The sequence below is a fragment of the Pinus tabuliformis genome, chromosome 6 (genome assembly GCF_031772625.1).
Source record: "Pinus tabuliformis cultivar Carrire ecotype Pingquan chromosome 6, CPIR1, whole genome shotgun sequence".
NCBI lineage: Eukaryota > Viridiplantae > Streptophyta > Pinopsida > Pinales > Pinaceae > Pinus > Pinus tabuliformis.
The window spans coordinates 1,823,334,675-1,823,406,763 of NC_142292.1; positions in this window are offsets into that span (position 1 = coordinate 1,823,334,675).

The following is a 72,089-nucleotide window of genomic DNA, read 5'->3' on the forward strand; positions in this document are numbered from 1 at the left end:
ACTCCAGCAGTTGGTAGGACATTTATGGAGCATTTTCTCTTCATTCAGATATTTTCTAAATGTAAATTTGTATATATACCCCCCCTTAGTAACGCATAAGGGGTTGGTAAATTTTACTCTGAGGCATGTATACTCTGTACTTTCAGAAAAGTTTAATACAAAGAACAATTCCAGCTCAGTGATTTCCTGGAACTCTGGTGTCTTGTTGATAATCTAAGTGCTGTTGCAGAACCCCTGTGTTGTCTGGTGGAATGATATGTTTCCTTTAAACTCTGTTCTGTTTCCCTGTATTATATCATTTTCACGTGTTCATCATATCTAGCGATAAAGAAAAAGAATAGTTCAGGACATGTTTCTTCACACCCTGTGCTCAATCTTATATTGCTGCAAATGTTTTCTTCAGGATTAAAACAGACATGAATTCTTAAATGCTCATGTTATATTTAATTCCATGTTGTGAAAGTTATCTAGAAATTCTTCAATGCTTCCAGGTAACAATTGCTTTCTTTCATATCAGATTACAGAAAGATTCTTAATTGCCTTTCTTATCCTGACCATATCACACCCAAACTCAATTCCAAAGCATTGTTTCCCAGACAATTATCCTGCTTTGCAGTTTTCATTACTGTATCAACACAGCACACCAAACCAAAGGACCACTGACTCCATTGCCCAATGTTATATAAGATTTGGTAAGAGCATACAATTTTAGACTGAACCTTTTCCAACCAAACAATTAAACCAAAGTTGAATTTCACAGCTAGCCTAAAAACCAATAGAACAGAAACAATCATTAAGAGAGAGCCCTCTCTGATCACAGCTTGGCTAGAAGCTGTAATCCAAAGATTGGTTAGTGGTTACCCCGGCCGTATTCCCTTGGGAGTCATAGGGAACAACCTGGGTGTTAACAGTAACAACTGATAGACAAATTGCAGATGAAGTTCTCCCTGGTTGAGAGGGAGTGTTAAAATTGGTAACCAGGGAAAAACTTCATGTGGGTCATCTTATTCATGGATGATAATATTTTTATTAGATTCCTCTCTTCGAGAGGTGTAGGATTGATATAAAGATCATCCGATTTCGATAAGTATTAATGTTATATGAATTTATTTTGATTATGGAATTATTATCAAGACGAACTACAACTCATGTAGGCTCAGAAGCCCAACAGTCACATCTATTCAAACACCAACGTTGTGTATAAATATAAGAGGAATTTTCCTCATTTACACTCACTCTTCTCATCACATCTCTCTCTCTCTACTGCACAGAAATGAGTCTCTTCTCTACTGCGCAGCAATGGATCTCTCTCTCACACATGTGAAGCCAGAAGCTGTTGAACCTGACGCTGCAACTGCAGATCCAAAGATGACCTGCGTGACCTAGAATATCTCCTCTTTGGAACTGTGCTATAGGTCCATCTAGATCTCCTCCGAAAGCCGCAAATTTTGGTGGTGGAATGAAGTCAATCCGACGAACGGTTTGCAAGATATCGACTGCCCTAGTTTGAAGCCATAAACTGCTAAAACTGAAGCTGCAACTGCAGAAGTAAAGAGTGACCTACGTGGCCTAGAATATCTTCTCATCTGAACTACGTTGTAGGTTCATCTAAACCTCCTCTGAAAGCCGCAACTTTTGGTGGTGGAATGAAGTCAATCCGACTGTCGGTTTGTGAGATATCGTTTGCCCTAGTTTGATAATGAAGCCGCTAATGCTGATGCTGTTGATCTAGGGTTTACTACTGCTGATATGAATCAGATTTATTGTACTATTTCTCTCTGCTGAATTATTGAAGATAAAAGAAGATTTGATCAAAGGGTTTCCCCACACATTGTGGGGTTTGTCCCTGGCTAGCCGCCACATCGTGTGTCTCTTGTCTTGGCTTGTTTTATGTTGATCGTTTAATGTTCTATCTGCACTTTACTTTGTGTACATGTGATTGCTAATATGTGGAATATAATAAGAAAAAGAAGTAAACTGTTATAAGCATATAACATACCATAACTTAACAAAATGCCATGCATGCAAGGCAATATTTCATAGTCCTAGAGGGCACCGTTCAACCTATGAACACATGCAACCGAAATCTAGCCTTGGGATGAATTCTACACAGTTTCTAGGTTGAGTGGCTCTGGCTGCCCCTCATGCTCTACGCAATTTCTGGACTAAAGCCAACACTGCTAGCGAAAATTGTGCAAATTATGAGAGCAAGCCCAATGATGGGCTTCTCTGCGTAATTTTCAAGGGGAAGGCCGCCTGCATTCTCTACGCAATTTTGGAGAGTAGCTGGTTGCTAGGATACTCTGCATAATTCTCGAGAGCAAGGTTGGTTTCCCTCCAGTTCTTCACAATTCTCCAGGTTAGCACAAGAACTGGTTTGAGACCAAGTCATGGGAAGTCAGCTTATGGGTGAAAGGAAAACAAGTTAGCAAACACAAGTTGATAAGTCAAAGAAACTCAACTAAAAGCATAAGTACCTAGGTAGTGCAAGACATGCTCCTAAGGATGGTTGGTATGGAGGCTCCAAAATGAAGCTAAGGTAAAATTTTGGAGGATGGTTGTAGCCATTATAACATTGGAAATACACTTGTAGAAATCTAGCTCTTTGAATGGACCTTGTTTCATGAAAAGTAAGTCTAACTCCTCTAGAAGGATTGGTCAACACACATTCCAAGCCAAGTCAAATTAGTTTTTTTGATTGGGGATGAGGGGTATATTGGTGCACATGTAATATGACTGTTAGAGTTTAAGTTTCATCTCTGGTGTTTCTCCGCTGCCAGCAAGCCTGGACAATACTCGGGTGGAGTCACACAGGAACATAAGCATCGCTCCACTGCCAATGAGCCTAGTTAGTACCCTGATAGAGTTACTTGCATCACCTCTCTACACAAGAATCCTTTATATTCTTTTGCCTTATTCATTTTCATTTTATTTTTTCATTTTTCATTTTTCATAGAACTGTGCATAGACACTTATTTATTTTAGAGGCGGAACATGGATCTTGACTTATTGAGAGCAGAAGAGGTTGCTCCTTCAGATAAGTATATTATGTATACCTCTGACATACTTGTTAAGGTTTTCCCCCTCACCTTACTCTATTTGACTGAGATGACAAGGGTTAACCCAAAAACAACCGATTAGAGTAGGTGGTCTTAGCTAGAGAACAAGTGTTGTGTTTTCACCAAGACTCACTTTAAACATAACATATTTTCCATTGGTGTATCGTTAACTGAAGACAAAAAGTTCTGCATAAAGAGAGAAGATAACAAATAACCAAGTGTTGATAGTTGTGTAAGTCCTCTTGTACTTTACCCTGCTTGTCTTAAGAGTCATACATGGTTTCAAGCGAAAATAACCTACGGACGTAAGCAATCAAACAAAACATTAAAGCAAAGAGCGGAAGCAAATGCATAAGAAAATAAAGTAAGAAAAGCAGGAAAGCAAGAAAAAAACAAAGAAAGAAAGAAAGTGAACATGCATGCAAGAAAACAAGACATAAATCAAACACTACTCCTACTCCTAAGCTAACGGTTCATGGGTTTGCTCACGTGAAGTGATATTTACAATGCAGCCATCGACACATTGGTTGACCCATGTTGGTGAAGGCATGGTTCATGAAAAGGAAAGTCAAGAGAACCAACAAACATGAAAGATATACCAATGAAGGCCAACACACTCCGAGTTTAAACCCGTCCATAGAAAAGAAAAGAATGAAATCATAAGACAAGTATTCTGCGGACTTGACATGGTGCTATAACATACTATGTGTAGATGATAGGCATGCCACTCTCTTGATTGTGACAGAAAAGAAAACCTGAGAAAAAGAGACAACTTACTCCTTGCAATTGTGTTTGTTGTGTATGATTCCTCCAATGCATGAGTGATGGGATCATGTGATTTAGGTGGAGAAAAAGAAATCTCTGTATTGGATTGATATTCAATGCATATAGATGAGTGATGAGGAGCCTTGGGTGTTTCAATAATTTCCTGATCAGAAGTGAAACTAACCTTAAGACAATGAGGGCCTGACATAACCATCAGCTCAGGCTGAAGTGCCACAATATCCTGCGAGCTTTCGACTTCATCGACATATAGATCATGATAAACAAGTGGCTTAGAAATATCAACAACAATTGAATCAACTTCGTGATCGAATACAGGAGTAACGTGATCATGATAGTTATGATCAGAAAAATCAATGAGTTCATCGACATCCTCATGATCTAATGAATCATATAGAAGGGTAGATGAGAAGAAAGGATGTTCACCCTCTACGTTTCTAGGAAAGGTAGATGAAATATCAAGTGGATTCTCAATGAAAGATTTTTCCTCTCCGCTATTAAATGATGGACTGGCATTCAACGTGTTCTGCGAATGATCGGAAGTAGATGTATCTGTGGATGGATTTACACAAGGAAAATTATAGATAGCAGAATCACCAAAGATGTCAGGAAAAAGTGGAGGAAACGCAGACAAAAGGAGGTCATCATTCACCGCGGGTTCATGCTCAGATTCCTAGTCATACCACTAGTAGAAAATGAGACATTAGCGACTAGGTGACTAAAAAACTTACTCACCACAACTTTTCCAAGTGAAACACTACAAAAAATTATCAATCTCAAGTGACCGAACTAAAAATGACTAACATAAATCACTAATTCAGTCATGGGTTAAAATATGTGACTAGCTCATAAGTAATACAACTAAAAATGACTAACATGAATGACTAATTTAGTCTAAGAACAAAAATACAACTACCTAACAAGTACTGCAATAATATGAATCGGATTTTTATGTTAGTTGTCTTAATTGTGTCAAGCAATCTAAACTAACAAGTGATAGGGGATTGAAAGGTTGTTAAAGATTGGTTGAAAGGTTATCCCTTCTTAAACACATCTTCATCCTCACATGGTGTATAGGTGATCCAACTTTGCATTATTTATCTCTAATAATTTTTAATTTAAAAAATATATTTTTTAACAAAAAGAATTATTTTATATATTTTTAAAAGATTTATTCATTGAATATAATTGGATCTAGTTCCAATTTGAAATTAATTTGAAGAGAAATTTTAATTTTTAAGACTATAATATCAAATAAAAACTAATTTAATTTCATATTAACCAACCTAGATCCATCTTAACCCTGGATCTATCAAGCACCGAGAGGGATCCAATCTCTCGGGGTGCAAACTTTTCTTTCTAGTGCAAAACTTAAGGAAATGTTTGCACCTTAGAGATTGGATCCCTCTCGACACTTGATAGTTATAGGGTTAATATGGATCTAGGTTGCTTATATAATACTATATAATATCTATATTTTTATTTGTGTCTCTTTGTTATTCCCTCTCTCTATCTCACCCCCCAAACATACACACACTCTCTCTCCCTCTCTTCCTCTTCTCTATCTAAATCCCTCTTCCCCTTCTCTCCCTCTCTATCTATATCCTTCTCTCTATTCCCTCCCGCTCTCCTCTCTCCCTCACTCTCTCTCCATGACTCCCTTGTCACCCTCTCTCTCTCTCCACCTTTCTCCCTCTATGTTTTTCTTGTTCCTTCCCTCTCATGTCCCCTCCAATTCCATCTCTCTCTCCTCATCTCTATCTTCCTCCCTCTCTATCCCTTTTCTCCCACCTCCGTCTATCTCTCCCCCCAAAATCACTTTCCATCTCTCTCTCTCTTCCATCCAACTCTATCACTATTTTCCCCCCTCCCTGTCCTTCTCCATCTTTATGTCTCCATCTCTCTCTCTCTCTTCCATCCAACTCTATCACTATTTGCCCCCCTACCTATCCTTCTCCATCTTTATGTCTCCATCTCTCTCCCTTCCCCTTCTCTCCCTATCTCTATCCTCTCCACTTCTTTCTCTTTCCTCCTCTCCTCACTCCCTCACTCTCTCTCCATCTCTCCCTTCTCACTCCTCTCTCTCTCTACCTATATCTCTCTATGTGTTTGTTCTTTCCTCCCTCTCTCTCCCGCTCGAACTCCATCTCTCTCTCTCCCTCTCCTCTCTCTTCCTTCTCACTCCCTCTCTCCCCCCATCACTCTCTCTTTCTCTTTCTTTCTCAGCTCTCCAAATACCAATACCACATGCCCAAAAAACATAAATTATTTCACAATAAAAATATTTTAGAACAATATGACAAGATTGTTAACCATGGATATTCACCCTCACTTTACCATGGATATTAACCAGTAAATCGACTTTGTTACAATACCATGGGCCAATACCATGGCTTATCAATACCACATGCCAAAATACTATAACTTATTTCATAGTAAAAATATTTTATTTTAATTTAATTTTACAACATTTTTTGAATTGAATCTAAAAGGGAAAATGTTACAATTTGAGATATATCTAAATGACTACTAAAAATATTCCCATAGAAATTAAAATATTTTTTGTTCTAAAATATTTTTATTGTGAAATAATTTATGTTTTTTGGGCATTTGGTATTGATAATCCATGGTATTGACCCATGGTATTGTAACAAAGACTATCTTTTACAAGTTAATAATATCTACCGTATTGTGGGGGTGAATATCTACGGTTAAGAATCTTGTCATATTGTTATAAAATATTTTGGTTGTGAAATAAGTTATGATTTTTGGACTTGTATTATTGATAAGTCATGGTATTGGCCCATGGTATTGTAACAAAGGTTATTCACAAGTTAATAACAAAATCAAAATATAAAAAATTGAATTTTATTATTTTTATTAAATTAACTTTTTATTATTATTTGAGGCCATATTAAAATGTTTACACTCATCCCAATATCATTTTTAACTTCTCCTTCTTTTTAATTTAGAGTCTTATCCAAAAATAACACATTCTTATTAAAAATAAATCATTTAACCCAATTGAAATTTATATATTTTATATTATATTATAAATATTTATTTTATTTTTTCCATTATAAATATTTCTTTTCTTTTTCATTTCTAGTTTAGCACTGGGTTCAAATAAAATATTCACATATTACAACATCACATTGTAGCAATCCATTTTTCTCTACCTTGTTGATATCTGCATGGAATTCGAGAAGAAGGAAGACCATCAACGTGATCTATGGATTTCATGGGATTCGAATCCCAGATGGAGTTTGCATGGGAAACACCTTAGGAGAGCATCAACAATTACATGGAGGAAGGGCAAGGTCATTGGGCATGGAGATTTTGGCCAATTGTACATAGGTATGAGTTTGGACTCTCGAGAGTTCTTCCTTTCTTACTAAATATGATTTTTTGTCTTATGGGTAAACAATTTCAAGGGTTTATATGATCAAAGAATAAATTTCATCTAGAGTTAAGGGTTTAATGATTATGATAATGTAGATCTTGATTGCAGCCAACAATTCATCAAAAGACAACGGAATTTTGCATGTCCATACTATACAAAGGGTTTAATAATTATGATAATGCAGATCTTGATTGCGGCCAACAATTCATCAAAAGACAATGGACAGGTAAGCATTTTGCATGTCCTTATTGTACAGATGAGTTCGCTCCTCCCTAACTTTTCTAAGGTCGGTTTTTTTTTTCTTTTTTTCTTTTCACCTTTTTTTAGTGGTTGATTGTTTGTGTAATGGACTCTACCATGCCCAAATTCAAAGGGCTCGATTGATGTAAGAAAATTTTATGGTAGGATGCAAATACTATACCTTTCGCAAACTTTGTTACATGAAATTAAAATTTCTTGTAATCATGAACATAAAATATTTTCTATTTCATCCTTATATTCTGATATCAACGCCTACAGTTTTAAACCATGTTACTATATTTTAAGTATAGACTTAGATCCATTAAACCTTACAAATCTCCAAAGATTAAGTTAATTTCACCTAAAAAGAAGGAACCTGAATGGACTTTTCAATTTAGACTCAATGCTTACAGAAAATGATTAAAAATGGAAGAACCCAAATGGTCTGATAACTTTTACCCACACATCAATTTCCAAGACCTTTGCTAATATTTTTGAACCTAAACATAGTGAGTAGAAGAAGAAAAGGAGCCTCGATGATGTGGGCCCTGACTTGCTTGGTATTTTTCAAACATTGGGCATGCCCTTGACTAGAAGAACAGATTGACCAACGTTGTTGTAGATGTTGTTTTTGACAATGTTTTCATTGCTACCATTCATAGGTAGCCTCTATAGGAAATTAAGGTTATCTTTTGTTTATTAATATCTGCAGTGTTAAATTTAGAGACAAAGGGGTCTACGAGTCCATCTAAAATTTTAAAATTTAGAGACCCTCATCTGCAATGTTAAACACTCTAGAAATGGAAAATTGCAATTTTAATACTAAAGTGTTACATTTCACCAAATTTCAATGCTATAGATGGATTTAGAGACCCCCTTGACACCCTTAAAGGGGGTCTCTGAATCCATCTACAATGTTGAAAGTTATATATTAGATGGATTCAACAACCCCCTCAAACGGGCCTATGAATCCATCTATAATGCTAGAATTATAACAATTTTATACAATATTATTGAGTATAAGTTTACAATATATAATAGTTTTACACTCCTTTTGGAAGGAGGAATAAGAAAGAGAGTTTGAAACTGATATTGAAGGGTTTTAAGAGTTAATAGGAATTTGTTCCTCACATCTTAGAGAGACAACACACTATTTGTTGTGGGGTTTTTGTGGTGTTGTTACATATCATGGTTGATTATTACACTAGATTCATAGAGGCAATATTTATTGTACTAATTTGAATTCAAAGTATGTTGATTAATTTAAAACTTACCAATTAATATAAATGTAGATTACTCTAAAGCCATATTATTCTATACATAATTCTACAAACACGTGCAGGGGTTGCAAAGAAGAGCTCAATTTCCAATCTTGCACCTAGGTAAAAGTTGGATTATTTTCCCCTTATAACAAATAGAGGAAACTCAATTAGAAAATAGTTGAATTATTTAAATTTAAATATAAAAATTGTACGTGCTTATGTATTTTTAGCTGATAATAATTAGCATATTCTTATTTATATTCCCTCATTTAAACTATATAATGTAAAAGAAAAGGTATTTCTAAATATTATGATCCCAAATATGAAGATGAACACTCAACCTAGTTTTTATTTTCAAACCAATAAGTAGAAATTGTGGAATACCATTTAGTTTGGAAATTATCCCAATTCAAGTCTTAATTTTATCTTTCCTTCTTATTTGTTTGTCCAAATACATTATCCCACCAAAAAGATGCACGCCCTTTCAACTTTGTGAATATATGCTTCACTCTCTTGGGGTTCTCAATTTCTCAAACTCGAGGGATTTCTCCATCTTCCCAACCTAATAATCATCTATTCTTATCTCCCATGGGGCCTCTACTTTTCACTCTTCATTACTCACATCATGAATATCTACTGCAACCCCTCTTTTCATAGCTTCCTCTATGGAATCCATTCTAGTTACAATGAACCTCAACATCTAGGGGATTTTGTTCATGGTTATGTTTCCCTCTACCCTATGCTTGTATTCCTAATTCCCTTATGTGCTCCATTGCAATTCTTCTTGTTATAGCTCCATAAACAATTTCCCTTTGATAACATTGTTCTTCAATTCATATGTGGGCCTCAAACCTACTTTGATACCAAAATAATGCAGCCTAAATTATTATTTACATAGGCAACAATAATCATGGTTAGAAATCCACTTCAAACATAACACATGATAAACAATTAAAAGCACACACAAAATTTTATATCCTAAAAAAAATAAAATATTACTTTACTCTTAAAAAGACATGGAACCCATGTCAAGACCCCTTAATTCTTCCTTTTAGCTAAACTAATTTCTTACACTCAACAATTAATTATAATTTACACTCTCAATAAATTTGAAAAAATATATATTTTACAACATTTTAAATTTCAACAAACTAATTTTTAATCAACCAATAACTAAAAAACTTTAATAATTATAAACAAATAAAATAATAAAAATCTCTATAAAATTTATAATAAAAAGAAAATCCTAAAAAAATTAATATAAAACCACATATTTATCTATCCTTTACTACCAATCAACCAACTTTTATAAAAAATAAATATGATCACAAACACTCGTGCCATAAAAAATTTCGAGAACAAATTCAAATTTCCCTCAATAATCTACATCAATGAATTCATTTGATCTTAAGCATCTAAACCCTCTAAGAATTGGATAAATGCGACTGGAATAATACAATGAAATCCTCATATGCTCATGCAAAATCCACCATTATTCCACAACGGCCTCGAAAAAGATGATGGAGGCCATGAACACCAATGGAAAGGAGCTAGATAAGGATCCGACCACTAGTTTACCTCTGGTGATCGCGATGAATGAACAACGATGGAAAGCAGGTGGATTGGGATTCAACCGCTAGTTTTCCTCTGGTGATCATGATGAAATTCCTGAATGGTAGCAGAATTGACTAAGAAACCCTCTGTGGCATTGCCTTCGTCCAGCATGTGGGCGCTTAGAATTAGCCATGGCTGTGCTCCTTCATTCCCCTGCTTATCTCCCCCGAGACGCCCAGAGGAGGCTTTAGCCATGGCAGTTGATCCTCTACCTCGACTCGTCCGAAAAGGCTGTCAATATCACCCTTACCACAGATCTAGGATTGCAGCTCCTCCATGTCCACACAACGAGGGCTGAAGAGGTGGTCGATATTATCATAGTCTTGTTGCACATGTACTTGCTGTTGAAATAAGGCTTTTCCAGCTCCAATTGGCTTGGATCTCTCGAGCCCAATTTCCAAGCTACCCGTCATCATGGTCTCATGGTCTCATGCTCCGGATCACCAACTGATTGGCCTCAGCCTATGCTCTTACCACCAAGAGCTTGGATTGAACTTGGAATCCAAGATTACATTCCTCTATTAGGATTTCAAAGAGGTATGTGCTATTGATACCTCTATTGTATTTTTTAGATCACTTGCCTCTAAATAAATAATTTTGCAAGTCAACTCTCTAGTGGCATTTGAGAATTAATGAACCCAAAAAAACATTCTAGAACATCAATTTTTTTTTGGCATTCGAATGCTGGATCTATGTGCATTTCTGAAAATGTCTTAACAAACACTATCTTTAAATAAAGATTGCCCAAGGGTAATTTGCAATGACCTTCCATGATTTTTTTCAAAGGACGAGCCCTAACAAAACATTTCAAGCCGTGGAGAATTTCTTTGGCTTTAGAATGATGGATCTGGAAACATTGCACTCATAGGAATTATATTGCAACCAACTTCATCTCAATGTGTATAACATTTACATAATTATTCTTCTATGCTTGGGGACATGAGTAATGATCGAGGTGATTTTAAACTTCCCTTTATGTGAAGGGAAAATTTGTGAGAGGGTGCAGATATTTCCCCCTAGCCACCAAATAGATGGATACTTTTAATGATTTTCTTTCGACAAGTGACCTTGTATCGCTCCACTGTGTTGTGACAAAAGAAACACTACAGATTCTCAATCTTGAAACTTTGCAACACATAAAGCCAGGTAATGGATCTAGCTTATTTCAAACTATTTCTCTTTGACACTATTAGTTTATTACATTCTCCAAAACATAGTATTCAAAACCAGAACCAGTGACCTGACTAATCCACTTATCAAATTGGGTTTCAAACTAGAAACGGTCAAACCAGGACTAGTTAGATCTTGTTAATTTTAGGTTAACATGTTCTTTTCTTAGGACAGTTACTTCAGAGATCCATATTAGCCCAATTTTCCATTAGAAATCACTTAATACATCATTATAATGACAATAACTGAAGGAAGAACATAGACGAAAGATGCAAGAGATAAGCCAAGAGACGATTACACAAGGATATGGCACAAGCCAAGGAAAACCCTTGATCAATACTTCATCTTACTAATTATATCAAATTTTCAACAGAGAGAGAAAGTACAATAATTTAAAGTTAAAATGGTTTGCTAATTTGAAGATCCAATATGATTTCCCTTAGACAAGTGAATATCCCAAAACTGCAATATCATCATTCTGTCAACAATGGTCAGCTAAGATCTGGTTAGGGTTTCTTACAGTTCACTATTGTTCCATTCAATTGATCAAGAAACCCTATTTTCAGCTACGACTTTCCTTGGAAAGCAAGAGGTTGTCCATTACTGGCCCTTAGAACTAATATGAACCCAAGATAGGCTTCTCAACCCCTCTATCTAACCTGGTGCATGCCTGTAGACCTACCTAAAGTAATGGCTCTGAAGTGCGAACACAGAAAGGGAGAAATTCTTCCTTAAATTGACCACAAATCAGCTCGAAGTCAATAGCCAAACATGACCTGACTTTTTAAGGTTGAATTCAGACCTGTAATGACAAGATTACCCATACAAGTTTCCCTGAAATTTCATCAAGTCCTACGGTTGTTTATCTGAGGAATCTTGACCCTAGTTGCTGAGGAAGAAACCCAAAACAGGCAGCCCTTCATCCTCCTTAAGAGCTCAACTACCTTAGATATAAATTGGAGCCCTTTGATGTATCAAATGAGGTTGAAGGCACCTCTAGATATACAATTTTTTGAGGGTCAAAAGACACGACTGTTGGGCTTTATGATGATGAGGCCAACCTTGACAATTTGCACATGAGTGGACATAAATTCAAAAATGCACTTCTGCTTGTCCAGATTTGATGATATTTAGGTCAATTTTGGTCTTGTCGAAAAGAGGAGTTGAATGCAATAATCATCTCCAATAGATTAGTTGTCCAATGGTGGAACTTGTCCCTAGTTGTCAATTTTAACACTCCCTCTCAACTAGGGAGAATTCCACCTGGTAGTCTATCATGCCATCCGGTCATCATGAACTATCCTAACATCACGTGCCATCTTTGTATCTTATCTCTTCTCTGCTCTAATGAACACTGATAATAATAATGAAGAAGAATCGATTGAGAGTGAGTCACAAGACCTTACCACTCTCCACCGACAAAAGTCGATCCATATAACCAGATGTAAAACTGTAATCAGACTTGATCCCAAGTGATCAAGTTTGTTGAACATCATTCATCCTAGACATAGGGAGTACGATAGTACACGATGCATCCATCGGTAGTGCTATGGTTCCAAACCACTTTTCCCAACTCATTGGCTAGATGATAGGTACTTCGCATGTGTCCTAAACTACATGGGTAGGATGAGTTAGGAAAATTAGCAGGGAAAGAATATATCACATCCTACTCACAACCATGTGTAGGGAAAGGAGAATCCACATCTTACAAACACATGTCACAACCATACGTAGGGAAAGGTGAAACCACATCCTACACACATACAAACCAAGAGTAGGGAAAGGATAAACCACATCCTACATGCATGCCAATCAATAATCATAGGAAGGATCCTACACATGGGGAAAGGGTGAACAACGTCCCGCCAACATGTCAACCATCAATCATAGGGAATGAGCATCCCACATGTGGGGAAAGGATGAACCACGTCCCACCAACATGTCCACAAGAAGATGCTTGAATGCATCTCTCATTGGGGTATCTGTAGGAGAAGGTGAACCACTCATCCTATGCATATCTCATCAATCGTAGGGGAAGGTGAACCACTCACCCTATTGTCACTCATAGCTCTCAAGAAGTACCTCAGACCCTCAGGAGCTCCCAGAGCTCAATGTTCAACCGGGACCCTCCTAATAAGGTCTATCCACAACTCCCAGCCTCTCTCTGAATAAAGTAATATTCTCATTCAACAATGGTGAATCTAGGTAGCTTTCCAATGCACCATAAAACGGTACCAAATATATGTGGAGTATTGATTATCTGAAGAATATCACAATATAACACGTGCTCAAAATGCTCACTGAAGAACTTATTAAATCGATTGGTTTCATAATAAGCCATGCTGTCTACTTTATACAATCAACCTCAATAGTGCTTTCAGAGCAATCGAATCAAGAGATATAGTACTAGATGTTCTCTTTCCATCCATCATACTGCCAATTGAGCCAGCATCAGAGTATTCATGGAATCTTGGATTTCATCTGTGTAACTGAAATTATAAACAATAGAGTCACTGACATGTCTTACTAAGTAGCTATCAATATATAGATAGAGTCTTCATAGCGAGGCATTTATCTAGGACACCGGGGATCCCACAATATATGAATATGCAGACCAACAACTTCTTCATCAGATCTTAAGTGCATGAAATAGGTTATCAAGGCTAGGTCAATTCCCTCTTACTTTGAGAGGGTCATCAATCATATATCATCAATATATGCACCTTTATGGCTCTACTGTAACTTACTTTGGATATATATAGAAGAGTGACCTTGCCAAAATATAACCAAAGTCATGAACATGCAACTTCCATGTAGTCTTTCAAATAACAGGGATATATTTGAGTTATTTCCCTTATCAATAAACATTTGGCAAGAAGAGTCATTAGGTCATACTGCCAAGGATTCTATAGCTCCCTCTGAAGACTTGTTTCACGTGATCATCTAGCTTTCAATTATGAGCTTCTCAAGCAAGGGATGAGACTTTTCATGAGGCAACTGCAACAGTAAACTTCAAGGAAGCTCCAGGTTAAAGAGGAAAATTTTGAAGAATTGTCATGGTTCTTCTTCAATCAAGGAGAAGAAATCCTCCCATGAGATTATTTTAAAATATCTAAATTATCCTCCATCGCTAGGTGACAGATGTCAAAATCAACACCTCATCTACTTATCATGATTTTATATAATCTTTCATGCACTTTCTTCAAGGCACCTCAGCTTTCATGCTGATAAGGGTTGTTATTGAGATCTTCTCCAAAGTCCCATGCACTTCTTCACTTAGATGTTCTTTAAAAAAAAGGTTTCAAGAGTGTTGCACCCCTTTTCAAAATCTAAGGTGTTGCAATTTCTTTTACGGGAAGATCAATGTAGCTTCTTTAAAAGATAAGCTATCAAATGTTTCCATATGTCTTGTTCACAACTTCGATTGTGAACAAGGCTATAATATAGTCATCAATTTATTGGGGCTACAACATATCATTATGACTACTGGACTATAGTAATATCATGCATAATATTGGACTTGAAAAGAGATCATAGATGATGTTGAGTTGTAGAGAAGTGTCACACATAGCAGAACTGATGCCACATATCATTATGAGGTAACCAACAATATTCATTGTACAAGGTTCTATGATAGCTTCAGGTCTTCAAACTTCTAGGAGAATGATTACTTTCAAACGATCCAAGATATTTTCTTACAAACATGTCTTCATCTGAAGTTCTACTCTGCTACTTAAGGCTTAGTATAGAAAAACTAAAAGAGGGTTAACTGTGTTATAAATATCGAATGATTTCATCGCTTTATGCCTATAGCCATTGTAAGTCAGAAAATCTCCAAAATTCGGATCAACTGATATAAGAACTATAGATCATGTCACTGTAGAGAGGTCAAGACTTGGTTCACGTACAACATTTATCACTGTATGATGTACAAATGCATTAATGCTCTAGAGCCTTACTAATGATCCATCAACATAGGTGTTATAGACATTTTTGGGCACTGCAACCCCAAGCATGAAATTTCCATAAACCAAGGGCTCCTAAGTCCCTAAAGGTGTTGTTCTAACCCCTAAAGGAACAAGGTCAACTGATTATAGCTTCTCCCAGAAGTTCTCCATGAAAAATTGCTCAGAACTGGTCAAAACAGGATCATTTCAGCTGCTCCATAGGCAAAGTGCGTTGCATCTCACCTAAATACACTGTGTGGGTGCGTTGCATTTCAAAAAGCCCTTATATGGGGTGCGATGAGCGAGAAGTGACAAATGGCAGTGTCATTCCGCGAGGTGGAGAGGCATGGAAACTTCCAGAAACTTCTCCTGAGACACTTGCCTCTCTGAATTCAACCAAGGATGAGTAAGAGATCATCAATCTCCAAGTGGAAGCAAGAACTATCAGAGGGAAGACACTAATCAAATCACAAGCTGACTCATCTCCCTTACAGATATCTATATATGGATCCCTCATCCCAGAGATCCAGAGGCTGGAATTTTGCATATTGTAAGGAATTGATGTTGGTTTCTTGAGACAACATAAGATTGTTGGGTGATCTAAGATTTGTATGAGGTGAAGAGGGGCTTCCTTGCTGAGGGGATGATGCTGGGTCAGAACAACTGGTTGTAACTCCCTTGGCTCTTTCTTGTTTATCAATAAAATCTATTCAAGTTTTCCTCCATACTCTTGTGTCATTTATGTTTTCTGCATTTGTATGGTCAATTTACATCTGATCCTACATTGTTTATAATTATAGATCCATGTTCTTGTATAGTGCTATGCTACTATGATCTTACAGGTACTCTGTGAAGCTGGGCGTGCAAGGGAACAAGTAGTGAAAGACTATCAAGAGAGAGAGGAATCGAACTAGGAGATTAGCGCAAGACAGAGGTTGGTCTTCTTGGTTATTCTCTCATCTATACTTCATAAAGGAAAAATGAAAGTAGCTTTACTTTGTTTGTTTCTAAGGTAGCTATCACACCTTAGTGGGATAAGCAGTTCTGTGTAGACACTTTTCCCTGTAACAAAATGGCGACTCTGCTGGGGACAAATTAGTTTGTTTGTTTATCTTCCTTGTTGTCTATTTTATAAACTTACAGACGGAGCCTGAAGTCGAGCCAGGTAGCTTTTGAACTGCATTTTCTATGCAAATGCAAAGTAGATAAATGCCGCTTCAGTCAATCTCCGGGATTTGTTTATAAATTAAACAACTGATTGACAAACTCTCTGATTGCCCTTGTGGTAGCTCTTAGACCCTCCTTAGATCTACCCTCGATTGTTGCATTACTGATTAGAATTTGCTCAGCCAAAACCCATGAACTAAACTGCAAACTGTGACCCGGAACCCAAGCAAAGTCTCGTCTCTGGCCCTGAGCAGGTACTGTTCTGTGAATCTGAAATTCATCGCACTTCCCGAGTGTAGTAGGTGCGCTACATTTCAAATTCCCTGTGTTACAGGTGCGTTGATCAGACTAGGCATTGTTCAGTTTTGGTTTCTGTGATTCATTCTTTCCAGTTCTATTCATGAATTTTGCTACCTGTGATCAATGCATCTCTATTTGAAACCCCTTTTCCTTGCTGTTATTCCTCCTCCTTTGTACAAAAGAACTGTAAATGTTTTTGTGTATTTTTTGAGTCATTTTCAGTTCTCCTTTCCAAAAAGTAGCATAATCGTACTGTCGTCCTTTGATTTGAAAGTGTCGCAAGTGTCGTTTTCAGTCATAGGAAAGAGTTTGGTTGTTGTAGATAGTCGATTATCCTGTTACTATTGTATTTGGTCTGAATTTGTAATTTTTCTAGTGTTGAAAGACAGTATTCATTTCCAAATCGTAAAGTGTTGTGATTGTCTCCATTTTTGATTTCGAAAAGAAACTTGCTGGTAATTGTCGCTTGAAAAGTAATTCAGATTTGTGCATTAGATTTCTTTTTACCATTCACATACTAAGAAAGCCAAAAACAAATACATGCATGTGCATTTGCATTTAGACTGTTTGATTGGTTTGATGTAGGACTGTGCATCTAGTATGTGCTCTTTGCTCTTTGTGAAAGAATACTGTCTCTCTTTCCTTAGTAGCTAGGATTTTCATTGCACAAAGAAGATAAAAGACTGTTTATCATCTTAGATTGCATTTTAGGAATTATACATCTACATCTCGCGGTGAACCTAAAAGGCAAATTTCTTAAACAAGATCAACTATAAAATAAATTCAATGAATCTAACAACGCTTTGGAACCTAACGCACAACATTTAGAAGTCTAGGCTAGAGATGTATTCAGGCATCGTAAAGCCTGGTAACTGTTGTTCTCACTGATGGTTGGGTGATTCCTCCACTTTGAGACGATAAGTACCAGTACAGACTCGTGCTCCCACGTACCGTCGATTATATTTTGGGAGACCACAATAGGCTTAATCCTTTATCCATAGGAAGCCGTGTTTGCCGCCCTATCGATCACAATGCACTGAACACAGCATTCGGGAAGATTGACTGCCGTATCGTAAAAAGTATTCTGCAGTTTTGCGATTGGTTTGGTAATCCCTCTACCTAGATTTCCAGAGTAGTCCATTTCATTCCTTTTCAGACTCCTTAATGGAAAAGGTCCATCTGAGCACTTGTCACTTCAGGCTCATTAAAAATCGAAGGCGACTAGAGTCATCTTTTGTTTTTTCTCGACTCTTAAAAATTGGAAAAACAAGTTGTGTAAAAGCGTCTAAAATTCATCTAATTCGGAAACATACTTCCCCTTGATTTTTAGTTGATCGAGTAATCCGCAATCGTGGAAGAAAGTCAATTGAATCCCCGTCGTTCACGGAGGCTTACGAGTCAACCGTCTTTGTCTCCGGAATCGAAACAAGTACGGACAGAGCGAACTTGTTTAACCGGTTCCAAATCTCCTGGTAAAGTTATAACAAGTGTTCCAACAACATCAGAGACTCCGGTTACTCCAAACATTTCTAGTATCCCTGCCTTTACAGAAGAAGTTCAGCAGCCACAGAAGGACGGTAGTACTGATCCTAGTCTGAGGGTGAACACTTGTATCACTGAACCAGTTTCATCTACAACCGGTTCGGAGAGTATTGCTCCCCAAACATCGGTCGTTGTAGATTCCATACCTTCTTCGGCACCATAAATATTCTACGGACCTAACGGTCTACCCCTTCCACCTGGTCTGATTGCTATAGAAGAGATTGTGGAAGATCCTCCATCTAGTACTCCATCGCAATTTGGAGTCGGGATCACTCTGTATCCTTCTTCATCATAAATCAGTCTACCGCCAGCGGAAGCTCCTGTAGAATCGCTAGGTAATCTTTTGGATAGACTAGAAATGTCTAAACAACCATCAACATCTAGGACTGTGTCTTCTGACACAGCGACGACAGAACTCCCTGCTATCACTCCAACAATGTTCACCGGTATACCATCTGTCCCAACTAGCTCTCAATCGCTAGAAGGAGCCCACTCAGGGGCCATTTCGATGGTATGGTCTGTTCCTGTTTGTTCATCCGGAATAATATCCGGAAACTCTTATGTTGAGTCTCAACAAATTGATCCATTTGGAGGTTGATTTGGGCAGTCTGGCCCTCAAGGGAAAACCATTCCCTTAAGTACCGGATTACCACCGTATGGGGGACAATATGCCCTTTCATTATCCCCTCCGGGAGGATATCCATACGGGAGTTCACAACAAAATTCGGGTTATGCTGGAATTAATTCAAGCGGTTGGGTACCGATACTACCTCAACAACCAAGAGTTGTATATTCGATGCAACAATGCTTACCTATGTCAAGTATACCAACTACGCCAGCTATTGTGACGGTTTCGCAAGTTCAAGCGCTGCCTATTGTATGCCAACATCAGGTTTCTCAGGTTGTAATTCAACATCCCCTTGACCCTGCAACTCAACCACAATCGCCGACTGGTGGAATGACACAAGTTCAAACGGGTACAATTACCCCTCATCTTGGTCAAACAGTTAGTATCGGGCAACAGCACATGGCTTCACAACCATGGCTAGTGCAATACCAACAACCGTAGTTCCAACAAGTATACCAAGGTTCAGAGCAACAAATCTTTGCGAATAGTGGGCAACCGTATATTCAAAACGGTCAAAATCAACCATTTTACAATGGTCATGCCCACCAACCTTACCAAAGTTACTAGCATCAAATGCATTATGCTGGTATGCAAAGATCAACTGCTCAGGCAATCCCATCTTATCCTGGGTATGCTTCACCTAACCTAAATCAACAGTTACCCTTCGTGGCGACTTTAGAGTTACCTGATTTAAATCGGTTAACAAACGATCCAATCGCTTACGCCCCTTGGTGGCCAGCGATTCCACATAAAATTCCATCAGATATTCCTAAATTTAATGGAAATCCGGGTGAAGATCCGTCGAATCATGTGATGACCTTTCATCTGTGGTGTTCATCAAACACCCTAAATGATGATTCGATTAGGCTTCACCTTTTTCAGAGGACGTTAACTGGTCCAGCAGCAAAATGGTATATCGAATTGCCTAGAGCTTCATTTGACAACTTCAGTATCCTAGCCACAACCTTTTTAACCCATTTTCAGTTACCAATAAGGTACGAAACGGGAACAGAACTTCTTACCAACTTCAAAAAAACGACGGCCACTCACATATCTGATCATATACATGAGTAGCGACGTCGTCGTAGAATGGTGAAAACGTATGTTCCCGATCAGCTTTTAGCTGAATGGTTTATTGAGTCATTACTGCCTTCCATCACGGAAGATGTGGCAAAAGGGGGAGTCGTCACCGAAGAGTAGGTTATCGCTCGTGCGCAATATTTGGACTTGATTTACACCCAATCCGGCACGCTCTACGATAAAATACCTGACGCTCCTAGACCGGAATTCTCAGTTCCTCCTCCTCCAAAATCAAACAATGGCTCTCATGCCGGCAATGGCGTGATAGGTACAACAAGCACGAAATCGACAAAGGCTACATCTAAGAAAGCCCGTAAGATTTCTAATTAAAATCCAAATGAAGAACTTCTCGCCTCAGAGGTAAATGCCGTGTCGACCGACAAGGGCAAACAACTGAAGCAACCAGGGGGCAAGAAGAAAAAGAAAGGGAGAAAAAAGAAGCAGGATGAGTCATATCCTGGAAAACCTTCTGCAAACCCTTATGGGCAAAGGAAACCCCCTGTGGGGTGTCATATATGCGATGAGGATCATCGGACGAGAGATTGTCCACATAAAGCTGAAGTTAAGAAACTCTTTAAGAGTTCAAAAACCTCATCAGTATTGACTGATCCGTTTCCAAACCCGGGAACCAAACTGGTTGCTAATCAAAATGCTTCCGATCCCAAGTGCTTATGTCGTCTATCTCAAAGCAGCAAAATGATGCTTTGACAAGGAATAAAGATTACAGGAATCCACAACTGTCTAATAACAAGGCTAATGAACAACATAGTAGTTCGACAACAACTTTGACCGAAGTTGTGCCACCCATCATTCCTGAACCAATGATAAAGCCGCCAAAGGGAGTAGTACACAAATCGACATTTAATCCTGATGCCAAAGTAGCACAGAATTATAATATAGTAGAGGACCCGGCCCAATCGCTGTCCGCTATGTCGACACTTGAGGTACCGCAAAATTTCCCCTCCCAAAAGCAGGCTCTATTATCAGTAATAGGTGGGATTGACCCAACGGATTCCAATCTTGTATCCTTTATTAACAAAGGATATGACCCTGAGTTACCAGCTCAACTAGCTTTCCTTATTCAAGTGAAAGCCCTCAACAAAATTGTTCATCGAACAATTACTGATGAGGGGGAATCTACATATATTATGTCGATGAGTTGCTGGAAAAATTTAGGCTCACCACCCTTGTCACGATCATCAACAATGTTAAAAGCATTCGATGGATGATCATACACTCCATACAGGATTTTAAGTAACTTGCAAGTTGAACTAGGGGGCAAAACAGTAGAAATTGATGTTGAAGTAATTGACGGAAACCTCGATTACAACATTCTACTGGGAAGGCCCTGGATATATGCCATGGCCGTAGTTGTGTCGACCTACTTCAGGAAGATTGCATTTCCCTTTCAAGGAGGAATTACAATCGTTGACCAACAAACATTTCTCCCCAACAGTTCACAAGTTACAGGAAGCATTCCAATGATCCATGGAAGCAATCATTCGCTTCAAAATATTGGAGTAGGTCTCCTAAAAGACCCTGCCTTAATGGGTACTTTTGCCCTACTGCCTCCGAGGAATCTAGCGGAAGTGGCCACAGTGGAAACCCGCAATATGAAATCTTGTATATCTAATGGATTCAGAAGATTCCTAAACATTTTGTCAGCATGGATCATTGCCATTTTAGAAATATTGTAGCAATCAATTTTCTTGTCCTGGGGGGCAAACCCAAATCAATTCTCATCGAGTGTTTGGATAGATACGTCTAAGGAATATGGTACATCTTCAGATCCTTGGTCGCATGTACATTCTATAGACAAAGGAATCAATCAGTCAATGATGTTAGGAGAGGCACCATGGGAAGATCACCACCATCGTTCCCATCTCCCGGATTACAACGAAGATTATTCCAATGACCTTAATCATCCTTCAGTTTTTTATTTTCTATCAAATACTGTAAATACAGTGGATTATGAGGATAGTTCTTTTACTGTATCAACCTCATTAAAAAATGAAACAAATCCCCTTTCCAAATCTCAAAGGTAAACCTTCATTCCAACCACCGAGTTGAATGCAATGAAGCTTGGAGGGCATGCACCTCGATTTGCGTCATTATGCTGGGGGCATGCAAACTTATCACGAGTAGTGTTACTACAAGGTTCAAGCTCGTTAAAAAAATAAACCTACATCGAGTAGTTTTAGCGCATAGTTCAAGCTCGTTAAAAAATAAACATAAGCCATGAGCAAATGTTTCCCCCCGCGTTTAAGCTCATTAAAAATGAACTATTTCCCGGTAAATAACCATCGTGAATGTAGTACTTCTGCCTTTAAAGCCTTGGTCGTGTTCTCATCATCACCTCCACTCTGTATTGGCCGATCATTCACCTCCATTTGATTGTTTACCCCTTTTGAGGAATAGCTGCGAAGAGTGATCCTATTAGCCATCCTTGTGACACTGCCGTGATTGGAAAATTCCAAACCTTACCTGGAATCGGCTGCTACCCAATTTTATCACTCGTTCCTCAAAGACGAGTCTCCTTTAAGCTCTTTTCAACTGACTCGTAAAATATGAAAAGATTGCCGAGCCATTGGCCTCTCCAGCTCGTTAAAGGGACCCGAAGTGTTATCCTTCCTTTAGATTTTAATCTTTTTGGACCTGAAGGGTTATTACACAAAAAGATCGAGCGCTTGTTTTGTTCGGCTCATTAAAAGTACTGAAAATTCATCCCTTCTGTATTGTTTCATACTTTTTCAGACTTAAGGGATTAGAACGAAAAAGGAATTTTGGAGTTTCCTTTACATTCCTTTTTAGACTCTCTAAAACTGAAAAGGACCAAGTTATCTTTGTCGTTAAACTCGTTAAAACTTAATAGCGACAAACTTGTCCATAGCAGACAAGAACGAGTTTCACTATCGCTAGGCTCGTTAAAACATAGCGATGGGTTTACTCGAAGGGAAAATTATAGAACAAGCATATGTTATCCTCCTCAAGCTTGACAAAAATAAAGAGGTACTGGTCAACAATGACTGGGGAAAATTGGGAAGAAAACTTGAAGAAACTTTGTTGGTAGAAAGTCGCTCTTGAACATGACACTTTCACTCCGCATCCAAGTCGGGTTGGGTTGTTTCATTTACCGGTCACATCACCATCGTCCCATCACACCATCCACATTTGGGGTAATGCTACCAATCCATCATGTCAGTGTTGCCGATATGTTCAAGAGAAGTCATTTAGAGAATTCACCTGTGTCTCACCCGCTACAATATATTTACACTCCATTCTTTCATGACCGCCACCCTAAACCGTATGTCATCAGATCGTTTTCACCTCCATTAAAATGATTTGCTCCATTCCGTGTCATTTCTGTGGGATTCATTAAGGCCCTCTTGTGACGGATTGCTTCTTGTCGACATCATCTCATTATCCAAGAAGTTGATCTAGGAACACCTCGTTCAGTACTTTGAAGCTTGCATGCCTCAATGGAAAGTTTCTCACTTCCGGCAATAGGTTTACATCAATGGCTTTTGACCGAAAGATTTTGCGTGGTGTTCGACGCCAAGTCCTTTATTCACACCACGTGAATTGTACTGCAGTACCTTGAGGGTCATTATCATTATCGGTGATTACTCTCATGCCTGTTAACAGCTTACATCATTGGCTGGTAATCAGGCGATGTCTTTCCATGTTCGACTCCAGAACATCTCTCACATGGATAGACTTGTACTTTGAGTGAAGATCGAACGAGATTGAAGACCCCGGATCTAGTTTCATCCATCCGGGCTGCGATATATATTCAGGGAAATAAAGACATCAAATGTACATCATCGCTGCACACATAATCATCCAATCAAAGGGATGATGACTCTAGAATCATCAGTCTACACTTAGACGATTGTCTGTCCTATGTACATGAAAATGAATTTATCAAGCTGAGCATGGGAATGCCCGCCTCAGCTAGATCGTGAAAATATTATGAAGATAATGTATTGTATTGTATCTTATTACAGGTCTCCTCCCAGCTTGAAAGAACTTCGGATCCTCATAATAAAGCATTTCACCCGGCATCAAAAGATTAACGACCTCATGCTTTAGGGGGCAACTGTTATAGACATTTTTGGGCACTACAACCCCAAGCATGAAATGTCCATAAACCAAGGGCTCCTAAGTCCCTAAAAGTGTTGTTCTAACCCCTAAAGGAACAAGATCAACTTATTACAGCTTCTCCTGGAAGTTCTCCATGAAAAACTGCTCAGAAGTGGTCAAAACAGGATCATTTCAGCTGCTCCATAGGCAAAGTGCGTTGCATCTCACCTAAATACACTGTGTGGGTGCATTGCATTTCAAAAAGCCCTTCTATGGGGTGCGATGAGTGAGAAGTGACAAATGGCAGTGTCATTCCGCGAGGTGGAGAGGCATGGAAACTTCCAGAAACTTCTCCTGTGACACTTGCCTCTCTGAATTCGACCAAGGATGAGTAAGAGATCATCAATCTCCAAGTGGAAGCAAGAACTATCAGAGGGAAGACACTAATCAAATTACAAGCTGACTCATCTCCCTTACAGATATCTATATATGGATCCCTCATCCCAGAGATCCAGAGGCTGGAATTTTGCATATTGTAAGGAATTGTTGTTGGTTTCTTGAGACAACATCAGATTGTTGGGTGATCTAAGCTTTGTATGAGGTGAAGAGGGGCTTCCTTGCTGAGGGGATGATGTTGGGTCAGAACAACTGGTTGTAACTCCCTTGGCTATTTCTTGTTTATCAATAAAAGCTATTCAAGTTTTCCTCCATACTCTTGTGTCATTTATGTTTTCTGCATTTGTATGGTCAATTTACATCTGATCCAAGATTATTTATGATTATAGATCCATGTTCTTGTATAGTGCTATGCTACTGTGATCTTACAGGTACTCTGTGAAGCTGGGCGTGTAAGGGAACAAGTAGCGAAAGACTATCAAGAAAGAGAAGAATTGAACTAGGAGATTAGTGCAAGACAGTGGTTGGTCTTCTTGGTTCTTCTCTCATCTATACTTCATAAAGGAAAAACGAAAGTAGCTTTACTTTGTTTGTTTCTAAGGTAGCTATCACACCTTAGTGGGATAAGCAGTTCTGTGTAGACACTTTTCCCTGTAACATTAGGGGTCTTGGATTATTTTTCTTTATGATTTGAGTTACAGTTGAGTCTAGAACAATAGGAGAACTAAGATTCTTCTTTTCTAGGCTTTGAGAGGAAGAGAAGATCAAAATTTCAACAAAGAGATATAAGAAACAAATTTCAACATACTACCCAAGGCCATGACTGATCATAACTTTGATCAGAATTTCCATACTTCAATAGCTTGCGAAAATACCACAATTGTTTCAGGGCTTGCAAGAATGCCATGCATATACCAATAATGACTGAATTTATGTATATATGTTGATTGTTGAGGCCAATATTGCTCTGCCTGCAAATATGATGTCATTCACATATTGCAAAAACCATGTTAATATGTATATGTAATACCATAATGTCTTCTTATAATTAGAGTATCTATTCTATGTATACAATGCAGATCATCTTACACGGCTGAGATGACATCCATACCATATGCAATACTCAGATATGAAACCATACACTGATTTCTATATGGTTTTGTCATACCAACGGAGATCTTATCATGGATGATTTAGTGAATAGGTGAATGAACAGGGTAACGAAGTAGATGAACGGCAGAGATCTTATCCCGAGGAATTAAGTCAATTAATGGATGAACATGGTAATGAAGCAGATGAATGGTAGAGATCTTATCGCGAGGAATTAAGTGAATGGATGGATGAACAGGATTAATCGGTAGATGAACAACAGAGATCTTATCACGAGGAATTAAATGAATGGATGGACGAACATGATTAATCGATAGATGAATGGCAGAGATCGTATCGCGGGAAGAAAATGTGCAGAAATGATGGAAAAGGTTTTGAAGGCGGTAAGCAGTTTCTCGCACGCCCTCAAAGCTGTAAGTTGTATTTCTGAATTTCACGTGATTAGCCTAACTGAGCGACATGTAGCATGACAAAACCACTTTTCTCACGTGCTCTCGGGGGGATAACGGTCGTGAAAGAATCTGTACGAGATTGCGCGATAGTCGTTAGATCGGGCTAGACAGATCGAAGGTGGAGATTGGGGCACATAAAGTATTGAGGTTACGTGTTAGCCGTTGGATGAAGAAACAGATCAATGGTGGAGGTTAGAGCGCATAAAGTAGGTGGAAGACTTCGCGCACGATGGTCGTTGGGTGAAATAATGAATCGAACAGTGATTGGTCAATTTTGTTTTGGATCAAACAGTGAGGAAATGATGCATGAAGAACATGCTGAGGGCGGTTTCAAATGAAAACGACAGAAAAACCAGTGAGGGTGAGGGTGGACTGGGAATAATGGAAAATGACGACAGTGAAGCAAAACAAGTAACTGCATTAAACAACAAACTCCAAAGCTCATGCGAGGACTAGAAACCTGTGTTTTTAGGGTTGCTGAAGGGTCTCTTCCTCAAGTCATGGTCCCAGAGGGAGGAGGTGAGGCTGAGACACCTGCAGACAACCTTATGGTGATCTTTTCCTCCTAGCTAACCTACTAACTGAAAGAAGCCACAAATAGAAGTAAACTAAAGCACAACCGGTCTACTCTATGCTATTGTATTGTGAATGCAGCTGTTAATTAAATGAACAATTAAACCATAAATCTATGTTATACTATTGTAATGAAAATGAAACTACTTAAGCAAATGAATAGAGAACCATGAATCTATGCTATACTATTGCAATGGAAATGCAACTATTTAAGCAAATGAATAGAATCAGTAAGCTACTTAAGCAAATGAACAGAACCAGGAAGCTACTTAAGAAAATGAACAGAACTAGAAATCTATGCTATCATACATGTACAATAAAGAGGAGCTTTGGTTGCTCGGGTTGGGACCTAACCCAAGAGCTTCAGCCCTCTGAGTTAACTCAGTGCTGACTCAAAACAAAACTCATCTTTATTATAAAAACCATGGATTACATAACAAAACTGTCACAAGTACTCATAAATAAAGTAGAGTTTTACAATAAAAGTCTGAATCCTACTGAGGTCCTAAGCCTCTCTACTTATACATCTGAATTCTCCAATGACTTCCTTCAAAATTAGGGAGGCTTGGCTCCCCACTCAAGATAAATTGGTTTCTATCCTTTTCACTTGCTCGGACGTCTGCTAGTCCTCATGATTTTGCTGTTCGCACTTCAAGCTGATGGAGGAATATTCAAATGGAGGGGTAGTAAACGAAGAGGATTTACCTCCTATAATTCCTCTCCCTTGTCCCATTCGAGTTTTGACCAAGGTATTTTCCATAGTTCCTTGCTTTTATCCTTTATTCCTACATTACATGCACATTAGACCAGAAAGCAAAATATCCAACTCTAACTCATCTCATAAATAAAATATAATCAAAAGTATGCAATAAGTTGTGAGAATAGTTGGTTTGACTAAGCTAGGAGGTGAATTAAGGCCAATTAAGGCCCATATAATTACGCAATGATGAGGCTCATCAGATAGATGTAGACAATAATGTGTGTTGTTGCAGGGAGACCTCACCTCATTTGCTTCATCCATGCCTCATCCACCCATGTCGCCAAAATCCAATACAATATCAATTCGAATTCTTGTTTTATAAGAAAAAATTGTCATTTCCATTGAGCAAATCTACCCACCTTGAAGCCCTTCCTTGAGTTCTGGGTAGTGTCCATCACCTCCAGGCCTTATTCCTCCATTATCCACCTTTCCCAAGCTCCATTCCACCTTCTAGACCACTTCCTAATCTTGCAGCCTGTTTTTTGTAATAAAACAGGGGATCCTATAGACATCATGTAGGAACTAGTACTTCCTATAGACATCCTCTAGGAAAACCTATAGTGGCCTGTTTTGAGCCCGAATTGAGAAAAATCATCACTAGAAGCCAGGATAATGCCCCTACTTGACCTCCAAGCCATCTGAACCATTGCACTGCTTTTCCTCCACATCTTTCTCCTATGCCAAAGAACCAAGCAAGATTAGCATTTACATTTTTCAAGAAAAAAGATAAAAAGGAAAAAGTTATTTTATATTTATTCATGCATGTAGCAGTTAGCACTCTCTAGATCAAATTCCATGCTCAGTTAGTTTAAATCATCACATGTGATAAATAGGGTTAAGTTAGGTTTCTTTTACATTTAGTTCATGATCTTTATGCAATTAGAATATGTTTCTTTCCTTGTACGTTATTTCTTGGAATAGGTTAGGATTTCCATTTCAATTCATTTTCTACAATTAGTTTAGGGTTTGGTACATGCACTCCATTACATCATGACAACAAAGGAAGGACACATTGTATGTTGCACATATAGTTTTGATACCTCTTAAGTTTGTACGAACCCCGGGTTGATAATTAAAAGTTGGTAGCCTTGGGAGTTGCAGCATTCTTGCTGCAATACCAAGGCTCATCACTTTTTGGCACCGTTGTCGGGGAGGTGTCAAAGTATGCATTGTTTTCTTCCCTAGTTGATTCATTTCTTTATACTTTTTGCAAAAACAACAAATATTTGCATTAGGCATATTTCGTTACAAAAATAGAAAAGTGCATTGCATTAGTGTTTTCATTCAATCATAAAAACAAAAACAAAAATCTCAATCACCAACCCACCCCCCCATTTGATTACGTAGTGTAGTAAGAGCCACATCACCATTCACTTTTGTAGATACAAGAAGAAGATGGAAAAGGATGTAGAAGAAATGGATAGAGATGATGACAATGAAGAAGATCCTCTTGGATTTCCCATTCAAGATATTGATGGTAGTGTGCACATGAAGAACATCCCTCCATCTTTTCTTCCAAAATTTCATGGCCTAAGGTCAAAGGATTCAAAAACCTTTCTCTTTGAATTTGAAATTGTTTGTTTACCTTATGGTTTCTTATTAAAAACTCAAAAAATGAGATTGTTTCCGGAAAAATTGAAGGATAGAGCTCTTAAATGGTTCATGAGTTTAGGGACTAATTCATTAAGATCATGGAATGATATGCAAAACATATTTCTAGAAAAATATAAAGATCATAATCTTAAAGAAGAAATATTTAGAATGAATCAAAAAGAAGATGAGAGTCTAGAGGATCTAATAGAGAGGTTCATGTATAACGTTAAGAGGGAAAAACTACATCATTTAGGACCTGACACACTAAAAACCCTCTTACTTAGAACAATTAGGGATGAATGGATTGATCTCCTTGATCTCATGAGTAGAGGTGATGTATACCAATTATCATTGCAAGAAATTTGTGAAACATGCAAACACATATCAAGAGGAAGGGCAAGAGTAGGTAAATCAACATCAAGATCAATAAGTCAAGCTAAACTTGCAAATTTGTTTGATGATTTTAAAACATAAATTCTTAGCAATCTAGCCAAACAAGTAGAAATGTTAAGAATGCAAGATGAAGAAAAATAAGATCTTGATATTTGTGTTGTCCATTCAGAATCACATGATGCTAAACATTGTCCATCATTACCAAGGTTGAAGGAAGTTCATCAAGAGGACAATGGAGCAAGTCAATTTCCAATGCAGCTATGTTGTCCTTATCTAGCTCAGAATTGCGCAAGTCCAAGGCTCAAGCTTGATGCTTGGCCTATGAGAATATGTAATGTGTAGTGCCTGCTAGCTTAACTACGCATTGCACAATTCCAAGGCTCAATCATGTCCCTTGGCCATTGATACTGCGCAATGCACAGTCTCTCCCTCAATCTACCCAAGCTAAGATTGTGCATTGTGCAATCTCTAGCCTCAAGTTGCTCCACTGTGTGTTGCAACTACACAATGCGTAGTTCAGGAAGCCAGTACCTCTCTCTTCAACTAAATAATTATGCAATCCTTCCCTTTATTCATGTGCTTTCTACTATGATCTCTCTTTGTGAGTAATTTTGCTGAAGCTAATTTATTTTTTCCATGAGTGCATTTTCCTCCTACATGTATTGCACTTGTTAAGCACTTCTCTTCATCATTCATTGACATCATGGTACCAAAGAGATCTACTTCAAAGGAGACCATAAAAAGCGGCATCGGGGAGGCAGTTGAGAGTATGGCAATGAAATTTTCATTTTACGCATATACTCAACTGTTCATAGTGAAATAATTAGACACCACATGGTAGAAAAGTGAATGAAGCATTCTCAGCAAGAAGATTCAAAGTAGATGTTGAAGATAAACAGGTTTATATCAATGTTCCAAGGTTAGGGTTACATAAGGTTGCATCAAAGTATTTGACTTTCCCATGTGCATATGTTGTCAACTGGATAGTTTCTCATACAGATCCAAAGACTATGACTCATAACAATTCCAACAGAAAAAGGTTTGCTTCTTTTCTGGCACCAGATTATCATCTCATGTACCATTTGTGAGAGCCTAAATCGCTCATGGATTCTTACTTCTATGCTACCACTAGTTATTTGAGCACAAAGGATATTGTCAAAAGCTGGGTGAAAGGTCTAGAAAATTTTTGTCAAACACCCACCAACACCTACAAGACACAATATCTCAGGAGGGCCTATCAACTATTGATACTTCTATGTTGCAAAATCTACGGTCAGTAGAGCATTCAGACCTTCCATGAAGGGTGGGAATTCTTACTAAACCAGGTTGTGAATGAATGAAGACCATTCAACTAGTCATATTTGTTGGCTCAATATCTGAGGATCCATGTAGCTAGTGTCCTCAGTCCTCCCAAGGGCAAGCAAGCTATATTTTACATGTATTCCTATCTACTGCATATAATCTGCACTCACAATGCATTCCGTGGCATGAATTGGACCTAGACACCACAATACCCTATTGTGCATATCTACTCTAGAGTGAAACCATAGAGATGTAATGGAAAAGTTGACTGATTACTTCCTGATTACATTGTATAAGTTGATCTTTGAGGAAGAACAACCTTGCATGTCACATGGGGAAATGGAAGTAGTGTCAGAGATATTAGATTGGTTTGCCTCACCAGATGTAACTTTCCTCATAATGTTTGGCCCACAGAAATCATCACATATTTACTGAGGTATGCCACCGATAAGTTAGTCATGCAAGAAGTTTCCTACCATCTCTCCACAGGGTTATCAATAGTTCTGCATAGGAAGAAGAAATAACATTTTCCCTCTCTTCCTATGTAGATCAGATTTTATGAAATCAAGAACTTGAAATTCCTAGACACCAAAGGAAAGGCAATAGAGAAATTCACATTCGTTCATTCAGACTTCAATTCATACGATCCAAGGAATGCTTGGAAAAACCACTGTGAGAGGATTCATTTTTCAGTGGCCAAGTGAGACATTTTGCAAACCTAGGAGGAAGCATGGAAGAATTGTTATAATGCCTCCAAGCCCCGTGAAACAACCAACTTTCTTGGAATATCACAGGTTACTTCATAGAAATAAGTCACTCCAGAGGCAGTACCAGTGGAAAGGTGCAACCTAATGTGTGAAAATGGAAAGAGGAAGGTTTCACATAGCCCATGGGGAGAGCAAAGCCGCAAGATGAAAGAAGATCCAGTCATACTTAAAGTAACCATAGCAACAAAGAAGAAGAGAAAATAAAGGATGTAGGAAGTATAACAGAAGCAGAGGGAAGAACATGAGCAGAGGAGAGTGGAAGAAGAGAGGCAGAAGCAGGAAGAAGAAGAAAGGTGAAGAGTATAAGAAGAAGAAGGCACACGAAGACAAGTCAAAGATAAGTCAAAGAACAAGAGTAAAACTGGTAGCTAGAGGAGGACAGAAAAAAAATGCAGCACAAGGAGCTCACTCAAAAGATTAAGGAGTTGATAAAGATCCAAGGCATGGAGGTGGAACTAGAGCCGCATAACCAAGATGTTAATCTGATGCCAAGCACACAACAGGTCACCATTCAGTCTCCCCATCCTCTTGCAACAGAGCAAGTGTTATAGACATTTTTGGGCACTACAAACCCAAGCATGAAATGTCCATAAACCAAGGGCTCCTAAGTCCCTAAAAGTGTTGTTCTAACCCCTAAAGGAACAAGGTCAAATGATTACAACTTCTCCTAGAAGTTCTCCATGAAAAACTGCTCAGAATTGGTCAAAACAGGATCATTTCAGCTGCTCCATAGGCAAAGTGCATTGCATCTCACCAAAATACACGGTGTGGGTGCGTTTCATTTCAAGAAGCCCTTCTATGGGGTGCGATGGGCAAGAAGTGACAAATGGCAGTGTCATTCCGCGAGGTGGAAAGGCATGGAAACTTCCAGAAACTTCTCCTGTGACACTTGCCTCTCTGAATTTGACCAAGGATGAGTAAGAGATCATCAATCTCCAAGTGGAAGCAAGAACTATAAGAGGGAAGACACTAATCAAATCACAAGCTGACTCATCTCCCTTACAGATATCTATATATGGATCCCTCATCCCAGAGATCCAGAGGCTGGAATTTTGCATATTGTAAGGAATTGCTGTTGGTTTCTTGAGACAACATCAGATTGTTGGGTGATCTAAGCTTTGTATGAGGTGAAGAGGGGCTTCCTTGCTGAGAGGATGATGTTGGGTCATAACAACTGGTTGTAACTCCCCTTGGCTCTTTCTTGTTTATCAATAAAAGCTATTCAAGTTTTCCTCCATACTCTTGTGCAATTCATGTTTGCTGCATTTGTATGGTCAATTTACATATGATCCTAGATTGTTTATGATTATAGATCCATGTTCTTGTATAGTGCTATGCTACTGTGATCTTACAAGTACTTTTTGAAGCTGGGCGTGCAAGGGAACAAGTAGTGAAAGACTATCAAGAGAGAGAGGAATCGAACTAGGAGATTAGCACAAGACAGAGGTTGGTCGTCTTTGTTCTTCTCTCATCTATACTTCATAAAGGATAAACGAAAGTAGCTTTACTTTGTTTATTTCTAAGGTAGCTATCACACCTTAGTGGGATAAGCAGTTCTATGTAGACACTTTTCCCTGTAACAAAATGGCGATTCCGCTGGGGACGAATTAGTTTGTTTGTTTATCTTCCTTGTTGTCTATTTTATAAACTTACAGACGGAGCCTGAAGTCGAGCCAGGTAGCTTTCGAACTGCATTTGCTATGCAAATGCAAATTAGATAAATGCTGCTTTAGTCAATTTCTAGGATTTCCCTTTTTGATAGCTCTTAGATCCTCCTTAGATCTACCCCTGATTGTTGCATTACTGATTACCGTTTGCTCGGCCAAAACCCATGAACTGAACTGAAAACTGTGACCCGAAACCCAAGCAAAGTCTTGTCTCTAGCCCAGCGCAGGTACTATTCTGTGAATCTGAAATTCAGCGCACTTCCCGAGTGTAGTAGATGCGCTGCATTTCAAATTCCCTGTGTTACAGGTGCATTGATCAGACTAGGCATTGTTCAGTTTTGGTTTCTGTAGTTCATTCTTTCCAGTTCTATTGATGAATTTTGCTGCATGTGATCAACATATCTCTGTTTGAGACCCCTTTTCTTTGCTGTTATTCCGCCTCCTTTGTACAAAAGAACTGTAAATTTTTTTGTGTGTTTGTTGGGTCATTTTCAGTTCTCCTTTGCAAAAGTAACGTAATCGTACTATCGTCCTTTGATTTGAAAGCGTCGCAAGTGTCGTTTTTAGGCATAGGAAAGAGTTTGATTGTTGTAGATAGTCGATTATCCTGTTACTACTGTATTTGGTCTGAATTTGTAATTTTTCTAGTGTCGAAAACAAGTATTCATTTCCAAATCGTAAGGTATTGTGATTGCCTCCATTTTTTGATTTCGAAAAGAAACTTGTTGATAACTGTCGCTTGAAAAGTAATTCGGATTTGTGCATCAACTTTCTTTTTACCATTTACATACTAAGAAAGTCGAAAACAAATACATGCATGTGCATTTGCATTTAGACTGTCTGATTGGTTTGATTTAGGAAAGTGCATTTAGAGTGTGCTCTTTGCTCTTTGTGAAAGAATACTGTCTCTCTTTCCTTAGTAGCTAGGATTTTCATTGCACAAAGAAGATAAAAGACTGTTTATCATCTTAGATTTCATTTTAGGAATTACACATCTACATCTCGCGGTGAACCTGAAAGGAAAACTTCATAAATAAGATCAACTATAAAATAAATTCAACGAATCTAACAACGCTTTGGAACCTAACGCACAACATTTAGAAGTCTAGGCTAGAGACGTATTCCAGCGTCGTAAAGCCTGGTAACTGTTGTTCTCACTGATGGTTGGGTGATTCCTCCACTTTGAGACGATAAGTACCAGTACGGACTTGTGCTCCCACGTACCGTCGAGTATATTTTAGGAGACCACAATAGGCTTAATCCTTTATCCATAGGAAGCCGTGTCTGCCGCCCTATCGATCGCAATGCACTGAACACAACATTCGGGAAGATTGACTGCCGTACCGTAAAAAGTATTTTGTAGTTTTGTGATTGGTTTGGTAATCCCTCTACCTAGATTTCCAGAGCAGTCCCTTTGATTCCTTTTTAGACTCCTTAACGGAAAAGGTCCATCTAAGCACTTGTCACTTCAGGCTCATTACAAATCGAAGGCGACTAAAGTCATCTTTTGTTTTTTCTCGACTCTTAAAAATTGAAAAAAACAAGTTGTGTCAAAGCGTCTAAAATTCATCTAGTTCGGAAACGTACTTCCCCTTTATTTTTAGTTGATCGAGTAATCCGCAATCGTGGAAGAACGTCAATTGAACTCCGTCATTCGCGGAGGCTTACGAGTCAACCGTCTTCGTCTCCAGAATCGAAGCTAGTATGGACAAAGTGAACTCATTTAACCGGTTCCAAATCTCCTGTTAAAGTTAGAACAAGTGTTCCAACAACATCAGAGACTCCAGTTACTCCAAACATTTCTGGTATCCCTGCCTTTATAGAAGAAGTTCAGCAGCCACAGAAGGACAATGGTACTGATCCTAGTCTAAGGGTAAACACTTGTATCACTGAACCAGTTCCATCTACAACCGGTTTGGAGAGTGTTGCTCCTCAAACATCTGTCGCTGCCGATTCCATACCTTCTTCGGCACCAGAAATATTCTACGGACCTGACGGTCTACCCCTTCCACCTGGTCTGATTGCTATAGAAGAGATTGTGGAAGATCCTCCATCTAGTACTCCATCGAAATTTGGAGTCGGGATCACTCTGTATCCTTCTTCATCAGAAGTTAGTCTACCACCAGCGGAAGCTCCTGTAGAATCGCTAGGTAATATTTTGGATAGACTAGAAATGTCTGAACAACCGTCAACATCTAGGACTGTGTCGTCTAACACAGCGATGGCAGAACTCCCTGCTATCACTCCAACAATGTTCGCCGGTATACCATCTGTCCCAACTAGCTCTCAATCGCTAGAAGGAGCCCACTCAGGGGCCATTTCGACGGTATGGTCTGTTCCTGTTTGTTCATCCGGAATAATATCCGGAAACTCTTATGTTGAGTCTCAACAAATTGATCCATTTGGAGGTCAAGCTGGGCAGTACGGCCCTCAAGGGCAAACCATTCCCTTAAGTACCGGATTACCACCATATGGGGGGCAGTATGCCCTTTCATTATCCCCTCCAGGAGGACAGCCATACTGGAGTTCACAACAAAATTCAGGTTATGCTGGAATTACTTCAAGCAGTTGGGTACCGATGCTACCTCAACAACCAAGAGTTGTATATTCGATGCAACAATGCTTACCTATGTCAAGTATACCAACTACGCCAGCTATTGTGACGGTGTCACAAGTTCAAGCGCTGCCTGTTGTATGCCAACCTCAGGTTTCTCAGGTTGTAATGCAACAGCCCCTTGACCCTACGACTCAACCATAATCGCCGACTGGTGGAATGACACAGGTTCAAACAGGTACAATCACCCCTCATCTTGGTCAAACAGTTAGTATCGGGCAACAACACATGGCTTCACAACCATGGCTAGTGCAATACCAACAACCGCAGTTCCAACAAGTATACCAAGGTTATGAGCAACAAATCTTTGCGAATAGTGGGCAACCGTATATTCAAAATAGTCAAAATCAACCATTTTACAACGGTCATGCCCACCAACCTTACCAAAGTTACCAGCATCAAATGCATTATGTTGGTATGCAAAGGCCATCTGCTTAGGCAATCCTATCTTATCCTGGGTATGCTTCACCTAACCTGAATCAAAAGTTACCCTTCGTGGAAACTTTAGAGTTACTTGATTTAAATCGGTTAACAAATGATCCAATCGCTTACGCCCCTTGGTGGCCAGTGATTCCACATAAACTTCCATCAGATATTCCTAAATTTAATGGAAATCCAGGTGAAGATCCGTCGAATCATGTGATGACCTTTCATCTGTGGTGTTCATCAAACACCCTAAATGATGATTCGATTAGGCTTCGCCTTTTTCAGAGGACGTTAACTGGTCCGGCAGCAAAATGGTATATCGAATTGCCTAGAGCTTCATTCGACAACTTCAGTACCCTAGCCACAACCTTTTTAACCCATTTTCAGTTACCGATAAGGTACGAAACATGAACGGAACTTCTTACCAACTTCAAACAAACGACGACCACTCACATATCTGATCATATACATGAGTGGCGACGTCGTCGTAGAATGGTGAAAACGTATGTTCCCGATCAGCTCTTAGCTGAATGGTTTATCAAGTCATTACTGCCTTCCATCACGGAAGATGTGGCAAAAGGGGGAGTCGTCATTGAAGAGCAAGTTATCGCTCGTGCGCAATATTTGGACTTGATTTACACTCAGTCCGGCACGCTCTACGATAAAATACCTGACGCTCATAGACCAGAATTCTCAGTTCCCCCTCCTCCTAAATCAAACAATGACTCTCATGTCGGTGATGGCGTGATTGGCGCAACAGACACGAAATCGACAAAGGCTACATCTAAAACAGCCCGTAAGATTTTCGGTCAAAATGCAAATGAGGAACTTCTTGCCTTGGAAGTAAATGCCGTATCGACAGATAAAGGCAAAGAAACCAAGCAACCAGGGGGCAAGAAGAAAGGCAAAGGGAAGAAGAAGAAACGGGAAGAATCATCACCTGAAAAATCTTCTGCAAACCCTCCTGGAAATAGGAAACCAAAAAATCCATGCTTTATATGCGATGAGGATCATTGGACCGCAGATTGTCCACACAGAGCTGAGCTTAAAAAATTCTTCAAGAATTCAAAAACCTCGGCAGTATTAACTGATCCGTTTCCAAATCTAGGGAAAAATCTGGTTGACAGTGGAAATGCTTCCCCGTCTCAAGTGCTAATGTTGTCGGTTTCCAAATAGCAAAATGATGCTTTGATATCGACAAGAAACAAAGATTATGGGAATCCACAGCTATTGAACAACAAGGATAAAGATCAACCTAGTAGTTCGACAACAACTTTGATAGAAGTTGCGCCACCCATCATTCCCGAGTTGACAATAAAACCACCAAAGGGAGTAGTACACAAGTCGACGTTTAATCCACGCGCTAGAGCGGCACAACATTATAATATAGTGGAAGATTTGGCCCAATCACCATCCGCTATGTCGACTCTTGAGGTACTACAAAATTGCCCATCCCAAAAGCGGGCTTTATTATCAGCCATTGGTGGGATAGACCCAAAGGATTCCAATCTTGTATCCTTCGATCATAAAGGATACGATCCTCAGTTACCAGCCCAACCATCTTTCCTCGTTCAAGTGAAAGCCCTCAACAAAACTGTTCATCGAACAATTATTGATGAGGGGGCATCTACATGTATTATGTCGATGAGTTGCTGGAAAACTTTAGGATCTCCAACCTTGTCGCGATCTTCGACGACATTAAAAGCATTTGACGGACGAACATATACCCCATATGGTATTCTAAGTAACTTGAAGGTTGAACTAGGAGGGAAAACAGTAGAAATATATGTTGAGGTAATCGACGGAAATCTCGATTACAACATCCTACTGGGAAGACCATGGATATATGCCATGGCTGCTGTTGTGTCGACCTATTTTAGAAAGATTTCATTTCCCTTTCAAGGAGGGATTACAATCGTCGATCAACAAAACTTCCTGCCCAATGGTTCTCAAGTTACGGGAAGCATTCCAATGATCCATGGAAGCCCCCATTCGCTTCAAAATATCGGAGTAGGCCTACTAAAAGATCCTATATTAATGGGAACTTTCACTCTTCCACCTCCAATCAATTTGGCAGAAGTAGCGTTGGTAGGAACCTACAATATGATATCTTCTAAAAAGATCTCAGAAAACGATATCGACATGGATCATACGCAGGTTTTGCCTCCAAGCCCAACAGAAATATTGTAGCAATCAATGTTCCTAGCATGGGAGGCAAACCCAAATCAATGCTCATCAAGCGTTTGGATAGATAGGTCTAAGGAATATGGTACCCTTCGGATCCTTGGTCGCGAGTGCATGTCACCGATGAAGGGACTGTTCAATCAATGGTAATTGAAGGGGCACCATGGGATGATTACCACCATCGTTCCCTTCTTCCGGATTGTGAAGAAAATACTTCTGATGACCTTTATCATCCTTCAGTTTTTGATTTCCTATCAAACACTGTAAACACGGTGGATTCCGAGCGAAACTTGTCCAACATTGAAGAGACTATTGCCCATAAATATCTCGACCAAAACAGATGTTGTAGAGAATATTTATGTTGGCAAATGTTGTTCTCCTTCAGAACTGGAAATATATAACACTCTTTTTCGCGAATTCAGAGATGTCCTTGCTTGGTCATATAGTGAAATGCCAGGCATTGACTCGAGTATCCTTGAACACGAAATCAAGATGTATCCAGATGTCAAACCAGTACGACAACGGCTACGGCAGGTGCACCCCAAGAAAGCCGCTGCCATTAAGGAAGAAGTTGAAAAACTTCTCCATGCTGGTTTCATTTACCCGGTTCCTCTAACCGATTGGGTATCGAATATTGTCCCTGTTATGAAAAAACAAGGAACAATTATAGTGTGCGTCGATTATAGGATGTAAATCAAGCTTGTCCAAAAGACAACTACCCTACACCCTTCATCGACCAGATAATTGATGAATGTGCCGGATGCGAAATCTTTTCATTCATGGATGGATTCTCCGGGTATAATCAAATAAATATCCGCCCACTGGACCAGTCAAAGACTTCATTTATCTGTTCGTGGGGCACGTTCGCATATTGAAAATTACCCTTTGGTTTAAAGAACGCAGGGGCGAATTTTCAGAGGGCAATGAATTATGCCTTCCATGACATCAAAAACATCGTTCAACCATACCTCGACGACCTTCCGGCTCATTCACGAAAGCGGACTGATCATCCGCAGCATTTAAGAGCGATATTTCTACGTTGCCGACACTACAAAATACGACTCAATCCACACAAATGTGTATTTTGTGTCAGTTCTGGTCGTTTACTTGGCTTTGTAGTCTCGAAAGACGGGATTCGTCTCGACCCATGTAAGGTTTAGGCAATCATAAATTTGCCTCCACCTTCAAATTTGCTTCAGATTCAGAAACTCCAAGGGAAAGCAAACTTTCTGAGGAGATTCATTCCAAATTATGCCGAACTTGCTAAAGGTTATACGCGTCTTTTGAAAAAGGAAGTACCCTTTGTCTGGGATTAGGTTGCGCAAGCTTCCTTTGATGCTTTAAAAGAATCCCTAATGAAAGCATCATTAATGTATGCTCCTGATTATCAAAAAGACTTTAACCTGTATCTGGCTGCAGCGGATACAACCATCGCAATTGTTTTAGTTCAAGAAGACAACGAAATTGAACATCCTATATATTATTTAAGTAAGAACTTAAATGATACAGAAAGCAAATATTCTTATGTTGAAAAGCTAGCGCTCGCAGCTGTTCAAGCGATACAGAGATTTCGACACTACGTTCTCTTTCGAAAAACTACCATTCTGTCATATTGCAACCCCATGACATATATATTGTCACGACAGTTGCTGAGGGGAAAATATTCAAAATGGATTGCAATTTTACAAGAGTTTGATCTGGAATTTGTAAAATCCAAGTCAAAGAAAGCTATGGTTTTCGCGGAATTATTATGCGATCTCCCATTGTCATCCAACGATGAAACATCCGAAGAAACGATCGTGGACGAAAATTTGTTTCTGATATCTTCAAGCAATCTGTGGTATGGAGATATAATTATTTATATCCAAACCCAAAAATATAGGCCAAATACCTCTCGCTCTGAACAAAAACGTATTCGATACCAAGCAAAAGACTACATGATCGTCGGTGATACACTTTACCGTCGTGGTATCGATACGGTTTTGAGAAGGTGCCTCACCCATGAGGAGGCCAAAAAAGTCCTGAATGATTGCCATTCAGGCACATGTGGGGGGCATCAATCCGGTTATGCTACAGCGTAAAAAAATTTACGAGCAGGATACTTCTGGCCAACAATGTTCAAAGATTGCATAACCGCAGTCAGAAGTTGCCATGCTTGTCAAATTTTCGATAGCAAAACCAGAAGACCACCCGCACCTCTGCAGCCAATAGTTGCAGTCGGGCCATTCGCCAAATGGGGCATCGATTTCATGACATGTAACCCCACCTCGACCTAGGGGCATGGGTATATCATAGTCGCAGTCGACTATTTTACCAAATGGGCTGAGGCGATGCCTACATTAGATAATACTGGTGAAACAGCTGCCCTCTTCTTTTTCAATCATGTAGTCGCCAAATTCGGTGTCCCACAAGCTATAGTCACAGATCATGGATCGCATTTTCGCAATCACATGATTGTCGAATTATCTTCCAAACTAGGGTTGTCTCACGACAGCTCTACTCCATATTACCCACAAGCAAACGGACAAGTTGAAGTAATCAACAAGGTCCTGAAGCGCATGCTGCAAAGGATGATTGGAGTTCACAAAAGAAGTTGGCACCTAATCCTGTACTCAGCCTTGTGGGCTTACTGAACATCGGTAAGGAATGCGACCGGGTTTACACCTTTCCAAATGGTATATGGCCTGGAAGCAGTCTTACCAATCCAGTGTGAAATCTCGTCCCTCAAACTCGCAATTGACCTTCTCCCTGGAACTTCAGAAGAGGAGGCTCGTTTCTTGGAACTAATCCAATTGGATGAAACCCGTCATAATGCCACTTTGGCTAACGAAGCCCATAAGAAACGAGTCAAAGCGCAGTTTGACAAGAATGTTAAACCCCGTGTCTTCTCAGAAGGTGACTTGGTCTTGCTTTATGACCAAGAATCCGATAAATTGGGAGCAGGTAAATTCAAGTCTTTATGGATGGGCCCCTATATTGTTAAGCGAGTGTTAGCAAAAGGATCCTACGAGTTAATGGATTATGACGGAATTCCACTGGCACAACCTCGTAACGAGTTGTACCTCAAGCATTACTATGCGTGATTCAGCATAGTAACCTGTATGCTTTTGTTATGTTTTTGTTTTCGCTAAAGTGTTTGTTTTGGTCAAGTAATCCACTTTTTACATTTATTGCAGATGTCAAATCTATTGGAGTCATGTGTTGGATATGCCGATGGAGCGATTCGTAGTTCATGGAACCTATCTTCCGCGGCCTGGGCCATTTTTGATCCAAGCGGCGAGTTAGTAAGTTTCAGGGGCGTATGTATTGGTCGATCAACGAATAACATCGATGAATATAGCGCGTTGATAGAACTTCTCTCTGATGCCATCACACATGTTATACGCCGACTGATTGTCAGGCTAGACTCACAACTCGTCATACTACAACTCACTGGTATCTACTCTGTCCGAAATCCAACTATTTATTGCATGTTCCTAAGGGTTAAGATTTTGGAAAGACAATTTGATTTTATTCAATATCAGCATATTTCCATAACCTTAAACACATTAACTGACTCATTAGCAAATTATGTGTTAGATAGACATTTGCAACATTTATAAAAAGAAGCATACCATCAATATTTGCATTTGGATCATGTAACTTAACCAAAATAAAACTCTGAAAATCAAATATATATATATATAACTGTTTATGGTTTACACATAATGTTCTGTAACCAAGACAAAAATTGGTCAAATGACCAAAAACTCAAAACGCTAGGGGGCACCCTAGTCTAATGATGCTCGTGATAGCCAGTCACAGCCTGTGCGATCATGCATAAGAGCTGAGTCCATCGTCTTGGCACACCAGTAGTATGCCGCTGCAACCTCAAGGGCAGCTCGTCAGTCCTCACATCTGGAATACCGAGAGTGAGGCCCTCAACCTGTTCCTGTAATGCTGTGAGAGTCTCAGCCACATCGAGGTCACGAAGGATAACCCTTCCAATAGCCTCTCCTGCTGGGGCGGCAGCTAGCACTCTCAGGCGTACTACTGGCCGAACAGGACCAACATCTGCATGAACACATGAGTTTGGTTAAGTCTTGACAGAGTAAAGCACAAGGACATTATAGAAGAGAAACAATAAACAGGGATATGGTCAAAGAATTTACCAATGGTGCCCCACTGTTCGCCAGCCAGCAGTACTAAATCTGGATCAACCCGAAAGTCCATACCGGCATATGGATACTCGGAATAAACCATCTCCTGACGAACAAACCACCTGAAGAAGGTATCAGAAAAGGAAATCTGAGACTGACCAGCATGCCTAGACATATGGTCGACCCATCTCTGTATACGCGGTTCAGTCGGTGAAGGTAAATCGAGTGAAATATATTGCGGCTGCATTAGTGGTATCTTTTCCAAGGCAAAGGCGGTCAAGATAGAACCATAACCAAAGTTCTTCAACCTCCCACTCTTCACCTTTCTAACTGTTCTTTCATCACAAGAAGTATTGCGTCGCACCAGTTGAACACCTTCGGTTGGAGACATTCCAAGGCATACTGCATATAAAATCAGTTGGCTACATGAAGAGCCGCACCACCAGCCATCCTACCAAAGTGAACAGAATAGTCCTGAGAGACCTGTCAGTGACATCACGGATGATGATCTTGCCGTCCTTACTCGGCTGAGATCCCTCTCTGCAATACCGACGAACATAATCTCTCACAGATTCACCTCCTCGGTCCGAACCTGATAAAGAGATGGGGGCACCCCACCTCGACAAGCCAGTCAAGAAATAGATGTCCACTACAGTTAAGGGGATGGATTTTCCCCTAATCTGGAACACCTGGTTGGTAGGATCCAAAGCATCGAGCAAATACTGCAGCAAGTTGATCTATTGTCTCATGCTAGAAATGCGGAAAAACTTCAGCAAGCCACAGTTCCGCAGTGCGTTTACTGTAACGGGATCATGTAAAGCAAGCATGTCCTCTTCTTCATGCTCACGTTCTCACCATGTAATACTCATCTTGCTCCAAATATCTCTGAAAACAAACAAGAGAAGAGTTAGATCCTTATTTTGGTAAGAAACAGGCAAAATTTCCATCAAAAACTGTGCATAAAATTCCTTCCTTGCGCCCATCGCACCTATAGTAGTGCTCTGGGTGCGTTGCATGTCAGATGGCCAGTAGACAGGTCAACATCCAACGCACCTTTCGATACACAAAGGATGTGCTGAAGCCAGGGCGAGTTTTTCAAACCCCAGAGGCTCAGAAAAACCAGGAATCAAGCTCATAATGCAAAATGGAAAGCATGAAATGAAAGAGCTCAAGTTTAGCTCCTACCTGGTCCAGACGGCGTCGAGAATCGTCCACAGAATCTCCTGAAATCAGCTGATGAAAATCAAGGGGGGAAAGCACCTCCAAAGCTCCAACAAACCAAAGTTCAAATGAAATTGTAAAATGAGAGGTAAAAGAACTTTTACATTACTTTTTACGTAGTTCGAAGTAAAATATTAGTGTTCTAACTCATTTTTCAAACATATATTGTTCATTTCTAACTAGTTTGATGAAGCAATTGAAAATGCAGTACAATCTTTAAAAGAACAAAGCTATTTATGGTAAAGTCAAGAAGTGACCATTATATCGAGCAATTTTAGCACATAGTTCAAGCTCGTTAAAAAATAACCATAAGCCATGAGAAAATGTTTCCCCCCGCGTTTAAGCTCATTAAAAAATGAACTATTTCCCGGTAAATAACCATCGTGAATGTAGTACTTCAGCCTTTGAAAGCCTTGGTCGTGTTCTCATCATCACCTCCACTCTGCATTGGCCGATCATTCACCTCCATTTGATTGTTTACCCCTTTTGAGGAACAGCTGCGAAGAGTGATCTCACTAGCCATCCTTGTAACACTGCCATGATTGGAACATCCCAAACCTTACCTGGAATCAGCTGCTACCCAATTTTATCACTCGTTCCTCAAAAGACGAGTCTCCTTTAAGCTCTTTTCAACTGACTCGTAAAATATGAAAATATTGCCGAGCCATTGGCCTCTCTAGCTCGCTAAAGGGACCAGAAGTGTTATCCCTCCTCTAAATTTTAATCTTTTTGGACCTGAGGGATTATTACACAAAAATATCGAGCGCTTGTTTTGTTCGGCTCGTTAAAAGTATTGAAAATTCATCCCTTCTGTATTGTTTTATACTTTTTCGGACTTAAGGGATTAGATGACGAAAAAGGAATTTTGGAGTTTCCTTTACGTTCCTTTTCAGATCTCTAAAATTGAAAATGACCGAGTTATCTTTGTCGTTAAACTCGTTAAAACTTAATAGCGACAAACTTGTCCATAGCAGACAAGAACGAGTTTCACTATCGCTAGGCTCGTTAAAACATAGCGATGGGTTTGCCCGAAGGGAAAATTATAGAACAAGCATATGTTATCCTCCTCAAGCTTGACAAAAATAAAGAGGTACTGGTCAGCAATGACTGGGAAAAATTGGGAAGAAAACTTGAAGAAACTTTGTTGGTAGCAAGTCGCTCTTGAACATGACACTTTCACTCCACATCCAAGTCGGGTTGGGTTGTTTCATTCACCAGTCACATCGCCATGGTCCCATCACACCATCCACATTTGGGGTAATGCTACCAATCCATCATGTCAGTGTCGCCGATATGTTCAAGAGAAGTCATTCCAAGAATTCACCTATGTCTCACCCGCTACAATACATTTACACTCCATTCTTTCATGACCGCCACCTTGAACCATATGTCATCAGATCGTTTTCACCTCCATTAAAATCATTTGCTCCGTTCCGTGTCATTGATGTGGGATTCATTAAGGCCCTCCTGTGACGGATCACTTCTTGTCGACATCAGCTCATTATCCAAGAAGTCGATCTAGGAACACCCCGTTCAGTACTTTGAAGCTTGCATGCCTCAATGGCAAGTTTCTCACTTCCGGCGATAGGTTTACAGCAATGGCCTTCAACCAAAAGATTTTGCGTGGTGTTCGACGCCAAGTCCTTTATTCACACCACGTGAATTGTACTGCAGTACCTTGAGGGTCATTATCACTATCGGTGATTCCTCTTGCGCCTGTTAACAACTTACATCATTGGCTGGTAATTAGGCGATGTCTTTCCATGTTCAACTCCAGAACATCTCTCGCATGGATAGACTTGTACTTCGAGTGAAGATTGAACGAGATTGAAGACCTCGGATCTAGTTTCATCCATCCGGGCTGCGATATATATTCAGGGAAATAAAGACATCGAATGTACATCATTGCTGCACAGATAATCATCCAATCAAAGGGATGATGGCTCTACCAGAATCATCAGTCTACACTCAAACGATTGTCTGTCCTATGTACATGAAAATGAATTTATAAAGCTGAGCATGGGAATGCCCGCCTCAGCTAGATCGTGAAAATATTATGAAGATAATGTATTGTATTGTATCTTATTACAAGTCTCCTCCCAGCTTGAAAGAACTTCGGATCCTCATAATAAAGCATTTCACCCGACATCAAAAGATTAATGACATCATGCTTTATGGGGCAACTGTTATGGACATTTTTGGGCACTACAACCCCAAGCATGAAATGTCCATAAACCAAGGGCTCCTAAGTCCCTAAAAGTGTTCTTCTAACCCCTAAAGGAACAATGTCAACTGATTACAACTTCTCCCAGAAGTTCTCCATGAAAACCTGCTCAGAACTGGTCAAAACAGGATCATTTCAGCTGCTCCATAGGCAAAGTGCGTTGCATCTCACCTAAAAACACTGTGTGGGTTCATTGCATTTCAAAAATCCCTTCTATGGGGTGTAATGGGGGAGAAGTGACAAATGGCAGTGTCATTCCGCGAGGTGGAGAGGCATGGAAACTTCCAGAAACTTCTCTTGTGACACTTGCCTCTCTGAATTCGACCAAGGATGAGTAAGAGATCATCAATCTCCAAGTGGAAGCAAGAACTATCAGAGGGAAGACACTAATCAAATCACAAACTAACTCATCTCCCTTACAGATATCTATATATGGATCCCTCATCCCAGAGATCCAGAGGCTGGAATTTTGCATATTGTAAGGAATTGCTGTTGGTTTCTTGAGACAACATCAGATTGTTGGGTGATCTAAGCTTTGTATGAGGTGAAGAGGGGCTTCCTTGCTGAGGGGATGATGCTGGGTTAGAACAACTGGTTCTAACTCCCCTTGGCTCTTTCTTGTTTATCAATAAAAGCTATTCAAGTTTTCCTCCATACTCTTGTGTCATTCATGTTTGCTGTATTTATATGGTCAATTTACATCTGATCCTAGATTATTTATGATTATAGATCCATGTTCTTGTATAGTGCTATGCTACTGTGTTCTTACAGGTACTTTGTGAAGTTGGGCGTGCAAGGGAACAAGTAGCGAAAGACTATCAAGAGAGAGAGGAATCGAACTAGGAGATTAGCGCAAGACAGAGGTTGGTCTTCTTTGTTCTTCTCTCATCTATACTTCATAAAGGATAAATGAAAGTAGCTTTACTTTGTTTGTTTCTAAGTTAGCTATCACACCTTAGTGGGATAAGCAGTTCTGTGTAGACACTTTTCCCTGTAACAGCAAGATACAAGTGAGGAATAAGAAATTGTTCCTCTTAATGAGGGTCCGATTATAGACACGTACAATCTAACTTACGACAAGCTTCAGAAAAAAAAATTGTACAAAGGAGGAAGAAACATTTTCTAGATGACCTCGAATCTCCTACATCCATCACAGAAAGGGTGATTATGACAAACACCAGAAGAAATCCAAGCGCCATTGTCACAACCAACTTAGCCTTCACCGGAGCTACAAAGTCAAACACAAAGTATCTGATGGTTAAGAACAAAGAATTAGCAAAGAAATTACAAGCTGCGAGGAAATAAGTTGAACAACTCTGAGTAGAGGTTCAGAATGTAGCTCTTACGCAAGTTTATCTGGAAGAACTTAAGGCAATCTTACTTGGTGAAGTTGTTGGCATTATGGCTAAAGTGTTGTCCTTGATGGCAACTCATACAGGTGATGGATCACTGTACAACAGGTCAGTAGCAAAGATTGATGATTAGCTCACAATAATGAAGAAAATAAGAAGTACGCAGGTACACAGTACAAAAGGCGCGGACCCGCAGGAATATCATAGATAAAATGCGTACATACCCGCAGGTACACCATGTAAAAGGTGCGGACCCTAGTTCACACACTTTCATGCATTGAAAAAGTATTCTCACGTGGGAATCCAATGGTGGACCATAGTATTTAGCCCGACGTATTTGATCCTATGGTTTGGTCAGTGGTATTGTTTTATATTATTATTATTATTATTGAGCCCCATGTTTTTGGGCCCCTTGTATTGGTTATCTATGGTATTGACTCATGGTTTTAGCAAGAGCTTGCCTATATAAAGCAAAGGAGATCATTTGGCTAAACACTTGTGAAATTAGAAGATCTTAAGAGAAGCTAGATCTGAAATTCTTGTAATCAGTTTGTGAGAGAGAGTTGAATCAATATCAAGGAGAAACATGAGAATTACAAGTCGGATCTACTAATGGGTTGATATCTCCTCGGCGCATGTTCAGATATGTAGATCTGGCAGTCTGGGTTATTCTTGAAGTCTTGAAATTATCTATACCCGCAGGAACGCAAGTACAGTGAAGGAAAAGTGCGTAGGTACGCAGGCCCAGAAGCACTGTGGGTGCGAAGGTTCGCAGGCCCAGAATTGCAGAAGATGCGGAGGGGCGCAGGCATCCCATTGGACACAGAGCGGAGGTGCGCAGGAAGTCCGTGAGACACAGTGCGTGGGTGCGCAGGAAAGAAGTTGGAAACAATGCAGATGTATGCAGGTGTTCTATGGGTGAAGCTGCGGACTTTTCATGAAATCTATTTAGCTGCCCCTGTTTATTATTGTTGTGTTCTGGGTTTTGAAGTGATTTCTGGTATTATGTTCTAATAACAGCAGTGATTGATTGAATGATTATGATTAGCTTCAGTATTGATAGATGAATGGATCAGGTTCATAATGACTTATCCTTATATGATCTGGTGGACTAGATCTGGTTGATAACTCTCATTGTATATGTATTGATTTGGTGGTTGGGTGATTCAGAAGGTTGTTTGATTATGAGCTTCAATATTGTTGTTGGGTCCAGTATGAAAATTGGATGAAATGTGGCCTTTCAGTTTATGTGTTGTGCTTCAGTGTATCCAGTATGAAATTTGATGAAACGTGGACTTGGAGGAGAGAAGATTGTAGGCCAGCACCTACGTACTAGTATCTAAGCTAGTACAAGAGCTAAGGGAAATCTATGGAGCATTGTAGCAGGTAGCAGCCTGCGTACTAGTAAATGAATCAGTTAGTACAAGAGCAAAGGGGGTTGTAGCTCCCGTACTGGTATAGGACTACACCAGTACAAAATATTGTAAAAGAATTTTCTTATTAAGAAGAAGATTGAGATGACTTGCAGCAGGTGGTTTTCTCCCACATTGGGTTTCCACCTTATATCATAGTGTTCATGTGTGTGACTTATGTGTGATGATCTGTTCTATTTTACTGCACCAGTTTACTGTTAATATGATTGATAATGTTCTAATGCACTCAACTAAATGAATCATAAGAAGTTGTGGAAGTAGCATATGGAAATGAAAAAGTTTTATTAATGTGATAATACTGATTCACCCCCCCCTTTCAGTATTATTTCCAACAATTGGTATCAGAGCAGGTCCTTTGGTAGAAGCTTGATCGCTTGAAGGAGATCCGTGGAACAATGGGAAACAAGCTTAAGAAGAAAGCTCATAAGAAGAAGAAGACATCTCAGAAGAACTATGACAGTGGGAGAATCGATTGGAGATTAGGTATGAGAAGCTCTTCAGATTCATAATCAGATTCAGAATCATTTCAGAACGAAGATGAACTATCAGGTATGAATTTGCTATCCTCTGATGTTCCAGCTATCTATCCATTTGGAAAAGATGGAAGTGATAATGAAACAACTGAATGTGCTCTTATGGGTGAGGAAGAAGGATATCAAATAGAGGCAGAATTTAACAGACTGACAAACAAAATTAATGAACAAGAAAGACTTCTGAACATAAAGAGTGGTGCCCTCAAAGAAGCTGTTACTAGACAAAAAGCTCATCAAGAGTTATGCAAGGAAAAGTATCAAAAGTTGCAGGTTGAAGCAACATCTCTAAGAAATGAAGTCATTGAAAATAACACAACAATCAAGGAGCTCAGAGATCGATCCAGTTATTATGAAAGCCTTGAAGCCACGATCCTCTCACTAAAGGAAGATCTTGAAGAATCAAAGAAGCAGAATAAAGATCTAGTCCAAGATATTGAAAAACAGGGAAACGAAGTTATCAGCTTAAAATCTCAGCTAGAATGTGCCTTCAGAATTCGTCAAATGTAACAGGATCTGAATGAAGAACAAGAAAAGGAGATTCTCAAACTAAGGTAACAAATGGAAGAAGGAAGGAAAGCTGAAGAAGATCTGAAAAAGCAATCTCTTGAAAAGGAAGAACAACTTCAGGTTGAGGTAAATATCTTGAAAGGTAAATTAGAAGAAAAGGATAAGCTTTTACGATTTCAAGATAGTTCTAAAGTCTTGGATGATATTCTTAGTAGTCAAAGTTCTCCTGCTATAAAGACTGGTCTTGGTTTCCATGAATCTGTTGAAGGTGAATCTAGTTCACAAGGTGAGGCAAGGAACTCTAAAGAGAAATCTAAAGTGATCAACGAAGAAATGAAAGATCAATCTCATCATCAACCAAGGAAAGAGATTCCTCAAAGAAAATCCTTTACTCCTCCTATGAATAATGTTGAATGTTATGTATGTCATAATCTTGGACATGTTGCAGCTAGATGTAGAAGAAGAAGGGTTCAAGACCATTATGCAGAAAGATCATCACATTCAAGTTACTTTAATGGATATTGCTTTGCTTGCAATATGTATGGTCATAAAGCTGCTGACTCTTACAGGAGGAATTATGAAACATGTAAGATGTTATGCATGTAACAAGCTTGGACATATAGCTAAGGAATGCAGGAACAAAGTGTGGGCACCATATCAAAAGGAGAAAATGTCATCATCACGCTTGAAGATATGGAAGAAAAAGGAAGTATAGTCAGAAAAAGGCGACACGGCACAACGTACAGACATACCAGAATCAGAGGGAGCTGAAAGTACAAAACTTCAATGTCCTGAATCTCATATGCAAACTCCATAAAGGGGAGTCGCGTATATACGCGAGTTGGATACTACACAATCACGTATATGATTGTTTGAAGAAAGGCAGTAGGGAAAGTGAAGTTGGAAGTGAATCTATGAAGTGTGATCTCTCGAGCACAAGATCAGATCTGGGAATCTGACTGTCAGTAGCACAGAGGAGGACTGTTAATTGGGTTCTAATCAGAGGTACGCAGACCATTCACTGTGAAAGTGCGAGGGTACACAGCGCAGCAATGGTCCTGGTGCGTAGGTACACGGAGACATAGGAGGTCGAGCTGCGAAGTTACAGTATAAGTGCGCGGCGTAACAAAAGGGCACATGCGGATGGACACGGCGAGACAGAAGAAGCGATGCAGAGCAAGATCGGAGGTACGCGGCACGATAGAAGGAAAACCTACGGAGGTACATAAAAGTACGTGACACGATAGAAGCAAAGAACGCGTGGCCACAGTAGAGGTATGCGGCGCAATTGAAGAAACAGTGCATGGGTACGCACTGTAGTAGAAGGCTCTCTGCGGGAATACGCAGAAACTCAGAAAGTCAAGTGCGGAGATACGCAGAGGAGCGAAAGGCGAAGTGCGGAGCCACGCAGGCCATATAATGAGAATCTGCGGATCTGTCTTAAGGCATTTATTGGCTGACTTTTCTTGTTGATAAGATCTGACAGATGGCACCAGTTTAGGGGGAGCATATGCTTTTAATGCATTGTTGGCATTATGGTTAATAGTCCTTGGTGATGAAGATTATATGGCTAAATGATATATCTTGCTATGATGTGGTTATGAGTTGTCCATCTCATATGATTCTTGGATTTACATAGTTGATTTTCAGATCAGATTTATGGTTGATTCTCTGATGATACATATCTGGTGCTTACATGGTGATCTTCATAAGGATAAGAAGAATTATGATGCAAGATTCGTATTGTTCTTGGCACACATGAGGATTGTTAGCTGGATACATGGGTGATTATTCAAAGTTGCATTGTTGGAGACATGATGATGATGAGGTCTTACCTATATGATGATAGGTTGTTTCGTGCATATGTTGATTGATGCAGATATTCCCAAATATGATGATCTGGATGGCTTTGGTGTTTCTCCTTATGATAAAAGATGTTATGGAGCAGATCATACAGTGTTGTTGCTGATGTTTTAGGTGATTGGTTTCTGTTATAAATGTCATATCACGACTCATGATGTAATAGTGTGTCTCTATCTATTGTAGTCATCTCTTCAGGTCATGTAACGACCTATGTTGGTTTCCCCACTATGCCTGGGATGAAGATGTAATATTTCTGATGTATCCCCACTTGGTTGGGTGGATGATCCTCACTTGGTTGGGTGATGGATATATGCATTGAGTCTTTTGGTGATAGGAAGGTCATTTATGATGTATAGAGTCATGTTCTTCTTGTAGAACATCTTTTTGCAGACTTTGCTTACTGTCAGGGGGAGCTTGAGCATGAACAACACTATATAACAGAGCAGATATTTCAGCATGATCAGATTGGTGCACCATGGCATATACAAAGGGGGAGCTCATCTGATTTATAGTCAGGGGGAGCATGTTCTTAGGGGAAGCATAACCCTTTGCCCTTGATGTCAAAGGGGGAGAGTAATGTGGTGTTGTTACCATTAAGTCCAAAGGGGGAGATTGTTGGCATTATGATGCAGGTGTTGTACTTGATGGCAACCCACTCATAGAAGAACATCTCACTTATATACATTTAGATGAATCTACAGAAGAGATATAAGATGTGACATAATACATAGATCAAGTTCTTAGTAAGCTTTGCCATCAAGTCCAAAGGGGGAGATTGTTGGCATTATGGCTAAAGTGTTGTCCTTGATGGCAACTCATACAGGTGATGGATCACTGTACAACAGGTTAGTAGCAGAGATTGATGATTAGCTCACAATAATGAAGAAAATAAGAAGTACGCAGGTACACAGTACAAAAGGCGCGGACCCACAGGAATATCATAGATAAAATGCGTACATACCCATAGGTACACCATGTAAAAGGTGCGGACCCTAGTTCACGCACTTTCATGCAGTGAAAAAGTATTCTCACGTGGGAATCCAATGGTGGACCATAGTATTTAGCCCGACATATTTGATCCTATGGTTTGGTCAGTGGTATTGTTTTATATTATTATTATTATTATTATTGAGCCCCATGTTTTTGGGCCCCTTGTATTGGTTATCTATGGTATTGACTCATGGTTTTAGCAAGAGCTTGCCTATATAAAGCAAAGCAGATCATTTGGCTAAACACTTGTGAAATTAGAAGATCTTAAGAGAAGCTAGATCTGAAATTCTTGTAATCGGTTTGTGAGAGAGAGTTGAATCAATATCAAGGAGAAACATGAGAATTACAAGTCAGATCTACTAATGGGTTGATATCTCCTCGGCACATGTTCAGATTTGTAGATCTGACAGTCTGGGTTATTCTTGAAGTCTTGAAATTATCTATACCCGCAGGAATGCAAGTACAGTGAAGGAAAAGTGCGTAGGTACGCAGGCCCAGAAGCACTGTGGGTGCGAAGGTTCGCAGGCCCAAAATTGCAGAAGATGCGGAGGGGCGCAGGCATCCCATTGGACACAGAGCGGAGGTGCGCAGGAAGTCCGTGAGACACAGTGCGTGGGTGCGCAGGAAAGCAGTTGGAAACAGTGCGGATGTACGCAGGTGTTCTATGGGTGAAGCTGTGGACTTTTCATGAAATCTATTTAGCTGCCCCTGTTTATTATTGTTGTGTTCTGGGTTTTGAAGTGATTTCTGGTATTATGTTCTGATAACAGCAGTGATTGATTGAATGATTATGATTAGCTTCAGTATTGATAGATGAATGGATCAGGTTCATAATGACTTATCCTTATATGATCTGGTGGACTAGATCTGGTTGATAACTCTCATTGTATATGTATTGATCTGGTGGTTGGGTGATTCAGAAGGTTGTTTGATTATGAGCTTCAATATTGTTGTTGGGTCCAGTATGAAAATTGGATGAAATGTGTCCTTTCAGTTTATGTGTTGTGCTTCAGTGTATCCAGTATGAAAATTGATGAAACGTGGTACCTGGAGGAGATAAGATTGTAGGCTAGCACCTACGTACTAGTATCTAAGCTAGTACAAGAGCTAACGGAAATCTATGGAGCATTGTAGCAGGTAGCAGCCTGCGTTCTAGTAAATGAATCAGCTAGTACAAGAGCAAAGGGGGTTGTAGCTCCCGTACTGGTATAAGACTGCACCAGTACAAAATATTGTAAAAGAATTTTCTTATTAAGAAGAAGATTGAGATGACTTGCAGCAGGTGGTTTTCTCCCACATTGGGTTTCCACCTTATATCATGGTATTCATGTGTGTGACTTATGTGTGATGATCTGTTCTATTTTACTGCACCAATTTACTGTTAATATGATTGATAATGTTCTAATGCACTCAACTAACTGAATCATAAGAAGTTGTGGAAGTAGCATATGGAAATGAAAAAGTTTTATTAATGTGATAATACTGATTCACCCCCCCCTTTCAGTATTATTTCCAACAGAAGTATCAACATTGGGAGAAACTATGTGGAGCTTGTATGGAGAACTTATCACCGTGCATAAGGAATTTTTCCACTTGCACAACATGAAAAAAAAGTGTAAGGATAATGCCAAAGCTCTTAAGTATGTCCATATAGCCATCACTACCATGCATGAATGGTCAATGTAGTACAAAGGGGCATCGCCCGAGTTGGTGAAGAAAACAAGGCAACAGGCTAAGTTGGAGAAAGCACAAGTGTGGATTTTCATTCAGAGCAACAAACAAATCGCCTCATTCATTGCCAATATTTAGGCCTCATATGAATGATTGTACAACAACATGGATTTCATGGTGAAATCACACAAGATCCCATCAGTTGGCTCACTCACTGAAGCCAAACGTAGGAATCAGGTCAGCAAGACGTTGAAGAATACTTCGACCGATTTAGAAAAATCGCTACCAAGCAAGATCTTGAAGTGAACAAGAAAAACATGCAGAAGTACATTAGTGGTGCTTTCCATATGAATACTATGATGCTCATACTAAAGAAAAAAAGCCTAGACTGGTTCCAAATTAGTGTACCTAGATGTTATGGAGGTTATAATCCACTTTCATCTTGATCCCATCGCACAGTTGGGGAGTCATCGTGAAATACAAAGCTTGGCACCAGCATGTGACTGAGAACCTACAAGTCAAAGTTGTTGAGCTGGAGTTTCCCCAAACTCAAGCTTGACTTTTGTCTTATTAGGTTGCTTAGTTCGCTCTACCCAATTTTGTCTTATATTAGTATGAGTATATTGTAATATTCTTTTGTAATTAATTTGAAAGTGAAATTTAAAGTGTCAATTGTGGAATGTGAAGAGTCACAATGTAATGAAGTTGAAGAGTCATTTTGTAAATATCTTGAAGATTCATGAGGGAAGTCAAAGAGTCACAAGGGGGAAGTGAATAGTCACCCATTTTGTTATAAATATGTTCTCATAACTCATGTAGAGAGCCTTTGGGAGCCAAGCTTTTGGCTAGGATTTTAGCTTAGGATCAAGAGCTTGGGAGTTTGTTGAGAGCCTTGGCTTCTTTGTAGCATAGAGGGAGTATCTTTCTTTGGAGAAGAAGGTGTAGAATTCATGTTCCACTATAGGGACTAGTTGTTTTTCAATGGTATATGTATCCTTGGAACTTTCACTTTAATAACAGCTTAGAGCCAACAAATTTTCATGCATATGTTGTGAACACAGTAGGATTATTATTGTTATATTTTCAATATATGTTATTTCATTTACATTAACGCTTATGAACTATTCTTTTTGCATTAGCGTGAATCTTGTTGAATGTGTGTTGTTGTTTATTTTCGTCATGTTTAATGTGTGAACTATTTTGCACGCTAACTCTTGATGTCTTTAGGCTCATGTGTTCCATTCAAGCTGTGTACTATTACATGATTCTAAAGGGCTCACTCATTTCCCCCTCATGTCGTAGAACCTTTCATACATCATGCTTGACCTTTTGAAGAGTCATACACTTGTTCACCAAAGTCACGATTACACCACTCTATGTGTTATTACAACCAATGCACATCATTAAAACCCACTTCTTTGGAAACCAAGCCATATTCCAGATGGGGCTCCTACACCAAACAATGTGAGGCCTAATTGGGACTTCATATCGGGGAGACCCCCTGAATATTGATGGGTTTAGCACTGTCAACAAAAGAGATCAATGGTCTTGATTTGGCCAGGTCACAAACTTTGACCTAGGCCTCGACTAGCCTAGAACTCAATGGACCTTTGCTTATGGAGTTGATAATGCTATCAGGTGCAAGACAAGGCCTTGAGAAATCCAACCCTGTGAAGCCCAATGGTAAATTGTTAGGATTAGGTCTTGAATGATCTATGACTAAAGTTGAGTATGCTTATACTCCCTCTCTAAATTACTTATTAAAATTTAAACTGCTCGTAACATTATGATGACCAACCTAGATATTTGGATGTCAAATTTATGATGTCAACTCGTCATGTATATTTGAAAATGGAGTACCGAAAAGGGATACATAATAATGTCAATGTCACTATAAATGTAAAATGTCACACTTATATGTACATAGTACTTGAAGAAATCTAAATCCCATGAAAAAGTGCCCAGAGACATAGAGAAGAAGCTGAACCAATTAATGGATCATTATTTTTTTCCTCGGAAAAATGGGGCCATGTGAAATATTTGAGTAGTTGGATAAGTTGTATTGTGAATGTGGGTTACGAAATTTTAATGAAGAGTGTTATATTATTAGATAGGAAGGAGATAGTATATACATTAATAGTTAGGGCTTGGCGACATATTGGATGCACATCATTTGTCTCCCAACTTAGAACGTAATTTGAAGGATGAAGTTGATTATGGAAGATTTCCTCTGGGTTGAGTTTGGGGACAAGAGGAAGTTTCATTTGGTAAAGTTTGGAGATTTATCTAGGCATGTTTCTAAGATTGGGTGCGATATATTAGATTTGGAAATTTTCAATCAGGCATTGTTGATAAAAAACCTATGGAGGGTCATCTCTATAGATGGTATATGGCATTGTATTATTTAAAGTAAATATCTAAAGAAACAATCCTTGATATCTTGGATCAGAGTTGGTGCGACTATTGATAAGAAGGCCTTGTTGTGCTAGAGAAGCCTAAAATCAATATCCCCGTGCTTGGTGAGTAACTTAAGGTGGACTGTGGGTAGGGGTGAGTAAGTCGAGGTTGGAATGGATGCCATCATGGGAATGCCTAGCTATAATCAACTATCCATACCCTTGAAAAAATTTCTTCACAATAAGAACATCAAAGATGCCATGGTGGATGAGACTCTGATGGGATTGCATACACAATGGAAAGGGGAAGAGACCATTGGACTATTTAGGGACCTTACTATTGGATGGGATGGATATATGAGTTGTCTACACATAATGGGAATTTTCTGTAACATGGAGGATGGCTAGATGACATGGAATGGCCCTATGGCCAAAGGACAACCTGTTGTTAAAGACATATATGCCTATTTGACTTAGGGATATACTAGCACCGCTCATTTTGGATGGTTTTAAGCATTTTGGAAGTGAGATGTCCCAATAAAATAGCCATGTTTTGGGTGGTTGGTGGTCCATGAAAAAATCCTTAAATGTGCTAATTTACTGAAGAGAGGATATGTGGGGACTCGGAGCTACACTTTATGCAAGGTATCTGTGGAGGATACATGTCATCTATTTATTCAATGTCCATTTTCTTATGCAGTATGGGAGGAGGTTCTTAGTTTATTGAGGATTTTCTTTGGGTGAGAGGGCTCCACGGTGGAATTTTGCTTGCAGGTATGGTTCAAAGAGTAGAAGGCATATATGGCTCTCCCTCTTTACATGTTTTGGGGCATATGGAGGGTGAAAAAGAACTTGATATTTGAGCAAAGGGATCCTGATGTGAGGGAGACCTATATCAATATCTCCTCATTTTTCCTAGAGAAAGGTCATGTGACCATGGCACAAAACACCAGGCACATTACACCGAGGGATGTGTGTGATAATTTATTGGTGGGTTTCTTTGATGGGGCTGCATCAGCAGGAATATGCGGAAGTGGGATGATGATCTATTTGAGCCCTGATAAACAGTATTGATTCAAATGGTGCAGTGGTCACAACACAAATTCTTGGGCAAAGTTGTTGCTACTCTGGGGCATCCTCTATCGCACCTGTCAGGCCAGGGTAACTCCACATTGAACGAGAGAAAACACTGATTGATCTTTATTCATTAGCTAGTACTTTATTTATACAAATACAAAACGGATCAGTTCATCTTCTCGATGACTGTTCGACTTCACCTCATCCGTTTCGGATTAGGTGTCAACATTCCCCCCCTTAATCTGAAGGGACGTTGGTGAGTCCAAGCATCATTCTGAATCTTTCAAGCTTTTCTCTTCCAAGCGCTTTGGTGAAGATGTCTGCAATTTGCTCGTTTGTGGAACAATGACGGAGATGGATTGTTTTGGCCTCAACATGATGTCGGATCAGATGATATTTAGTATTGATGTGCTTAGTACGATCATGGAACTTTGGGTTCTTGGCCAACTTTATTGCAGATGTGTTATCAATCATGAGTGGAGTTGATTGTATTTGTTTTACCTGCAAATCTTCAAGAATTTTCCTGAGCCACACAATTTCTTTCGTTGCTTCAGCTACTGCCACGTATTCTGCTTCTGTTGTGGAATCTGCTGGTACTGATTGTTTGCGTGATCTCCAGGAGACAGCTCCTGATCCAAGACTCATAGCATATCCTGAAGTAGATACCCCAGTTTCTTTGTCTCCATCGAAGTCTGAATCAGAGTATCCAATCAAGTTGAAGTCGTCCACCTGTGTATACTTGATTCGAAGGTCTTGAGTTCCCTTCAAGTACCTTAGGACTCTTTTTGCAGCAGACCAATGTCCCTCACAAGGCCTTTGCATAAACCTGGAGAGGATTCCAACAGCAAATGAAATGTCTGGTCTGGTAGTAGTGAGGTAGATGAGACTTCCTACAAGCTGTCTATACTTAGTTGCATCCTCAAATTCCTTTCCTTCAGTAGATGTGAGCTTCAAGTTTTGTTCCATTGGAGTAGAAAGGGGATTGCACTCTGTCATGCCAAATCTGTATAACAAATCTCCAATGTATTTCTTTTGAGAAAGAAATATGGACTTTGGGTGTTGGGTTACTTCAATGCCAAGATAGTAATGAACATAGCCCAAATCAGTCATTTCAAAAAATTTTCCTAATTCTTTCTTTATGGATGCAATATAGCTTTCATTGTTCCCTGTCATTAAAAGATCATCTACATATACCACAAGATATACAACTGTTTTGCCAACTTTCTTGACAAATAAAGTTGCATCATCAAGATCAAAATGATTGAAGTTGAGTTTCAGAAGATGCTCAGTTAGTTTTTCATACCAGGCTCGTGGTGCTTGTTTGAGGCCATACAAGGACTTCACAAGTTTGCATACTTTGTGTTCATGTCCTTTCACAGCAAATCCTTCAGGCTGGGACATAAAAACATTCTCTTTTAGATCTCCATTCAAGAATGCAGTTTTTACATCCATTTGATGGACTTTCCAACCGTTCTGAGCAGCTAGTGCAAAGAGTGTCCGGATGGTGGCCCATTTTGCTGTGGGAGCAAAAGTTTCCTCATAATCGACCCCTTCCTTCTGTGCAAAACCTTTTGCCACAAGCCTAGCTTTGTGCTTGTCAAGTGAGCCATCAGCTTTGTACTTGTTCTTGTAGACCCACTTGCAGCCAATTGGTTTGGTTCCAAATGGAGGATCAACTAGCTTCCAAGTGCCATTCTTTATGAGGGCATCATACTCCTTCTGCATCGCTTCTTTCCATTCATCATGAGAAGCAGCTTCTTTGAAGGAAGTTGGTTCAAAATCTGTAGACAAGTTCAATTCACAATCATAAGTAACATCCATATCAACAGGTGAATTAGAATTATCTACATCACCTCCATCTTGTCGGTTTGAATTTCTGGTTCCTGTTTTTCCAATTTCATCAGGATGAACACTTTCAAGTGTCTTTGTCAGCCACTTTGGGGGACCTTTCTGAGATGGTCCAGGCTGTTCTGTTGATTGAGTTGGGTCTGAATCAAGATTGAGTCTCCCAATTCTATCAATTACATCACTTAAAGCATCATCCGTTGTTGGAGTGTCATGCAGGGGAGATTGTTCTTCAGAAGAAGATTCCACATGTTGATCTAGTATAGGAATCCCCCCTTCAAGATGTGGAATCTGATTATCAAACTCTTGAAATGATTTCGGTTTTGTGAATCTATCCAAGCGATCAAGTTGCCGCTCAACAACACTGTCAGATTTGGATGATTCAAGAAAAATGACATCTCTAGATAAAACAAACTTTTTAATTACTTCATCATAAAGGCGGTATGCTTTAGATGTGTTTGAATACCCCAGGAAGATACACTTACGACTTCTAGCACCAAGTTTGTTTCTATGTACCTTTGGTATTAAAGCATAACAGGTGGAACCAAAAATCCTGAGATGTTTTACCGAAGGAACATGTCCATACCACAATTCATAAGGAGTCTTGTTTCTTATAGCACTAGATGGACATCTATTCTTTATATATGCAGCACATAGAACAGCATCAGCCCAAAACATTGTCTTTACATTTTTGAAGAAAAGCATGGATCGTACCATATTCAAAATTGTTCTGTTCATTCTTTCAGCTACACCATTCTGTTGAGGATTATAAGGTACAGTTGTTTGATGTTTAATCCCATGTTGGCGAAGATAGTGTTCAAGTTCATTTGATGTATATTCTTTTCCATTATCAGTGCGAATAGACCCAATATGATATTGTGCATCATTTTCAATCCACTTATGAAAATTCTTGAATGTTTGAAAAGCATCAGATTTGTTCTTCAATAAATAAACCCAACACATTCTGGTGTAATCATCAATAAATGTCATGATATACTTATTTCCATTTGCAGAAGGAACAGGCATTGGACCACATAAATCTGAATGAATAAGTTCAAGCTTCCTATGTGCTCTTGAATGTGAATCATGAAAAGATTGTTTGCTATGCTTTCCTAGAATGCAAGCATCACATTGTTTATGTTTTCTAGGAATTGTAGGCAAACCAGCAACACCATTTTTCTTCAACAAGCGGAGACTATCATAGTTTAAATGTCCAAATCTAGCATGCCATAATAAACTTGATGGAAATGTACCTTCATCATGATGAGAAATATATGAAAAATGTTGTGCATGAGCAGAGGTTCCTTGCAGTTTAAGAAGTCTTTCTTCTTCTATACCCCTCATGACAACTGAATGGTCAGATGCCTTTCTTACCTCAAGCTTTCCATCAAACATATGAATGGAGTGACCCTGCTGGCGGATGTGGACCAGGGACAGCAAGTTTCTCTTGAGTTGTGGGAGATATAGAACATGATCCAGAAGAAAGTCTGGAAGACCAGGCAGTTTAAGCCTGACTGTGCCAAGCCCTGATGGCTTGATTTTTGACTGATTTGCAAAGTATACTGCTCCATCAACATTATCAGTGAAATCTTCAAAAAAATCTTTCCTATGAGTCATATGACAGGTTGCTCCTGAATCAAGCAACCAGTCATTTTTCGACGAAGTAAGTGAAGCATTAAACAGATCTTCATTTACTCCAATGTTACATTGTGCCTCAATATAGTGAGCGGATTCAGGTGCTTTACCTTTGTCTGTGTCATCAGTTTTACCTTTCTGCTGATTTCTTCTCTGCTCAATCCTCTCCCATGGTAGCTTGCATGTAGAAGCATCACGAGATCCATTTTGTTTGCAGCGAATGCAATGTAAGTCTGCCTTTTCTTCTTGAGGGTGTCTGCCCCCCCTGCCTCTGAAGTATCTTCTTCTTTCTCTTGAAGGCATACTGTAACAAAAAACTTCTGCTGATAGAAAAAAAAATACTTATGCCACAGCAAGACTTCTGCTGGAAAAAAAATCTTATTTCATAGCCTTATGCATTCTGTAAAAAAAATCTCTGCCAAAAACACTTCTGTAAAAATATCCTTATATGATTGCCTTATGCATTATATATATCACTGCTCACATATATATATCATTGTTAAAAAATCAAAGGGCGCTCAATACACTGTTCATTGTTTTAACAAAAAATGAGGGCGCTCACTGCTTTTCCATATATCAATATATATCACAGTTCAACAAAAATGAGGGCGCTCAGCATATACCATTGTTTTGAAAAAAGGGCGCACATATATATCATAGTTTTGACAAAAAATGCAGTCACCAATATATTCACCATATACCATTGCATATATTCAAGGCTAATGTCAAATTCTGCAGCCATTTTGGTTTATATTGCAAATTACAACACATTGTGGCATCTATTGGTATGAATGCACAAATGTATTTGTGGTTCTCAATCAACAATTGAAGTGTCACAATTCCATCGAACGCTCACTTCATTGAACGCTCGCCTCACTTCATACAATCAATAGCACCGTTAGAATACCAAAAATGTTGTAAGAATGCGTTGTAAGTTGATACCAAAAATGTTAAATGTTTTCCAGAATACTTGCAGTCACTTTTCCTTAAGAACGTGCTCAAAAAAACGCAGTCAGCATTAAAAAATGCAGTCTTCAGCCACCATTACAACACTCCACTCCTTTTTTCTTAAACACCATGCGTATGCGTATATGTTCCCATTAACGCAGTCATGTAGTGGTCATTAAAAAATACACATCCAGCATTAAAAAACGCAGTCTTCAGCTTGCATCAATACACCATTAAAATACGCATCCAGCATTTAAAAAACGCAGTCTCAGCTTGCATCAATACACCATTAAAATACGCATCCAACATTTAAAAAACGCAGTCTCAGCTTGCATCAATACACCATTAAAATACGCATCCAACATTTAAAAAATGCAGTCTTAGCTTGCATCAATACACCATTAAAATACGCAGTAATAAACCACAGTTCTTTTTAAACGCAGCAATACACTGTTCTACCATAAACCACAGTCATATTTCAGGTGAGATTGGGGTAGAGTAATAAACCCAACGCAGCAACTGTTCTACCATTACTTCAACGCATTCACCGTCACTCTTCATTAAACTAAGAAGGCAGCCAAAATCTTGAACGCATACCACAGTCACCATTAAAAGAAAACGATACCTCAGTTCTTAGTTCAACAACATCAACGCATAGGTAACGGACCTCAACGCAGCGTTCCAAGGAATGAACGCATCAACTCAGAGCGCAGTACTCAAGGTCTGAGGGCGCAGTCTCCAGAGGCGCAGTCTCTGGCAGTCAGTGAGCAGTGTCAGTCTCAGAGGCGTTGCGTTCAGGACAGAACTGACCAGGAGTTACAACCAATTTGGGACCTGTGCTCTGATACCATGTCAGGCCAGGGTAACTCCACATTGAACGAGAGAAAACACTGATTGATCTTTATTCATTAGCTAGTACTTTATTTATACAAATACAAAATGGATCAGTTCATCTTCTCGATGACTATCCGGCTTCACCTCATCCGTTTCGGATTAGGTGTCAACAGCACCACATGGATGGGGATTAAAGAGATCGATATTTTTGGCAATTCCAACATCATCAGATACTGGGCTAATCAGCGAGCGACTCTAAATACTTCTGACCTGTATCACTAGTTGAACATAATAGGGTCTTTAATGTCCACTTTTTATAGGGTCTCGTTCTCACACATTTATAGGGAACAAAATGTGCAGAGAGGCAAATTATCGAAGGAATGGTGTTGTGTGTCTATGGATCACACACACTTCCAAGGGTTTGATTTTGGGACACTTATCCGAGATGTTCACATAAATATATAAGGGGTCTCCCCTATTTTTTTTATCTGAATGTTGATTTTCCACCTATGGATGGACCTCTAGTGGCTTGTTCATGGGAAACACAGATGTATTTGTTGATGGTCATATATTTGGGGTGTTTCATTGCATAGGTATCATGTTTTTTCTATTTATTTGCAGGGTTGGTAACATTTAACAAAGGTGTTGTGTGGTTTGGTTGATCAAGACTGTCAATTTTTCCATGGGATGAGTACTTGATGGAGTGATCATGTTTTATTTGTTGTATTTGATGGTGAGTTGATGGAAATAACAGGGCTATACAACTCTATTTTGTCCCATAATAGCTATTGTTCCAAGTCTTTTATGTTTTCCTAATTGGACTATGGTCGTAAACAGGGTGTATTTATATTTGTTGACTGTTGTATTGGACTTTAAGGTGTATATCCGCTTCGATTAGAAGTCATGTCCGATATAGAGGATGTTCCTCCCACGTGGAGTTTTTGTAATGAAATTATGTGCAGAGATGCCTGACATGCAAATCAAGCTATGTAACTACTTTTTCTAATACAAGTATGTCCTTGTTTTCCTCTAAAAAAAAATAAAAATAATCTAGATATATATATATATATATATATATATATATATATATATATAGATAGATAGATAGATAGATAGATAGATAGATATATGTGTGTGTGTGAGTTGTGCAATGTTAATGAATATTTCCATTATGAGATATGGAGGAGGTAAGATTCATGATGATTACATAAAAATAACTTCCTATTTTGGGAATCAACATCACAATACCAATGTAAAATAGGCATTCCATGTGAGAATGACAATGACATAAAGTATCATAAGTTGTAGGAGAGCTCCTTAGCACTTCTCAGTAGGAGCAGGAATGGGATTTGATGAGCAAATTGCTTATCAATAGATGATTTATCCATTAAATATAGCTAAAAAATTTACAATATGGTCAAAATTATTCTTTCAAACTACAAAAATGGTTTAGAAAAGTTTGAAATCATCAAATATTTAACTAGTAACTATGTTTTGAAAAGATTTTGAATAATATAGACAACGAGTAGTTAGAAAACATAATGGACATGCACATCAACACAACAAATAATCAAGGAATTCACCACACTTCCTGGCTATGTCTCTTGGTCCAGCTTTCAGTGTCGAACTCTATATTAAGTCTTTAAGAACAGATTCTTACAAGGGTGAGTTCAAAACAGAGTCTCAACGAATAGTGACATCAAAGAGGGATTTGCTCGAAAACCTTGAGTCTAAAAGAGTGCACAGACTCTCCCTTTGTCCTATTCCTCTATTCAACCTACCTCAATCTGACTGAATGATTGTCTTTCAGTGACTGTCTTCAACTGCCCCCCTCCTGTGCTGCCATTGAATGGATTTTAAGCCTCTTGGCTCTGTCCGTTCATCTACATTCTTGGGCTTTCTGGCTCCCGGCCGCTGTTCATTCAACTCCCTGTTGAGTGTTAAACAATCATTGTAAAACACTTAAGGTATGGTGGCCACCTGTTTTCAAACGGAAAGACTAGCGCGGTGAAAAATCCCAAAGAATTTCTTCTTTGTTTACATAGAGAAATACACAAGAAAAACTCTAAAATAGAGGAATCAGACAGCTATTATGCCTCGTCCATTATCAGTCCTTTGGAATCCCACACCGTAGATCTGTTCTTATTCAACGATTCACATCCATCCCAATCATCTAACCTACTCGTGCATTCTGCACCATTGATCTGCGACCATTTGATTTGACGACTGATGTGAATTTCAGATGACTTACTTGCGCGAAGATCACCCACCTGAAAAAGCGGTTTTCTCTCTCCTTGCTGCGTGCTACGTGTCGGTCAGTGTATGGGATCGAGTGGAGCCCGTCCAATACCACTTACCGCTTAAAGCCCGCCCGAAATACCATTTACCACGGAACCCAAGTAACATAAAGTTGCATTCATAAATCCTTTCGAGTTCATGTTTTGTCGCTGTAGCGCCATATGCCATGTCTCCTTTGTATTTCAATTTTATAATGGAAATACACCAATACACACAAAAATCCTGACAAAATACTTTTATCTCATAAATCAAATTTTATAGAGCCGCATTTATAAACCCTTTTGGGTCCACCTTGATCGATATCACAAATCACCTGAGCTATGGGTCTTCGCCCTTTTGTATTGTTGCGATGCGATATATCGCAATCAAATATCGCATGGTCTTCGGGCCTTTGGTAAGTCCTTCCCTTGGAAACCTGCGATGCGATGGTGTAATCACAGCCATTGATCTGCATGCTTGATCAACGGTTCATGTTGTGTCACTGATTGCAGTCGCATGTCCCCTCGGGTTTCCCCCGATACATTCCACCGATGCGATATCGCCGAACCCTCCGATGTGATCCGCTGATTTGATCTAGACCGTTGATCGGTCCGATCTAACAACTCTGATTCAACAATACTTCAACCTTCGCTTTACTCTATTTTCCACTATTCTTCATGGTTTTTCTTCTACGATAGTGTTTTCTGATAGTATTAAGGACTTAGACTTAGAGGTTTTAGGATCCATTTTGGATCACGCCTTCCCACTGAAAAGCTTTTGGACCACCAAAAGTTGGTTTTAGGCATCGATCAAGTGAGGATACAGTTCCCTTGCTTGTCCAATTTCTATCCATCAAGCTCTGCTTGGATTTGAACCTTTGAGTCCCACTCTTAGGTACTCAACATCCCCTTGACGCATAGTTCTTACCTTCCTGTCCAGAACTATGTCCTCCTGTAACTCATTGAGATACTCCGGCAACAAATCCCCAATAGAAGGCAACTAATGTTGCTCTTCAGGATCTTCAATCAATGAAGCTTCATACAACCTCAAGTTTTCTACATTAATGACTGAATAGATTTGCATATAAGCTGGCAAATCAAGGTGAAAAGCATTTTCACCAATTTTATCAAATATCTTGAAAGGTCCATACCTTATTGGTTTTAGCTTCTTACCTTCACGCTGCATTCTATCTTTGTTGATGTACAGCCATACTTGATCACCAACTTGAAAACTATGCTCAACTCGATGCTTGTCATGTCTTGCCTTGTACTTGGCTTGACTTCTTTCCAGTTGTTCCTATACTGCCTGGTGAATTTCTTGGATTTGTTCAATGAACTTGGCTGCTTTGTCCACGTCACTGTGTCCATCAATTGCTATGTCTTTACCAAAGAAAAAATCTAAGGGAGACTTTGGTATATAACCAAAACAAGTCTCAAAAGGAGATTTATGAGTAGAAGAGTGCTTGGCATGGTTGTAATCATGCTGCGCATAACACAAATGCTCATCCCAAAGCTTGGGATGCTTGTTGCAATAGCCTCTGAGCAACTAGATTACCGTCCTGTTCACCACTTCTGTCTAACCATATGTTTGTGGATGAAATGTTGTTCTCTTCTTCAACCTGGTGTCCATCAACTCCCATAAACTTGACCAAAACTTTCCAACAAATCGAGAATCTCGATTAGATACAATAGAAGTGGGTAACCCAAAATGAACCCATACATTTTGAAAGAACAACTTTGCTATTTTTTCAGTTGTACCCTGCCTGTTACATGGTGTTATAGACATTTTTGTGCCTTACAGCTATAAGCATGAAATGTCCATAATCCAAGGGATCCAAAGTCCCTAAAGATGTTGTTACAGCTCCTAAAGGACCAAGGTCAACCAATGACAGCTTCTCCCAGAAGTTCTCCACCAAAAACCACTCAGAACTAGTCAAATCAGGATCAATTCAGAAGCTCCACTAGCTGCCTGCGTTGCAAAGCACCCAAATACACTGGCTAGGTGCATTGCAACGCACTTGAATGCACTACCTAGGTGCGTTGAGAGGGAAATGACAAGTGGCAGAGTCATTCAACGAGGTGGAAAGACCATGGAAGCTTCCAGAATCTTCTCCAATGACACTTGCCTCACTGAATTCGACCAAGTGATGAGTAAGAGGCTCTCAGCCTCCAAGTGGAAGCAAGAACTGACAAAGAGAAGCCACAAGTCAAAACATAAGCTGACTCATCCTCTCTGCTTACATCTATATATGGATCCCTCATCCCAGAGATCCGGAGGCTGGAATTTTGTACTTTGCAGAGAGTTGTTGGTTTGAGATTGAGATTAGTACATTGGGTGATTTATGCTTTGTTGGAGGAGAGGAAGGGATTCCTTTGCTGGGAGGTAGATGCTGGATCGGGACTCACTTGGTTGTATCTCCTCTTGGACTTTCTTATTCTATCAATAAACTATTTGAGTTTCTCCTACATGTTGTGTATCAATGATGTTTTGTTATATTTGCATGTTTAGCTTAATCTGATCCTGAGCTTTTTTATGAATGTATATCTATATCTTCGTGTAGTTTCTCTCTCTTGTGATCTTGCAGGAATTCGGTGAAGCTGGGCTGGTAAGGGAGCAGGGAGCTGGGAGCTATTGAAGAGAGGAGCGATTGGATCAACAAACTAGCGAAAGACACAGGTTAGTTACATCCTTGCTCCTCATTTACATTTCATAAAGAAGAATACTCAAGTAGTTTTCCTTGTTTGTTGCTAAGGCACTATCACACCTTAGAGTGGGATAGGGGCATTCTGAATAGATACTTTTCCCAACAACAAATTGGCGACTCCGCTGGGGATCGTATCTAGTTAGTTTATTTGTGTTTCTATTGTTGTTCTTCTCATAAACTTAGGAGTGTTGAATCGAACTGCATTTGCCATTTACAAATGCAAAGTAGAGATCTGCCACTCTAGTCCACTTACTGGGCCTGTTTATGATCTGAACAAGCTGATCCACAAATGCTCTAACTACCCTTTGTGATAGCTTTTAGTCCTCCTTTAAATCATTCTTCTAATTGTACCTTATTGATAGCTTTCATTCGGCCAAAAACCTTAGATCAAACTGCAAACTGTGACCCAGAACCCAGAGACAATTCTCGTTTCTCCTTCAGTGCAGGCTCTGTGAAGAGACTCTGCATTTCAATGCAGGTCCCGAGAGGGCTACCTGTGCTGCAATTCAGTTTCTCTGTGCAACAGGTGCGCTGATCAGCCTTTGCCCTGTGCAGCTGTGGTTCTTTGCATCCTTGTGTTCAGTTTTATCTCTGTTTTTTGCAGCCTGTTATCAGTGTGTGTACCTATCTGAAAACCCCTTTTCTTTGCCTTAATTCCGCCTCAGTTGTATAAAAGAAACTGTATTTGTTTTTGTGTATTTGTTACATCATTTGCAGTTTCCCATTACAAAAGTAAACTAGTCATACTGTCGCCCTTAGATCTAGACCTATCGTAAGTGTCGTTTTGATCTTAGGAGTAAGTTTGTTTGCTGTTGATAGTTGATTGTGCTTTTACTTTTGTCTTTTGGTTTGAATTTGTGAATTTCTAGTGTCGAAACAAGTGTTTACTTCAAAATCATAAAGTGTCGTAATCATCTTTTTGATTTCAAAAAGAAACTTGTTTGTGTTTTCACTTGAAATCGAACTCAAATTTGTACAACAGCTTTATTTTTAGGCATCAATATTAAGAAAGTGAAAACAAATACATGCATTTGTGCATTTGCATATTGATCGTTTGTATGGTTTGATTTAGGAAAAAGTGCATTTATAGTGTGCTCTATGCTCTTTGAGAAAAGATTGTGTCTTTCTTTTCCCCTTGTAGCTAGGATTTTCATTGTTGAAAAGAGATAAAAGCTTGCTTATCATCTTTAAACTGCATTTAGGAAATTGTATCTACATCTCGTGGTGATCCAAAAAGGAAAACTTCTAAGAAAGATCAACCTAAAATAAATTGAATGAACTTCACAACGCTTTGTGACTTAACGCACAACATAGAGGTCTAGGCTAGAGACGTGTTCTGGCGTCGTAAAACCTGGTTACTGTCGGCCTCTCTGATGGTTGGGTGATTCCTCCTGAGAGACGATAAGTGCCAGTACGGATTGTGCTCCCACGTACCGTCGAGTATATATTGGGAGACCCCTATAGGCATAAAACCTTTATCCATAAGAAGCCGTGTCGGCCGCCCTACTAATCGCAATGCACTGAACACAGCATTCGGGAAGATTGACCGCCCGTACCTTAAAAAGTATTCTGCGGTTTTGCGATTGGTTTGGCACACCCTCTACCTAGAACTCCAGAGCAGTCCCTTTCGTTCCTTTTCAGACTCCTTAACGGAAAAGGTCCATCTGAGCACTTGTCACTTCAGGCTCATTAAAAATCGAAGGAGACTAGAGTCATCTTTTGCTTTTTCTCGACTCTTTAAAATTGAAAAAGAAAGTTGTGTCCAAGCGTCGCTAAAATTTATTTTAAACGGAATATTCATACCCTTTTTCCTGCGTTGATCTTTAGGTTGAGAAAATGGAGCCTACCAGCCAAGGAATTCCCCTTGGTGGAAATCCTAGTCCCTTCTCCTCTTGGGGAGATGTTGGTGCACCCCATATGGCCACATTGTCGCTTCCAGGACTGACAATTGGCTTGCCAGTCTGGCTTTTCTCAACCAATGTCGTTCAGAACACCACTATTCCTGAACAGTCGAATCAGCAGTTAGACCAGTCCAGAGTTACCCACCAGCCTTCTACTTCTTCTAATTCTTCCTCTCCTCCTTCCTCTTCGCTTGATGGGGCTGGCAAAGCCAAAAGTCAAGTTCCTAAGGAGAAGAAGGAAAAGAAGAAGAAAGAGAACAAGAAGGAGGAGCCAAAAGCGACTGGGGGAAAACGAGTGTCATCTAACGAAAATCCACACACTGCACTGACCAGGCCTAAATCGCCATGTGTCATTTGCAAGGGAGACCACTTTCATAGAGATTGTCCCTGCATCCCTCGGATACTAAGGGACTGGTCTCCCCGTTTGCACAATCCGGTGGCGTCAACCTCTAGTAGCCATGTTGAATGCACACCGTCAACTAGCGAAAGTGAAGTCCCAAGACAAAAAGGGAGAGCTAGATCTCCCTATAAACTGTGGGAAGGCAACCACGCCATCGACCGTTGTCCCTTCTTAGACGAAGCTAAAAGAGTTTTGGATGATCGTCCAGTTTCACCGTTGCGACTTCCTCCTGGATATAAAAAAATCTTGCCAAGTCCTTCATTAGTTGAAAATCCAGCTGGCCCGCCCAAGTGGTCAGCTGAAGCGCCAATCATTGAAGATGAACCAGCTGAATCCATAGCCGACGAAAGTCAAAAGGTCGAGGCGGCAGTCGACCTGGTCTTGCCTTCAGAGGATTTATCTTCGAATGACACAATCACTGAAGAGAACAAGGATGACACCGTCCAAATTCTCTTCATCAACACAGACTCCGACGAACACGGGGGCAACCCACCCATTCCTTTATCGCAGGAAGGAAGTTCGTCAGAGCCGTACCCGACCGTCTACTCGGTCCCACCTCCAATCTACCTAGTTGTCTCCTTCGACTGGAACCAACTAGGCAGACCCCGTTTACCAGCAAGCATACCATTCAGAATTATCGTCCAAATATACAGAATGGTCATGGCTGGCACCATCATTGATGAGGGGGCATCTGTGAGTATCCTTTCCTCTATTGCTTGGAAAGCGCTTGGTTCGCCATCGCTTTTGCCTGAAATGAGAAATCTGACAGGCTTCGATAAAGGAACCAGTCGACCTTTACGGATCCTCCCCAATGTGCCCATAACATTGAAAGGGAAGACAGTTCAAATGAACGTGATGTTCGTTCAAGGACCCTTGGATTATAACCTACTCCTTGGACGAGACTATATATATTGCATGGGAGCCATCGTCTCCTCACTCTTTAGAGTAATGTGTTTTCCGCACGAAGGAAGAGTGGTCAAGCTCGTGGACCAGATTTCATTTCCCAGATCACGCATCACAAATAGTCATATACCATCCCTAAATGGTCTCTTCACGCAAGAAATGTCTCAACCCACGGTCCGTCCTCCCAATGAGCGCGAGTAATTCGGAGGGATATGACTGGAACCCAGGGGGCATGCGTCCTGGTCTGCCTCGGCAGGAAAACTTCAGGTATAGGGTAGGTTTCCGTGGGAGAATATGACTAGTCTGTACCCCGTCCGTGATTGAGATAGGGGTTATTCTAGAATAAGATTCTTTTGTCAAAGTTATGTGAGTTGGCGGGCTTCGTCGCTCACCTTTGTTTATCTCGGTAGACATCGCCGAAGAAGTGTTTTGTTTGAAAGATTAACAGAACAATCTTTGGGTGACCTGAAAGAGGTAGGCCTCTCTCGGTAAAACAATTGTTTTGGCGGAAGTGAAGTAGAGGTAACCTTGAAACTCTGTTTTATACCTGGGGGCATGCAAACCTTTTGGAGTGCAAGCAAGGGGCGGCTATTTATTTTTTAAATTTTTAGGTCCTCCCTTTAAACCCGTAGGTCTAACCCTTTAAACTCGTAGGATTAGTCGTTTCTGAACTTGCATAACGAAAGGATGCGAGGCATAGATTTGTAAGGCGCAAGCTCCA